Source organism: Oryx dammah, unplaced genomic scaffold (assembly GCF_014754425.2).
Source record: "Oryx dammah isolate SB20612 unplaced genomic scaffold, SCBI_Odam_1.1 HiC_scaffold_2, whole genome shotgun sequence".
Taxonomy (NCBI): Eukaryota; Metazoa; Chordata; class Mammalia; order Artiodactyla; family Bovidae; genus Oryx; species Oryx dammah.
Genome location: NW_024070186.1, coordinates 104,995,047 through 105,067,135, shown reverse-complemented (window position 1 = coordinate 105,067,135; position 72,089 = coordinate 104,995,047). Strand labels below are relative to the sequence as shown.

At 37.4% G+C, this 72,089-nt stretch overlaps 1 long non-coding RNA gene across 1 annotated transcript; it reads left to right on the top strand.

The window, feature by feature from the left end:
- The first annotated feature begins 32,095 nt into the window (after positions 1–32,095).
- On the top strand, positions 32,096–59,356 carry LOC120852083. The gene is made up of 3 exons (XR_005718472.1): positions 32,096–32,107; positions 49,694–49,702; positions 59,259–59,356. It is a non-coding gene; the product is annotated as an uncharacterized LOC120852083 (long non-coding RNA).
- Positions 59,357–72,089: the final 12,733 nt, after the last annotated feature.

Sequence of the window (72,089 nt, the reverse complement as noted above, 5' to 3'; positions counted from 1 at the left end):
TAAAGGAAAGAGATGTGCAGGTATAATCTTTAGAGGAAGAAAACTGATTGGTTTCATATATTCTTAAAATGTGTTATCCTAAGGAAACTTTAACCAGTGTGACATCTTCTCCAAAACACCTACAGATATTCATAATCACACTGTCCCACCTACTGTATAACCAGCCATCCTCAGGAAGACGATAGACTGGGAGCATATTCAGTGTCTGTTCCTTACTCTTTGCATCCAAAATTTTTTTTAAAAAATCAAAAATTTTAAAATTACATATAAAGTTTTTTTCTTAAACAAAAATTAAAGATAACTGTTTGCTGTTGTTCAGGCACTAAGTTGTCTGACTCTTTGTGACCTCATGGACTGTAGCATGCCAGGGTTCCCTGTCCTTCACTATCTCCCAGAGTTTGCTTTTAGAGGAAGAATGGAAGAAGAACATCACCAAATGAAAACTACAGCCTGAGGAGTTTATCTGAAATCAGAAGACTAGATAGCCTTTAAATTTGTGTTTTCTGTTTGTCAACTGGATGATATTGGACAAGTCACCCACCTCTCTGTACTTCAATTCCTTCCCTGTCTTGAAAGGTTTCTGTGAGAAGCATAGTGAGATGATATGGATTCCTAACATCAATACTCCTTCCCAGGCAATGGATACATTAACCCAGTTAATACAGACATTTATAAATCGACTTCTGCCTTGTCCTAGGGTTTCTTCCATCCTCCTTTGTTTAACCCTTTCTCAGTACACGCTTTTATGCCAGATCTTAACGTTGTGCCTTGACTTCCTTACCATTCCCATGTCTCTGTCTCACTCAGCAGCAGACATCACATTATCCCTTGCCAGACTCAGATCCAGCACTCCCAGAGGAGACTGTTCACAGTCTGACTTTGGACTCTCTTACAAGGTCACTCGGCTGGCTCCAGCTCTCAGACTGTACTCTGGTTGCCGACTAGCAACCACTAGCCCAATCCCACGCCCTTGGCCAGGGAAAGGGCTATGGAAAGTAAGCCAAAAATTGCTCTGTCTCTACTCCGGTAGCTCAACTGGTAAAGAATCCACCTGCATTGCAGGAGATCCAGGTTTAATTCCTGGGGTGGGAAGATCCTCTAGAGAATGGATAGGCTACCACCGCAGTATTCTTGGACTTCCCTGGTGGCTCAGACAATAAAGAATCTACCTGCAATGCGAGAAACCTGGGTTCAGTGTCTGGGTTGGGCAGATCCTTGGAGGAGGACATGGAAACCCACTCCAGTATTCTTGCCTGGAGAACCCCTGTGGACACAGGAACGTGGCCGGCTACAGTTCGTGGGGTCACAAAGAGTGAGACAGGACTGAACAACTAAGCACAGCACATACTACATCCACGGGGTTAAATGTGGGGATGCGGGCTGTTAAGAAGCCAGCATCAGTGCTGTGGTGTCCACAGTGAAGAGCTGTTTGAGTTGAATATGTGCTTGATAAAACACCGTGCTCTTTCAACATCAGCTGGTCGGCGGGTTTATCTCCCTTGCCGGCCACAGTCTGAAACGTCCCAGGTCTCAGGACTCTAAGCTGCACAGAGCACAGCATTGGGAATATATTTCCATGGGACCCAAATCCTAGACCATAAGGCATGTGCACAAAGGTACAGGTTGGAGTGGAGGGAGTGGGCTCCCGGGTGGATTGCTGGTTCTTGGAAAGTAGCTCACACACTAGAAATACTGTGGGTCACCCTAATGACAGAATGCCTGGATCACAGTGATACTGTCTTTATCACACTGCCTGGGCTCTCAAATTTCCACAGCATCAAGGAAGAAGGTAATAGAATATTCATTTCAGCAGGAGTTTTCCTGCCCAAAGTATACTAAAATCCTCTGTTTAAGAAAAGCAAAAGGTACAATTAAAGATACAGCTAAGGAAGACCACTCTGTGTACCCAAAGGAACCTCCATCACACTGGGGTTGAGCCTCCTTTTCAGACAAAAAGAATCTTCCTCACATCTCCTTCAGAGAAGTCCTAGGAAATTCTAGATTCAAATCGCATCCCAGTTAACCATTAATTTACAATAAAATGATCAAGTCACTTCACCCTCATGACTTACAGTTGCCCTTTTGTAAAATGAAGAGTTCTCTTTCAGTGCAAAAGTCTGTAATGATAGCTTTTTAAAGCAGTAAAAACTAAATTAGCCTTATCTTTGAACTTGATGTTTTATATTTGGAGTGAATGAATTTATTCTGCCAAAGAGAACTGAGAATCTCTAGCTTTGTATGCTCTACAAAAGGATTTTAAGCATCAGTGGCTCCCAAGCTTTTCCCAATCCATTGTACCAAGTCTTGAAGCACATTCCTGTAAGAAACAATGCTCACCATCCTAGTAAACACATGGGGGTTAGGAGGGTCAGAAAATAAATGCAGAGAGGGACATATGTGGATGAATACTTCTCAGGTAAATCCAATATGTCCTTCTCACACCATGCTGAGAATGGATACTACAGATAGAATTCACCCATGAAAACATGTAAGTTAAGAAAAATGTCAAAATGAAAGAACTTAACAGATCCCAATTGGTAGAATTAGAACAGAATCATTATGTGGTAGCTGGTATAGCAGGAAACTAAAATAATGATCAACCAAAGAAAGGAGAATGTGAATGAGAAAGTCTTTGATTTTTAAGCTTTCTCAGTTTTTAAAATTTATTACAAATTATTAATGCTTGGTTTAACAAATCAAATAATAGAGAAATGTGAAAAGAAAACCTTGGTACCCTCCTTTAAAGCTCTTTAAAGTCTAGTCCACTGCAAGAAATATTTTAATGTGGGTGTATCAGTTCAGTTCAGTTCAGTTCAGTCACTGAACTGACATGACTATGTCCGACTCTTTGCGACCCCATGAATTGCAGCACACCAGGCCTCCCTGTCCATCACCAACTCCCGGAGTTTACCCAAACTCATGTCTATCGAGTCGGTGATGCCATCCAGCCATCTCATCCTCTGTCATCCCCTTCTCCTCCTGCCCCCAGTCCCTCCCAGCATCAGGATCTTTTCCAATGAGTCAGCTCTTCGCATGAGGTGGCCAAAGTACTGGAGTTTCAGCTGTAGCATCATTCCTTCCAAAGAACATCCAGGACTGGTCTCCTTTAGGATGGACAGGTTGGATCTCCTTGCAGTCCAAGGAACTCTGAAGAGTCTTCTCCAACACCACAGTTCAAAAGCATCAATTCTTCAGCGCTCAGCCTTCTTCACAGTCCAACTCTCACATCCATACATGACCACTGGAAAAACCATAGCTTTGACTAGACGGACCTTTGTTGGCAAAGTAATGTCTCTGCTTTTCAATATGCTGTCTAGGTTGGTCATAACTTTCCTTCCAAGCAGTAAGCGTCTTTTAATTTCATGGCTGCAATCACCATCTGCAGTGATTTTGGAGCCACAAAATATAAAGTCTGACACTGTTTCCACTGTTTCCCCATCTATTTCCCGTGAAGTGATGGGACCAGATGCCATGATCTTCATTTTCTGAATGTTGAGCTTTAAGCCAACTTTTTCCCTCTCCTTTTTCACTTTCATCAAGAGATCAAGAGGCTTTTTAGTTCCTCTTCACTTTCTGCCATAAGGGTGGTGTCATCTGCATATCTGAGGTTATTGGTATTTCTCCTGGCAATCTTGATTCCAGCTTGTGTTTCTTCCAGCCCAGTGTTTCTCATGATGTACTCTGCATAGAAGTTAAATAAGTAGGGTGACAATATACAGCATTGACTTATTCCTTTTCTGATTTGAAACCAGCCTGTTGTTCCATGTGTCGTTCTAACTGTTGCTTCTTGACCTGCAAATAGATTTCTCAGGAGGTAGGTAAGGTGGTCTGATATTCCCATCTCTTTCAGAATTTTCTACAGTTTGTTGTGATCTACACAGACAAAGGCTGTGGCATAGTCAATAAATCAGAAGTAGACATTTTTCTGGAACTCTCTTGTTTATTTTTTTAATTATCTAATGTATTTTGGCAGTTTGATCTCTGGTTCCTCTGCCTTTTCTAAATCCAGCTTGAACATCTGGAAGTTCACAGTTCACGTACTGTTGAAGCATGGCTTGGAAAATTTTAGCATTACCATGATTGTGTGTGAGATGTGTGCAGTTGTGCGGTAGTTTGAACATTCTTTGCATTGCCTTTCTTTGATTACAAGTAACATGACTTTATATGTAAATTAGAGACTGTGATATACAGCTAGAGTAAAGAGATTGCAGTATAGATCTAGGTAAACCATTCCCTACTTAATAGCCAGGCTTTTGCAGCTTTTTTGACATAAAAATCACACAAAAATAACATAAAGAAATACATTTTTTTAATATATATCCCATGTCCTTATATATCTTACTTTTCATTTTGAGTTCAGTAGGTTCAGTTCAATGGCTCAGTCATATCCAACTATTTGTGACCCCATGGACTACAGCATGCCAGGCTTCCCTGTCCATCACCAACTCCCAGAGATTGCTCAAACTCAGGTCCATTGAGTTGGTGATGCCATCCAACCATATCATCCTCTGTTGTCCCCTTCTCCTCCTGCCTTCAATCATTTTGAGTTAGAGTCCCAAAACTGGTGTTGCTGGGTTACAGAGTATAATATTTTAAATTTTAATTTAGACACTGAGAGAATTCTTTCCAAAGAAATTTAAGCTAACGTGCAGTCTCTCTGGTTGCCCATGAGAGGAACCATTTTCCTACATTCTCCAACTATGGATGCAACGACCTTCCTAATCTTTGCTTACCTTAAAAGTGACATGGCAATAGCACTGTTGCCTACTTGTGATTTTAGTTAATCATTTGCATTCAGCTTTCTCTGGTTTACCTGTTGTGCTCATTTTTACATTAAGTAGCTGACGCTTTTTAATTTGTGAGAATTTTTATATACAGCTGGCCCTTTTCATCCCCAAGTTCTGCATTTGTGTATTCAAAATGTTCCAAAAGAAAATTTCACAAAGTTCCAAAAAGCAAAAGAACTTGCGACACATTGGCAACTGTTTATAAAGTATTTACACTGTATTTACAAATATTTACTTTGCATTAGTTATTATAAGTAATTTAGAATTGATTTAAAGCAGGGGTTCCTAACCTCCAGGATCTAGTGCCCACTGATCTGAGCTGATGTAATGATAATAGAAATAAAGTGTACAATAAATAAATGCACTTGAATCATCTCCAAACCATCCCCCTACTGGGTGCGTGGAAAAATTGTCTTCCATGAAAAGGATCCTTGGTGCCAAAATGGTTGGGAACCACTGATAAAGTAGACAGAAATAAGAGACTTGGACATCTGTAAATTTTGGAATCTGAGGGCCATTTGGAATCAAAACCCCGTGAATACCAAAGGATGACTGTATTGACCATACTTCCATTTGCCTAAATTAATTACACCTTTTTAAGAACTGATTTTTTAAAATGTTAAACAATAAAGCGTTCCTTATCTCTACTTGCAATTCATTGTCATGATATTCTTCCTTAATTTTATTGAAGATCATCCTTGCATGCAAATAAGCATTCAGATAAGTCTTACTGCTCATCATCTCACTACCTACAAATTATGAGGACCTTATTATCTCTTATGTGCCTGTGCAAGTTTATAACCTAAGTTTGAACAAACATTTGATTTTTCCTTCTTAACAAATGTAATATACTGAAAACATCACACCTAAGAAAAAAATTAATGAATGATTCATTTTCAGATAGTCTAACTTCCACAGCTATTCAATCAGAAGAATATTTTTAAAAGGGTTCTTCCCTTTCTGATTACTATTCTAGTTTAGTGCTCAATTTCAATTCAAATTTCATCCCTCCTTCCCAATTCTTCCTTCCTTCCTAGTCTCACATCTTTATTTCCCTTCCTTATATTCTATTTTAAATAAATAGAATAATAATTTTAAATTCTATTTAAATTTCAGCTTCTTTTTTTCTCTTTTTCCTTCTTTCATCTTATACATCAAATCATAAACATCCCTTGACAGGAAAAGTAGCAAAGAATATATATTCTTCTAATCTCTTAGGCAAAAAATGTCTTCAAAAGATTGATACATAACAAAGACTTTAAAGTACCTTAAACAAATTTTGGACAAATAGATCAACTTGATGGAATATCATTTCATTGTTTTCAAAATGTATGAGTAAAAGCAGGATGTATTATTTCAAAGAAAAAGGAAAAAAAGATTAATGAGAACAAGAGCAATGATGAATTACATGTGCCTGTGATAAAGTCTGTTTGCAAAGAAGTCTAGATCCTATCAATCTAATGAAGAAACCTTAAAAAAAGAATTCAAAGACCTGCTTTAAAACATGAATTTTTCAAAACTTACTCCACAGACTTTATTTTATTTTAATTTTCCTCATTTTTAACTTATCAGAATTTAAATTATAAAATATTGACTACTCCTTTCTTGACACATTTTGATGACCTTGTTATAAAGAAATATTATATTTTTCTTTAAAAGGAGAGATTTTTTTCATAGAGAGATTTCCACAAGATTCTTAGTTTTTAATCATTATATCGCACACACTATAAAGGTCATTATCAGGGAATCAGATACTTAAAATGACAGACAAAAACACATGGAATTAATTAAGGGTCAGGATATGGACATACAGAAAAGCGTAGTATCCTCTATATTACTATCACACAAGGACAACAAAACTATCAAATGACATCTATTGAGAAGGTAAACTAGGCAATCTTGCATTGCCGAAATTACCGTCCAATACATTTAAAAGAATTTACTATCACTTATAAAATTTTACAGACAAATAGAGAAGGGTTGTGATCATCTGTTAGCTATAATGATACTTATCATTATTGCTGACATTGATTAAGCATTTATCTGCCTAGTACATAATGAATATACTAGATTTCCAACCTTTTTTTCTCCCAAGACCACTGAAAATAATTCTGACTCCATGCATTCTACAGGGAGGAGGGGCCTAGTGGAACTGACAGACCTCTGCATTCCAACACCACCTCAGAATCATAGGAGGATGACAGCATCTACGTCTTTAGATTGGCCTAGTGACAGAAAGCTGCAATCCCTGACTAACTGTGCTCCATTAACTTGCAATGACTGGTATCCTGCAGAGGTAATGGGTACTCTGCATTTTAATTAAGATAAGATCAATCCTCAGGAGTCTGCCTCAGTCTCATTAATGCTGCTGCATATCAGTTCTGAATATTCATTTTAAGGACCCATACTGAAGCTAAAGCACTTTGGCCACCTGATGCGAAGAGCTGACTCATTAGAAAAGACCCTGATGCTGGGAAAGATGGAAAGCAGGAGGAAACGGGGATTTCCGAGGATGAAGTGGATGGGTGGGATCACGGACTCAATGGACTTGAGTTTGAGCAAGCTGCAGGACTTGGTGACAGACAGGGAAGCCTGGTATACTGCAGTCCATAGGGCCACAAAGAGTAGGACATGACTGAGCGAATGAACTGACTGAATTTGCTCATGAAATACAGGATGAAAAAGAAGAGAGTTGTATGGGGAAGAAATCAATCCATTTGAATCTTCTTGAAACTGCACCTATTCTTTCTCTCAGTATTAGAATAAGTATACCCCAAGCAATGGATACAGAAAAGTCTGAAATATTCAGTGCTGGCTGATGAAACCTTTTGAAGGGCTGCAACAATAGTTTCAAGGATTTCCTGACCTACAATAAAGAGCTAACTGCGTTATTAGAGAAGACAGGGAGGTGATAATGATTTTCCTGGAAAACCTTAGGAAAAATTGAAGAATTGAGATTCACAAAGATATTTACTAATGAAGAGTTCAGTTCAGTTCAGTTCAGCTGCTCACTCGTGTCCAACACTTTGCGACTCTATGAATTGGAGCACGCCAGGCCTTCCTGTCCATCACCAACTCCCGGAGTTTACCCAAACTCATGTTCATCGAGTCGGTGATGCCATTCAGCCATCTCATCCTCTGTCATCTCCTTCTCCTCCTGCCCCCAATCCCTCCCAGCATCAGGGTCTTTTCCAATGAGTCAACTCTTCGCATGAGGTGCCCAAAGTATTGGAGTTTCAACTTCAGCATCATTCCTTCCAAGGAACACCCAGGACTGATCTCCTTTAGGATGGACTGGTTGGATCTCCTTGCAGTCCAAGGGACTCTCAAGAGTCTTCTCCAACACCACAGTTCAAAAGCATCAATTCTTCGGTGCTCAGCTTTCTTCACAGTCCAACTCTCACATCCATACATGACCCCTGGAAAAACCAAAGCCTTGACTAGACGGACCTTTGTTGGCAAAGGAATATCTCTGCTTTTGAATATGCTATCTAGGTTGGTCATAACTTTTCTTCCAAGGAGTAAGTGTCTTTTAATTTCATGGCGGCAATCACCATCTGCAGTGATTTTGGAGCCCCAAAAAACAGTCTGCCACTGTTCCCACTGTTTCCCCATCTATTTCCCATGAAGTGATGGGACCAAATGCCATGATCTTCGTTTTCTGAATGCTGAGTTTTAAGCCAACTTTTCCACTCTCCTCTTTCACTTTCATCAAGAGGCTTTTTAGTTCCTCTTCACTTTCTGCCACAAGGGTAGTGTTAGAGGACTGTAAAATTTCTATAACATCATAAATATAGATAGATATCTACAGACATTTGCATTTATATCAATCTATATCTATATCCCATATATCCCATACATCCTTATCTATTACATATGTGTATATGTATGTATGTATCTATCTAGATCCTATTCATCTAGATTGATGAGAGAGACAGAGAGGCAGAAAGAATGAATGTATGAGTAATTTAAAACCTATACTCCCCTTTACTCTGGCCCCATATAAAAGGTGACAACATCGTCTATTTCTTAAATGTAGCCCCAACTCACTATCTTTATGAAGTTGATAAGTTGAGTATGACAAAGATAGTTGATATATCTCTATCATAAGCTGTTTGGAAGGCATATACCCTAAGAGGCAATGCAATAGACACAATTACTAACCTGTTCTCTGCAGGTAATAGGGCTCCTTCTATATTTCTATATGTATTTTGATTTATCACAACTTGAGGGCCCATGTTTGGACTCAAAGTGATCCTTGATTTTCCCGTTCATATTGGCTTTTATATTAGCTTATACTTTTAACTCAGCTTCCCTAATGCTAATATCTTTTGTAAACCATAGTACAATAATGACATGAGGAAATTAACATTGATGCAATACTATTAACTAATCACAGATCTTACTCAAATTTCTCTAATTTTTCACTAACGTTCTTTTTTTTCCCATTCCATTATTCAACCCAGATTTTTACTTACTTGTAAGTACTTACTTACTTGTGCTTACTTGTGCCTCCTTAGTGTCTCCAAGTCTGATAGCTCTTATCTTTCATGACCTTGACACTTTTGAAGGGTACTGGCTTGTTATTTTATTTAACTTGTGTTTCTTTTCTAATGATTAGACTGAGTTTACGTAAGTTGGCAAAAATACCACAGATCTGGTGAGTGCATTCTACCAGTGCATCCTACCAGGAGATAGATGATGTAGGTGCTGTTGATACAGGTTAACCTTTGTAATTTAGTTAAGGTGATTTCTAATATGTCTTCACTATAAAGTTACATTATAGGATATAATAATGTTATGAATACTATTATCATTATTTTGCTGCTCAAACTTTTCCAGTTTTGGTAGTTCTTTTCAATATGCTCCATCTTTAACCGTTTTCAGCATTTCCTTATATTATGACACCACAAGATATTCCAAGCTTCTCATATTTTTTTTGTCCTAGTTGTGGAAGCAATTATTTCTCCAAGGAGCACTGGTGACCATTATTGGAGAACAGCTTTTAGAAACCATGATAATCTTAGCACTAAGTATGCTCCTCACTGTAAAGGTTTCATTGCATTGCTTATAGGCACTTCCCCACAAAAAGTTAGAAAATACACACTAACCCAAGCATACACATCTATGTTTAATTCTCTAAATGTCTATCTATGTACCTATCAATCGATCTATGTATCCTATGAGTTGACACTCCTACCTCATATTCCAATCCATCAGAGTTCCTGCAAGCCTTCAACTTTTGCTTATCTATCTATCTAATCATCTTCCTCCACCAGTGAGTTACTTGGTTCTCATTATCTACAATAAATTTGGTTCAACTGTACTATACACAAAATATTTTCAGAACTGATAACCCATATCTTTGCAAAGAAAATGTTAATACAGTACTAAAATGGTTTATTATGTGTTTAGTCTTATAGATTCAAAACACTCTTTTTCAAGTTTTTCTAGATTAGTTTATCTCTTCCCAACTGTCTTTGGAGTGGTTGTATGTGGTAGATGACCTAAAATTAATGACCCAGTCTTATGCACTGCCTTGACATCTGGTAAAATCAGGGTGGTTTAAATAGTCTAACTACAAGTTTCCCTCCTCACTCTGTGCTCTAAGCCAGTGACCTCCTTATCACAGGAGCAGGTTGCAGTTCCTAGTTATCCCTGAGGTTTCAGTTCTCTTCTAAGTGGAGGGATTATTCAAACAAGCCAATCACATTCTCCCATGGGAACCAGGGAGCTCTATGTAGATCTGTTTACTTTTCCTAATTTTTTTATGACATTGGGTTGTTTGCTCAGATTTCCTATTTCAGCCACATCCAGGTATTTTAGCACATTTTGTTTGTCTGATATTGGGGAAAGGGCTGATGAATTCCCTTTGTAAAAAAAAAAATTACTTATTTATTTATTTTTGGCTGTGCTACTTCTTCATTGCTGTATGGGCTCTTCCCTAGTTATGGCAAGTTAGGGGCTACTCTCTAGTTGTGAGGCACAGGCTTCTCATTGCAGTGGCTTCTCTTGTTGCGGAGCACAGTCTCGAGAGCAAGTGGGCTTCGGTAATGCAGCACACGGGCTTGGTAGTTGCAGTTCACAGGTTCTTGAACACAGGCTCAATTGCGGCACATGGGCTTAGCTGCTCCACAGCATGTGGGATCTTCCCGGACCAGGGATGGAACCTGTGTCTCCTAAATTGGCAGGTGGATTCTTTACCGCTGAGCCACCAGGGAAGCCCCTGATGAGTTTCCTTTTATTCAAAGAACACCGCATTTCCCCCATCTCCTTTTTTCCACCTTCACCACCCGATGTATGAAAATATTTCTCCTTTTTGGCTTCCTCTTTCTTCCCCAGAAGCTATATATTTTAAAAATATACCTCTAATTCACAAATATTTTGTGGTTCCTTTCCTATGGTTCATGCTCCTAACTGCCCAGGAGTTTTCTTGGTAATTTCAGGCTTAGAATGGGCTAGTCTTTCACACAATAATTTTCTTTTCTTTTCTTTTCTTTTTTTTTTTAACTAGAGGCTAATTACTTTACAATATTGTATTGGTTTTGCCATACATCAACATGCATCTGCGACGGGTGCACACGTGTTCCCCATCCTGAACCCCCCTCCCACCACCCTCCCCATATCATCTCTCTGGGTCATTCATCCCAGTGCACCAGCCCCAAGCATCCTGTATTATGTATCGAACCTGGACTGGCGATTCATTTCACATATGATATTATACATGTTTCAATGCCATTCTCCCAAATCATCCCACCCTCTCCCTCTCCCACAAAGTCCAAAAGACTGTTCTATACATCTGTGTCTCTTTTGCTGTGTTGCATACAGGGTTATCATAACCATCTTTAGACCAATGTTAGGTCCCTTCTCTCATTTTCTTTTTTCTTTTTCTGTCTACCCTGCAGTTTCACATGGATTATCTTTGCTCACCAAAAAGCCTAGAAGCAGGGCAGGGATGTATCAGAAGTTTGCAAGGTCATACAAGAGTATTTGGTGATTTTTTTCTCTTTATTCATGGGTGTTTTGAAGTTTAAGCATTCTCTGTCTTCACATGATTCTGAGGGGATAATTTTTGTGTAGCTTTATTTTTTTCATCTTATATATTTATATATTATTATTGGGAGGCAGATAGCTAGGTGTCTGCAATTGCCTTCAGTCCTCAATCATGTTTTATAACATTTGTAAAGTTATATGGGGCTTCCCAAGTACTTTATCTGTGTGGCTATTTACCCACCGAGCCACTTGGGTAAAGAATCCCCTGCAATGCAGGACATGCAGGAGATGTGGGTTCAAACCTTCGGTAAAAAAGATCCCCTGGAAGAGGGTATGACAACCCACTCCACTGTTCTTGCCTGGAGAATCCCATGGACAGTGGAACCTGGTGGACTACAGTCCATGGAATCACAAAGAGTCAGACACAACTGAAGTGACTGGGCATGCACACACGCTAAAGTTATATAACTGTTTATAACTGACGTTTCCTGTGCCAGCAATTTAACATTCTCATCTCCGTCTGGGGGATAATTCCTGCTGGTAAAGGATATCCAGAGAAGTTGATTCAGAAACTAATTAGTGTAGATTGTGCCTACAGAAAAAAAAAAAAGTAGTGATAGCCTAGATAGTTAATCTAACCAGTTCTCTTTGTAAAACTGAAATATTAACCCTGTCTGACACCATTTGGAGATGAGAAAAAGACTAAACAAGTACTGACTAAACAGAATGTCTTCCTATGCATCCACTAACTTCTCCTTGTGTGCTTCTTAATATTCTGTTTCAGGAAGCACACAGAAATGAGTATCAGAAATAAGGATACATGACTGCCACTGCCGTGCAGGAAACGGTAATTTGTTAACCCATGTGAGCTTGCGGTAGAATAGTTTCAGGGCAGTAATGGTTCACTTCTTGAAATTGAAGAGTCTGGTGAGTTTGACAGATTTCTCATTTTTTACGTATATTCAGCATCTAGCTTGCAGGGGTACCACTGAGAAACTGCATTTCCTTAGTTTTATGCTTGCAGTAAAAGGGGCTGATCCAGGCCTCACTTCTCTTTGACCTTTTGCTATGGAAGTCTGATCCAATCTCAACTTGCTACATGGTATGTGTCAGTTAACAAGGATGCAAATGTTTAAATGTATATTTCAGCCTTAATCCATCAACCCTAGTGGGAATACAATTCAGCCTGTATTCTCCCTTGAAAATGATTCACAAAAATGGTTTATGCTTTTTACACATTTGTACATCTGAGATCATGCAAAAGTATGAAACAATTTACAGATGTGCAAAATGTTCCACAAAAAAAGCCCCTAAAACGCTATTAATAATCTGGTTGAAAAGGAACTGAGATGGGAGAAATTTATCAAAACTGAAAACTGATGAAAAAGTCAACAATCAAGAACTAACCAAATTACATCACATTACTAGCTTCTTTTTACAAGTTGGTAATGGCAGAGGGGTAGGTGAGGATTAGAAACAGCTTGGTAGTACTCTTGCCTGGAAAACCCCATGGACAGAGGAGCCTGGTAGGCTGCAGTCCATGGGATCTCGAAGAGTCAGACACAACTGAGCAACTTCACTTTCACTTTTCACTTTCATGCATTGGAAAAGGAAATGGCAACCCACTCCAGTGTTCTTGCCTGGAGAATCCCAGGGACAGGGGAGCCTGGTGGGCTGCCGTCTATGGGGTCGCACAGAGTTGGACATGACTGAAGTAACTTAGCAGCAGCAGCAGCAGGTATAATTAAGTGAGCAACAAAAATTGTCATTTTAAAATCATTGTATATTTGATTATTTTATCAAAATTATGTCTAATTTCTAGGTTCCAACTAAATTAGTGCCACCTTTAGAGAAATATTTCTGTGATATTTTAGATAATACAATTGCTCCTAGGTGTCACACTTTAAGATACTAAAATGAAACTTAGAATCAATTTAGTCAAAGATTTACCAACCAGTCATTTATCACTGCTGCTGCTGTTGCTAAATCGCTTCAGTTGTGTCCGACTCTGTGGGACCCCAGAGACAGCAGCCCACCAGGCTCCCCTGTCCCTGAGATTCTGCAGGCAAGAACACTAGATCATGTGAAACAACAAAAGAAGAGAAAAATAAAGATTTTCTTAGCTGATTTGAAGAGGAATTCACAGTTTAAGCATAGGAAGCAATTAAAACCTATGACTGACAGGCCAGGGCATCCAAATGACCAATGAACCTGTAACTTGATACACTAAAGCTTGTAAAAATGTCACAACAAACAATTTGTCATCTTAAGAATAATTTAAAAGGCAGTTGGATTCTGGAGGAACTGTAAGAAGTTATAGCTCAGGCTCAGGAAATGTCTTTTCTGTTCTCACACTAAGGTTTAGAGACCAGATAGACATTGCTGAGCTGGGATATGACTAAAATGGGCAGTTTATCCATGTTCCTCAAGAACAGTCCAGTAACATGAAAATTCTCAGTTAATAGAGAAGCATTTCTCAGAATTATTTTTCCAGTTTTTCCTGGTATTTTAATGGATGGTTTGGATCTGTTTTGCTTTTTTTCTCTAAGAACTTTTTATCTCAAGGTAAAATGCTAGCTACTTATTTGTAACTTATTTAACTTATTTGTTGCCAAAAATACAGACTAAAACAGAGAACTAAATATTTTTGTTTGCAAGATTGTTTAGGAAGTATTAATATTTTTCACCCATCTTATAGCTTCCCCCCATCACTCTCTTTCTGTTTCAAGTGTATTCTTGTAAAAATAACACAATGTCTTTATTTTTATACACTGAATTTTGCAGTTACAATCTTCTTTAACTTATGTTTGAATGTTCAAGTTCTAATTCAGTTCTTAGAATAGAGGAGGCAATAGCTGTATAATGAATTCAAGGATTTCTAAGAATTATGTTCTTTCTTTGGAGGACGACAGAGAATGAGATGGCTGGATGGCATCACTGACTCGATGGATGTGAATCTGAGTGAACTCCAGGAGTTGGTGATGGACAGGGAGGCCTGGCGTGCTGCGATTCATGGGGTCACAGAGAGTCGGACATGACTGAGCAACTGAACTGAACTGAACTGAATAACACCGTTTCTTATCATAAAAATGTGAACCATTTTTTAAATTTACATAAACAGAGAGTAGAAAAGTGCCAGAAACTGGGGGTGAGAGTGGTATGGGGGAAGTGGGGAGAGATTGATAGAAGGGTACATACTTTCAGTCATAAGATGAGTTAGGTCAAAGCATCTAATGTATAATATGGTGACTATAGTTGATAACACTGTATTGATTACCCGAAATTTTCTAATAGGGGAGAATTTAAATGTTCTCAAAATAAATATATAGAGATAAATGAGATGATGGATATGTAAATTAACTCAATGGAGGGGAATCCTTTCACAATTTTATACATATATGAAATCATATTGTATCTTTTTAATATGTTCTTTGTCAATTACACCTCAATAAGGTTGGGAAAAATTTTAAGTGACACATTTTAATGAAAATTTTACATTTATTTTTCTACACAATAGTTTAATATATTTATTTATACCCCATTCACATTTAGAATGACAAGGTATTTTTTCAGTGAAAAATAATAATGCTAACTGCTTTAGTAATATGTTAATAGTTGCTAGAAATCAATATAGATTGAAAAAAAGGTAACCTAAAAAAAATGATTAAAGCAAAAAACCAAATGTTTAATAAATGTATTGAGATTGGAATTACCACCACTTACCAAACTCTGAATGCTGACTGTTTTGCAAAATGTTTAGCCCTAAATATAAGAATTACAATTTTCAGCATATGGGCCTATCTGCTTTTTTATAAATTTAATGTTAATTTTTGTCTTTTTATTATAGTATTGTAAACATTAATTTTACTTTCAATTTTCAGTTGTTCATTGCTATACTACAGAAATACAGTTTTGAAAACACTGATTTGTATTGAGTAAAGTTCCTAAACACTTATTTGTTCCATGAGATTTTTATAAATTCCTTGTTTTTCACATACACAATCAGTTCATAATAAAAGCAAAGTAAAAATAATTCTATTTTTGATTTTTATTTGCCTCTTATTCTTTGCCTTATTGCACTAGCTAGCCAGTATAAGGCTGAACATCTATCTTGCCTTGCTCTTGATTTTAGGATGTGTAGTGGGTTAAATAATGTTCCTCCCAAATCCATATCTATCTGGGACCTTAGATTATGACATCATTTAGAAACAGGATCTTTGCATATGTAACAAGCAAGACTTGAGATGAGATAGAGTGTATTAAGGTGGGCCCTAAATCCAGTGACAGTATCCTTATGGGAAACATAAAATCATAGACATGCACAGGAAGCAAGTATGTGAAGATGGAGGCAGAGGCAGAAGTTATAAGGCCATAATCCATGGAACGTCCAGAGCTACCAGAAGCTGAAAGAGTTAAGAAAGGTTTCCTCCTAGAACCTTTAGAAGGAGTAATGCCTTGCTGACACACTGACTGCAGGCGCTGACTTTCAGAACTATGACAGAATAAATTTCTGTTGTTGTAAGCCACCAAGTTTATAGTAATACGTTACAGCAGCCTTAGGAAATGAATGCAGGATGGAATCATATTTTCTTTCACCATAAATATGATGTGTGCTATTTGATTGTTCATAAATGTAGCTACTAGGTTTTAAAAGGCAATGTACCAGAGAAGAGGCTTCCCAAGTGGCTCAGTGGTAAAGAATCCGCATGCAATGCAGGAGCTGCGGGTTTGATTCCTACTTTGGGAAGATCCCCTGGAGGAGGGCATGGCAACCCACTCCAGTATTCTTGCCTGGAGAATGCCATAGACAGAGGAGCCTGGCAGGTGACAGTCCGTAGGGTCATAAAGAGTCAGACACGACTGAAGCAACTTAGCATGTATGCACATACCAGGCAAGAGGCAAAACATTTGGGGCCCAATCAGGGTTAGAGATATTGCACAATAGGGTACTTTCGCATGGATTAGCCAGGCCAAAACACAACCTGCAGAAAGTTGAAGGCAATATTTTCCAGTCTTGGTTTCAGTTCCAGAAAAACAGAAAAAAATTTTAAAGCATATGTCTCCTCTGACACAGAATGGCCAAAACAATCTTGAAGACCCAAAGTTGGAGAATTTACATTCTCAATTTTAAAACTTAGCACAAAGCTACAGTAATCAAAAGAGGTGGTGTTAACACTACAACTGATAGAACAATAGCATAAGCATTAGAATTGAGAATCCAGAGAGTCCAGAAGTAAAGTCATACATTTATGTTCAATTTATTTCCCACAAGGATACCAAGACCATTCAATGGGGAATGAATAGTCTTTTCAACAAATAGTATTGGGGCAAGTGGATATCTACATACTAAAGAATGAATATGGAGTCCTAATGCATACCGTGTATAAAAATTAACTCAAAATGGACTAAAGGCCTAGTTAAAACTATAAACTTTTAGAAGGAAATATAATCCATCATCTTGGATTAGGGAATGGTCTTTTAGATTTTATTTAAGTGTATATCAAAATTTCTAGAATCCCCACTGAAAGAATATAAATAGACTAAATGATAATAGAACAATACTGGAACAACTTAAAAAAGTGTATACCTTCCCAATCAGTAATTGGAAAATGGCCAAAATTTACACTATTGACCATGAACTAAGTAAGCTTTGATCTTTCCAATCATGGTAAAAGGCTTGATACGTTTATATATGTGTGTGTGTGTGTGTATATACACACACACATTCATAGAAAGGAACCAAAACCTAAAATGTTTATCTTAGGAAAGAAGACAGACTAAAAATAAATGACTTTAGTATTCACCTTAAGAATCAGACTAGATCCAAATATGGCAGCAGGAAGAAAAGCAAAGAGCAAATATTTGTGAAACTAAACACAGTGTCATGCAAGAATAAAGTAAGGAGTTGAATGTGGTTGCTCTGGATTAACAGTTGAGGCAGGAGACACTATAACCCAAGAAAGTGTTGAGGCCAATCCTGCTATGTGCCAGCCACAACCTATTTACCACACCTCTACAGGTCATTGCTTCCTTATATCCAAGCTGGTGAGAAACAGGACCCTCAGAGTGGATGACAGAAGGGAAGGAGAGAACAAACAGAATGGGGAGTGAACCTGAGATGATATCCAGTGCCTCTGCAACCTGAAATAAAGTAGTACTAGATGTCAGCCAGGACTGTGCCTTTGACATTTACCTGGAAAAACAGACCAACTGCTCCTCCGAAGACCTTGCACTGGTTCTGACTAGGGCATCACGCACTGGCCATCTTTAACCAGGCTTTCAGCTGTGGGCTCCCAGCCGTTACTAACTGCTTGAAATATTTATAGTTTTACTGTGGTGTTTTATGATGTATATCCTCCCACAGGCCTTGGTAAGTAGCATGGCTTATGAATTTATTGCATTTCAAAACAGATTTATATATTTCCTTTTGGCTGTGCTTTATCGGGCGCTTACTCCTAAATCGACACATAGAAGATGGTGCCCTGTCTGGAGGCTAACTTGCCAATCTCTAAGTGCTAACGAGCAAAGTGAGAAACAGCAAAATATTTCAAGCTGAATGGAAATTCATCTTTGGATAAGCACACAACTGAGAAAAAGAATGCTGAATGCTTGCTTATGAGTAGAGTGTGTTTGTAAAAGAGACACTTGCCTAATGCTACCATATGAGCAGAGTTGGTGACTCACTTCTTACGTTCAACATGTAGAAAAAGAATTCACATTGTGGAATACTACACAAAATGCAGTCCTGACAATGGGTTCCACATTAATATACTGTAATATGCCCTTAAAGGTTGAATCAACATAGAAATTGATGAAATAGTTTTCAGGAGCACTGGTTTGCAACCCAACATACTAACGAAAAAATTCTCTCATACATGTATGTGCATATATGTATATGTGTATTCATATACGTATTCACACATTTATATAGATACATACACACTTTTTAAAGTAACAAGAAATAAACAATCTTTTCTGTTTTTATTACTAAAAGCCCTTATTAAAAAGTCGGACATGACTGAGCGACTTCACTTCACTTCACAGCTGATGTTTCTCCTCTCAGAATTATTTTTACATCATTTGAAATTTAAAAGTTATATTTTCTTTTACAACTTAGATAATTGAGACAGGGAAACAAGGTGCTTTTTTCTTCCCCTTTGCTTGGATTTTCTTTTAGTCAGGCATTTGGGTATTACTTCCTTCTAAGAAAAAATGTTCCAGAGAATAGAAAATACATATATTTGGACTGAGGTAATTGAAAGTATATCTGATATAGGCTCTTCTATGATCCCAATTCAGACTGAATTCACTAGAATGACAGCAGCATGGCTAAAGGGTTTGCAATTCAATTACCCATCAGTCAAGAATATCAGGAACAGTGGGTTTAAAAAATTCTTCTGGGTTCTTTCTGACATCTCCCTTTTGAAAGAGCCAGCATCAGTATTTTTAGTAGTTTTAAATTTAAACAAAAAAAAAATTTTAAATGAATGGACAAAGTCACATATGAAGGTAAATTATATCTTTGAAATAGGAAGAATTTTATAACATATTCATTTCCAGGCAATCATGCCATGTTTTATAAATGTATGAAAAAAAGATAGAAATCACATTCAAGGGCAAATTTTCTATGGAATTACAGTTTTATAGAGACTTTTTTTTTCATTTTGTCCTATGAAAGTGTCCTAAGACAGTGTCTGTTTCAGAATTACTCTCTTCATAGTCATAGAGAAGTTTAATCTGAAAAGTTACCAGCTAGTTATTTCATTAATATATGTATTATTCTTTCTTGTGGCTGCCGTAGGTGGATCTGGTATTTAAGTGCTTCTAGGCATTATGAGTTGTTTACAGTTTTTTTATGTGCCTCTCTGGTAGATCCACTGTTCCTTTATAATAAATTGAATATATTTCTTCTATTATGTGACTCTGACTTCTACTTGACAACTGGAGACAAAGGAAAGAAGCATATCTTTACCCTTGAAACCTGACCTGGCAGCTCCTCAACTGATGTCTGGAGATACCTGATAATTTGCTAATCAACAAACCAAGGTTTTCTTAATTTTTGCAGGATATTTTTCCTGGCTTTATTGAGATATACTTGACATATAATACTGTGCAAGTTTAAGGTATATAACATGGTGATTTCATATATACACATACTGTAAAGGGATTACCACATTAGTTAACATATCCATCACCTTACATTGTTACAATTTGTGTGTTTGTGCCTATGTTGAGAACTTTTAAGATCTACTCTTTCAGCAACTTCCAAATATAAAACATAGTATTGTTAACTATGGTTATCATCAGTTCAGTTCAGTTCAGTCGCTCAGTCGTGTCCGACTCTTTGCAACCCCATGAATCTCAGCACGCCAGGCCTCCCTGTCCATCACCAACTCCCAGAGTTCACCCAAACTCATGTGCATCGAGTCGATGATGCCATGCAGCCATCTCATCCTCTGTCCCCTTCTACTCCCACCCCCAATCCCTCCCAGCATCAGGGTCTTTTCCAATGAGTCAACTCTTCGCATGAGGTGGCCAAAGTATTGGAGTTTCAGCCTCAGTATCAGTCCTCCCAATGAACAACTGAAAGGTTGTTGTTGAACAAAAAAAGACGGCCGGGATTCTTGGCCTCCTGAGGCGAATTCAATCCGGGGCCAGAGATGAGGCTTGATAGCTCAGAGTTTTGTGTAATAAAGTTTTATTAAAGTATAAAGGAGATAGAGAAAGCTTCTGACATAAGCATCAGAAGGAGGCAGAAAGAGTACCTCCCTGCTAGTCTTCAGCGGGATGTTACATATCACTAGCAGTCTGTTAATAAAAGAAAGGAATGTCTTAAAACTCAGAATGGCACCAGCCCCTCACCCATAAGATGCATTTTGGGATAATCTTGGCACCAAATGGTTCATCCTGGGCCATAAAATAATTAACTTGAATCTTGAAGAAGGGCAAATCACCATACAAATAGTTTCGTTTACATAGATTAGGGCAACAATATCTGAGTATAACATACTGGTTTGTCAAGTAGGTTCTGAGCCATTAGGCAGGACCGACTTGAAGACAAAGTTTGGGGTAAATGCATAATCATTAGCACAGCTTAAGACAAACATTTCCATAAAAAATGCATTGGTTAACTCAAGGTTTGAGAATAGTTAACTTCAGGTGAAACCAGCTGTCATTATGGCAACACAGTATTTTAAGAGAAACCTCCTTTTAAATTTGTATAGAGAAGGAAAAAAAAATATCGCTAGTTTGTTTCCTCCTGCCGCTTAAGGGAGATAAAATGTCTGACACTTGCAGGCTATTTCCTCTGTATGGAGACCCCTGGCCTTCCTTCCTGTTACCCTCTCACAACCAGGACTGGTCTCCTTTAGCATGAACTGGTTGGATCTCCTTGCAGTCCAAGGGACTCTCAAGAGTCTTCTCCAGCACCACAGTTCAAAAGCATCGATTCTTTGGCGCTCAACCTTCTTCACAGTCCAACTCTCACATCCATACATGACCACTGGAAAAACCATAGCCTTGACCAGACGGACCTTTGTTGGCAAAGTAATGTCTCTGCTTTTGAATATGCTGCTGCCCTTTAAATCCCTGGAACTTCCTTATAACTGATACCCTTTGACCACTTTCACCCATTTTTCCACCCACCCACAGTCCCTGCCCCTGGCAACCATCAGTCTACTCTATTTCTACAAGTTTAGTTTTATTAGTTTCCACATATAAGTGAGATCATACAACATTCTCTGACTTATTTCACTTAGCACAAGGTCCATTCATCTTGGTGAACTGGAGGAGTTCCTTCTTTTTAAGGCTGAATAATATTCCATAATATTCATAAATGGACATGTCTTGGCTATTATAAATAATGCTGAAACATGAGGGTACAGATATCTCTTTGAGACAGAGATTTCATTTCCTTCGGATATATACCCAGAAGTGGATTCCTGGATCATATGGTAGTTCTAAATTCAATTTTTTGAGGATTCTTCATATTGTTTTCCAGAGTGGTATATCAGTTTACATTCCTACCAGCAGTACACAAGCGTTCCCTTTTCTCCACAGCCTCACTCACTGTTCTGTAGGGCAGAAGTCTGACATGGTAAAATTGGGTTCTCATCTCAAGAAATCACAAGAATTCAGCTAGTCTGAATCCCGAGTTGGAGGCTTTTGGGGAAATTTTGCTTCTAAATTCATTCTTCTTGCTGGTAAAATTCAGTTCTTTGCAGTTAGAGGACTGGGTCCTTAATTTCCTTGCTTCATGTCAGCAGAAGCTGCTTTTATTTCCTAGATGCCACCTGCATTCCTTGACATTTTACCTTGTCAAACTTCATGTCAGTGATGGTATGTCAAATCCTTCTACTACTTTGAATCTCTCCCTCCTGGGAGAGCCCAGTCCCTGTTAAGAGCTCACCCAATTAGGTCAGGTGTAACTAGATAGATTTCCTTATTTCCTTTCATAAAGTCAACTGATAGGAACTCAATTACATCTGCAAAACACCTTCACAACAGCTCCTAAATCAGTGCTTGATTAAATAACTTATGTACAGTTAAACTAATATCTTAAAATTAGCAACTGGAGATTCTGAGGGCCATCTTAGAATTTTACCTAGACATATTTATATATTTGAACATTTTCTTAATAGTCACTTTATTACTTCCAGAATCAGTTCATACCATATTTTGACAAACATAAGACTAGCTCTTTTCTTGACTATGAACCCCTTGAAGACAGCATGCCTGTTTTACTTAGTTTGGCACTTATACCAGGAACTCATGCTAATCTTTGCACAATGTAGTTTGTTAGATACATGAAAACACATTTTCAAAAAACACTTTTTTGCTTATCTAGATAAAAAGTCCATGGTTACAGCTCTAATTCACCTTGCCATGTGGAGTCAGAAAGATCAAGGCTAGTCCCTATTTCAAATTTTAAAAATCAAAATATTTTCTGTCTTTGAGTTTTTTAATCTACAGGCCACTTATCCCTAATGTCATCAGTCTCTCACCAAAACATTATTTTCAGTCACCACAACCATCCTTTTAACATTTTCTTGGACACTTTAATTTACTATAATTTAGTGACTACAAGTGGGCATAATTCTCTCAATGATTTTTTTTCAATATTGCTGTGATTGTTTTGTTTGTGCAAAGTACAATAGCATTATCATTAGTTGGACTAGAACTTCATACCTCTATTAAGCAGTTCAATATGGCAATAACATTTTTAGAAGTCATATAAAAAGGTTAACTTAACAATATTATATGATATTGCTTATATATGTAATCTAAAAAAGGGTCCAAATGATCTACCACACAAAAATAAAGTTACAGATGTAGAAAACAAACCTATGGTTATCAAGAGTTAAGGGCACAGGGGATAAATTGGAAGATTGGGATTAACATATATACACACTATTATACATAAAACAGATAACTAATAAGGACCTAATGTATAGCATAGGGAACTCTACTCAATACTCTGTAATGGCCTATAGGGAAAATAATCTAAAAAAGAGTGGATACATATATATATATATGGGCTTTTCTGGTGGCTCAGTGGTAAAGAATCCACCTGCCAGTGTAAGAGACACAGTTCAATCCCTGAGTCTGGAAGATCCCCTGAAAAAGGGAATGGCAAACAACTGCAGTATTCTTACTAGGACATCCCATGGACAAAGGAGTCTGCTGGGCTATAGTCCATGGGGTCACAGAAGAGTCGGACATAACTTCATGACTAAACTCAGTCTTGTCCGACTCTTAGGGACCCAGTGGACTGTAGCCTGCCAGGCTCCTCTGTCTATGGGGATTCTCCAGGCAAGAATATGGCAGTGGGTTGCCATGCTCTCCTCCAGGGGATCTGCCCAACCCAGGGATCGAATCCAGTTCTCCAGCATTGCAGGCACCATCTGAGCCACCAGGGAAACCCAAGAATACTGGAGAGGTAGCTTATCCCTTCTCCAGGGGATTTTCCTGACCCAGGAATCGAATCGGGATCTCCTGCCTTACAGGCAGATTCTCTATCAGCTGAGCTACCAGGGAAGCCCCATGACTAAAGAACAACAACAAAATGTATAACTGATTCAATTTGCTATACAACTGAAACTAAACAATGTAAACCAACTATACTCCAACAACAACAAAAGGTTGACTCTTTGAGCCTATAAAAACTCTTTAGTTTACCTCAATTTTCTTTCACATGTGCTACTCTGAATTATGGCTCCTCAAAAGCAGATATATTTAATTAATACAACAAATATTAATTCTTATTAGATTTCATCGTTACATTTACCTTTTCATCCAAATCCTTCACTATTTCTTGAGATGCTGAATGTGGTCATTGAATGAATCATTTGTACATTTCATCTTTCTTTTCTTTCTCCTTAAAGGAACTTACAGCATGTGATCTAATTTAAAATAAGAAAACAGGATAATCTTTACCTGAAAGTCAGAAACGCTTTGCCATGGTCACTGTTTTCTGTCTCCGGTCTCAGTGAAGGTTCCCATGTTTTGTGTAATTTTTTTTTAAACTGTGCATGCTTTTTTCCTATTAATTAGTTTTATGTCAGCCTGAGACTCTAAGAGGGCAGCAGAGAATCTGTCTTCCCCAACATCCTCATAGGCCCGTTGTCTGCATGTCATATTCAATTAATATCTTCCACTTTTTCACATGTTCAGTTCAGTTCAGGTCAGTCACTCAGTCGTGTCCGACTCTTTGCGACCCCATGAATCGCAGCACGCCAGGCCTCCTTGTCCATCACCATCTCCCGGAGTTCACTCAGACTCGCGTCCATCGAGTCAGTGATGCCATCCAGCCATCTCATCCTGGGTCATCCCCTTCTACTCCTGCCCCCAATCCCTCCCAGCATCTGTCTTTTCCAATGAATCAACTCTTCACATGAGGTGGCCAAAGTACTGGAGTTTCAGCTTCAGCATCATTCCTTCCAAAGAAATCCCAGGGCTGATCTCCTTCAGAATGGACTGGTTGTATCTCCTTGCAGTCCAAGGGACTCTCAAAAGTCGCCACTAACTAAAATGTAAACTAAAATAATACCGAGGAAAATAGCACTTTGGCCTTTATGTTGACATTAATTCAAGAAGTAACATTCAGCCAGTTACCTATATACTAGATTGTATTATTTCTTAACAGATATTTCCACATCTTAGCTACAACATTAAATACTGATATAATTCAGATAAATTATATCTAAAATATTTTCCAAAAAATCAAATGTTTATTTCAACATGCTTTGTCAAAAAAAAATTACTATTGAACATCACTTCTGACTGGAGCATTGGATTAGAAGCATATAAAAATTAAATTTCAGAGAATTCTCTAGTGGTCCAGTGTTAGAACTAAGTACCTTAACTGCCATGGGCCTTGTTTTGATCCCTGGTCAGGAAACTAAGCTTCTGCAAACTGTGCGATGTGGCCAAAAAAAAAAAAAAATTTAGAATTTTTTATTACCTTTATTTTTCTACTTTTAAACAGATATGGTCTGCCTGCTGAAGGCATGTTTTGAGACATAATTAGTTTAGAAATGTGAATTTGACTATAAGATAGGAAAGAAATAGTAACTCAAATGCTTCAGAATTGTATAATAAATGCAAACAAATATATTTTATAGATCTTTTTCTATAGTACCCATATATAATTTTTATTAAATTTTAGATACACATTATTTACTAGTTGATGAGAATTGGCATTTTCTTCTTACTAGCATTCTATTATTATCTATAGTTGTTTAATTGATTTAATAATCCATCCAGTCAGCAATTACATATTGAACTCTGGTATAGGAAGCACATTTTGCTACATAATTTTTAGTTAATTTAATGATAAGTGACATAATCTTTTCTCATAGAACTTTTTATATGTAATGTATAATACTAGAAAATATTACCAGTGCAGAAAACAGAAAGAGATCATATCCATGTACCCACCTATTCAATAAAATCTTATCAAGAATTTACTATGTCTGAATAATTGTGATGGGCATTGGGGATAAGGAAATAAAAAACAGTCCTTGTCTTTAAGGACTTTACGATCTATGCATAACATCATAAATAACTTCATGGAACTAAAGGCTTTTGAGTTCTACTATAGGCTATAGAATATGTGATAAATTTGTAGCAGGGAAATACTGAAGGTAAAAAGACAATTTAGAGGCTATCAGAATAGTCCAGGAAAGAAATAATGAGGTTATGAATTTAGGTAACTGTTACAGAATGCATAGTTAGAAGCCAGATGAGAAAGGATTGATTGGGCTCAGGATTCATTGAATGTGGGAGAGAAGAAAATGGAATGAATCAAATATGCTACAGGTTAATCAGTGTGTCTATGAGACTGATTTTTAAAAATAGGAATATAGAATTTTAAAAGAGAAATTTAAGGTTAAATATCACATTAAGATAAATGATTATCATGAAAAAGAAAATCATTTTGAATGACCTGGGTTGAAATGATCGAATATTGGACATTGCCATTAAATTTTAAATTCCCAGGAAGCTTCTTTCCATGAAAGAGGGATTCAGATGCTGGAAAAGCAGTGCAGCATGGTAGTTAAGGGTCTGGGTTCTGGAACCAGGCTGCCTGGATCTGAATCCTGCTGCTGCCTCCTCACTAGCTGAGGGCTGAGCCACAGTGTGTACCTATGTTCCCTCACTTGTGAAATGAAGATGATAATAATACTATCTGTGTTATATGATTTGCATGAGGAATAAATGAATTAATACACTTTTCATAATGTTTGACATCAAAAACACTCAATATATCCTCTTAACTATATCTCCATCTGGAATAGACCATTGAATGCCAGACTTAAATATGCAGCTGACTATTGACATCTAGCTTAAACTCAAGGGTACACAAAATAAAGAATCTATTAGGTACAACCCCTCTCCATATTTTTACAATGAACATGCTTCTTTCCCTATATTCCCTTTGGAGAAATCTACACTTTCAAAATCCTAACGGTCTCTTTCTCCCCATGTATTTAATCAATTAGTAAATCCTGAAGACTATATTTCCTTATCAATCTCTGATCTGTCCTATCTGTGCTTACTCGCGGCCACTTTTTTTCTTCAAATCACATTAACTCCCCTATGCAGTACTATTTGTTATTGTTTAGTCACTCGGTTGTGTCTGACTCTTTTGTGACCTCATAGACTATAGGCTGCCAGGATCCTCTGTTCATGGGATTTCTCTGGGCAAAATTACTGGAGTGGATTGCCATTTCCTCCTCAGGGGATCTTTCCACCCAGGGATCAAACCCACATCTCCTGCAATGCAGACTGATTCTTTACAGCTGAGCAACCTGGGAAGCTAAATGCAGTACTATAGTGGACTCCTAATTGATCTTTGACTTTCACATCTTCCACTACTTATCTGCCTAAGGGTATCTCTAAAGTCTAAATTTTATCATGACATTTCCCAGATTCAGTTCAGTTCAGTTCATCTCAGTTCAGTCGCTCAGTCGTGTCTGACTCTTTGCAACCCCATGAATTGCAGCACGCCAGGCCTCCCTGTCCATCACCATCTCCCAGAGTTCACCCAGACTCACGTCCATTGAGTCGGTGATGCCATCCAGCCATCTCATCCTCTGTCATCCCCTTCTCCTCCTGCCCCCAATCTCTCCCAGCATCAGTCTTTTCCAATGAGTCAACTCTTTGCATGAGGTGGCAAAAGTACTGGAGTTTCAGCTTTAGCGTCAGTCCTTCCAATGAACACCCAGGACTGATCTCCTTTAGGATGGACTGGTTGGATCTCCTTGCAGTCCAGGGGACTCTCAAGAGTCTTCTCCAACACCACAGTTCAAAAGCATCAATTCTTCGGTGCTCAGCTTTCTTCACAGTCTAACTCTCACATCCATACATGACCACAGGAAAAACAATAGCCTTGACTAGACGGACCTTTGCTGGCAAAGTAATGTCTCTGCTTTTCAATATGCTATCTAGGTTGGTCATAACTTTCCTTCCAAGGAGTAAGCGTCTTTTAATTTCATGGCTGCAATCACCATCTGCAGTGATTTTGGAGCCACAAAAAATAAAGTCTGACACTGTTTCCACTGTTTCCCCGTCTATTTCCCATGAAGTGATTATAACTCCTCAACAGCTTGCCATTCTGTACGATACAGAATACACTCATCTGAGAAAGATCTTCCACCCTGTCTGCATGCTTGGGCTCCTTTGCACTGTGACATGTGTGTTCCAATCACAGTCTCCAGCTACATCACACAACTGGGTCCCTGTGCTTCAGTCACACTCTCCAGCTACATCACACAACTGGCAATTATTGCACTGACACAAGATGCTACCAGCTTTCTATCTTCATTTACACAGTTCTTGGTGGTGGTGGTACCCATTCCCTCTTTACCTTAGTCTTATTTTTATGGAACTCATGGTCATCTGTCAAAACTCACTTGAAGGATTATCTTTTCTCTGAAACTTTATTGATTACTTTTCCTATCATCTGGCTAACACTTTCTGTGACCTGTCTTCTCTGACCCACCTCCCCCTTGTAACTTGCAAATATACTTATAAGAGCATATATAACCTTAACTGAATCAGGTACTACTTCAATGTCTATTTCACTTTTTAGAAACTAAACTTTTCAAATATATGTACGTGACTTAGTAACACTGCATAGCACTTGGAATATCCAATACATGTTGAATAATGTTTGGCATCTAAGCAAACTTTATAACTAATTCAATAAAGGTGACAGCCACATTTTCATGAAAAGCAATTACTCAGACTAGGAAAAGTATTGGGAATGGGTTATGATTTCTAGTCACTGAATAGATTCCTAAGTTAAAAGTTATAAAGCACAGTGCTTGGGAAAAAAAGACATTTTTATAAAGAAACAAAAAGTGGATTAAATTTTAAGTTCAAAATAATTTGTGTGATGACCTAAATTTACACAAAATATCTTTGTATTATTTATTCCCTTCATATTTTGATCACTCCTCTCCAAAATAAAATGCCATCAGTAGAGTTTCACTTCCTCTTATATTTCTCCTAAACTTAAATTTCTGCTAATAAATTCAACCTGATTAAAACATCTTATAACTTCCAATTAGGGAAATTTTCACAGTGGGAAAAAAATAGCAATTAACTTTTTCCCTCTTAATTATGTGCCTCTTTTTATAATCCTTGAAGAACCAAATAACAATTATAATAAACTTTGAGATCATATTTAAAAACATATTAATTATTGAAATGCTAACTTTAATGCTTATAAATTTTCAGCCAAAACATTTCATGCTCCACTTCCTTTAATTTTGAAATATTTTATTTATATTCCAAGTGAAATAATATTTTAATAAAAATATAAATGTACTTTCTCTGAAAATAGAGAAAAACAAAAGAATTATTATCGTACTACAACACAGAAATCATGTAACAATACAAATAATTCTATTAAAGGGTATTCACTAACTCTCAGGTCATAATATAGAAAAGATTCTTACAGACCATTAAACCTTTCTAATGTAGATTTTCAATTACTCTGTAACTCCAAGTTACAATGAACCTGGTTATTTTGTAGGTAAACACTATCAGTCTTGGTCTTTTTACAGGACAAATAAGTTATTGGCAAATTGGTACATTTCCCAGTTAATGGTAGAGAATTAAATTAAAATATATCATATAAATGGTATTAATACACTTTGTAATTGAATCACTTGAGAAAAATGATATTGTTAATTAAAGTTATGCACTACTGGGCTCATCAGCAAATGCCCAGACTGACATAGAAATCTTAGAAGATAATTTTTTCCTCTTTAGAAATTAGATTGGACATTAGTGGTAATATTCAAAAGAAAAAAAGTCTACAAGATAATTACCTTAATGGTCTACAAAATTTACTACATCACATAACAAGAAATAGGTTCATAATGAAGGGCACATTTGAATCCCTGTCCCTAAATACCACCCTAATTTTTGCCTTATTTTTAATGATCAGCATCTCAAAGGGGTCTCTAAATTTCTGTTTCAGTATCCAATTTCTTCACTTAGCATTCACTCCTCATTCCACTTTAGTCTAGATTTTCTCTTCTCTAATAAAAGGCCTCTTGCTAAATACATGGAAAAGGCAATGGCACCCCACTCCAGTACTCTTGCCTGGAAAATCCCATGGACGGAGTAGCCTGGAAGGCTGCAGTCCATGGGGTCACTGAGGGTCGGACCCGACTGAGCGACTTCACTTTCACTTTTCACTTTCACGCATTGGAGAAGGAAATGGCAACCCACTCCAGTGTTCTTGCCTGGAGAATCCCAGGGAAGGAGGAGCCTGGTGGGCTGCACAGAGTTGGACACGACTGAAGTGACTTAGCAGCAGCAGCAGCAGTAGCAGCTAAATACATAGATGACTTCATCTTGTGACACCAAAGACCCTTCCAGCAGCACACAGCTGAGCACACTTTTTTCCTGAGCTTCTGAGAAACTGAAATCCCCAAGTTGCCTCCTACAACTTTGCCTACTACGGTGGAGTCTCTTGCAGGCTTATCCCCCACTGCATAGACACTGCAGTCTAGAATTTCCTAAAACTTGTTCAGAGGATGCATTCTCTTCTCTCTCTGCTCTTTTTCAGTTCAGTTCAGTCACTAGGTTGTGTCTGACTTTTTGCAAGCCCATGAATTGCAGTATGCCAGGCCTCCCTGTCTGTCACCAACTTCCAGAGTTCACCCAAACTCAAGTGCATCGAGTCAGTGATGCCATCCACCCATCTCATCCTCTGTTGTCCCATCTCCTCCTGCCCCCAATCCCTCCCAGCATCAGGGTCTTTTCCAATGAGTCAACTCTTCACATGAGGTGGCCAAAGTATTGGAGTTTCAGCTTTGGCATCAGTCCTTCCAATGAACACTCAGGACTGGTGTCCTTTCGGATGGACTGGTGTCCTTTAGGATGGACTGGTTGGATCTCCTTGCAGTCCAAGGGACTCTCAAGAGTCTTCTCCAACACCACAGTTCAAAAGCATCAATTCTTCAGCGCTCAGCCTTCTTCACAGTCCAACTCTTGCATCCATATATGACCATTGGAAAAACCATAGCCTTGACTAGATGGAACTTTGTTGGCAAAGTAATGTCTCTGCTTTTGAATATGCTATCTAGGTTAATCATAACTTTCCTTCCAAGGAGTAAGCATCTTTTAATTTCATGGCTGCAGTCACCATCTGCAGTGATTTTGGAGCCCAGAAAAATAAAGTCTGACACCATTTCCACTGTTTCCCCATCTATTTCCCATGAAGTGATGGGACCAGATGCCATGATCTTCGTTTTCTGAATGTTGAGCTTTAAGCCAGCTTTTTCACTCTCCTCTTTCACTTTCATCAAGAGGCTTTTTAGTTCCTCTTCACTTTCTGCCATAAGGGTGGTGTCATCTGCATATCTGAGGTTATTGATATTTCTCCTGGCAATCTTGATTCCAGCTTGTGCTTCTTCCAGTCCAGTGCTTCTCATGATGTACTCTGCATATAAGTTAAATAAGCAGGATGACATAATACAGCCTTGCCATACTCCTTTTCCTATTTGGAACCAGTCTGTTGTCCCATGTCCAGTTCTAACTGTTGCTTCCTGACCTGCATGTAGGTTTCTCAAGCGGCAGGTCAGGTGGTTTGGTATTCCCATCTCTTTCAGAATTTTCCACAGTTTATTGTGATCCACACAGTCAAAGGCTTTGGCATAGTCAATAAAGCAGAAATAGATGTTTTTCTGGAACTCTCTTGCTTTTTCCATGATCCAGCGGATGTTGAACCATCTCAGATATGATTACAGCTCTATTAACACCTGATCCTCTCTTGATATCTCTGTTTTATTAGTAGCACCATCAGTTTTCCTGTCAATTTTAACTACTCTAGAGCCCTAAAAGAGCTACCCATTCCTTTCCATTTCAAGATGTAATCACCGAAGTATAAGGCACCAAATATCTTACTCTTCCTAGCAGCATTCCAATTTTAACTGTCCTCCCTGCCTTCTTGTTTCCTCCTGAGGAGTCTCCCTACTGATGCTAGAAGTATCTTTTTAGAATGTAATTGAATACCATCCCCACCATCTTTTAAAAATTAAAAAACCTTCCATTGTTTTTAGGATTAGAAAACAATTTTAACACATCCTTAAAGGTTGTATGGTCTTGGTCACACTCACTTCTCAATCTCATCCCCCACCAGGATCCCACCCCAATCTCTGCTGACAGCAACACCACTTAATTTCAGGTCATTAAACACAATGCTCCAGGGCTTCCCAGGTGACACCATGGTAAGAATCCAGGTGACACCATGGTAAGAATCCATCTGACAATGTATGAGATCCAAGAGACACGAGTTAGATCTCTAGGTCAGGAAGATCCCCTGGAGCAGGAAATGGCAACTCACTTCAGTATTCTTGCCTGGAAAATTCCATGAACAGAGGAGCCTCTCAGGCTACAGTCCATGGCATCACAAAGAGTTGGACATGACTGCTCCAATTCCCACAAGATCTTTGTAGGGCTTCCTCCTCACACACCATGCTTTAGCCAAGGAAACGTTTCGTCACTCTTTAGATTTCAGCTCACCAATCACTTAGTAGGAAATTCCTTCCTTTACTCTTCAGATACTGCTATATCTTGTCTTTGTGGAAAGTTGCAAACTTATTCAAAGTAATTTTAGGAAATGAAACTGATTGAAAATAAATATGTCAATTTACCAAATCTGCTTTGTTCCACCTCTTGCTTACGATCTTTTTAAAAAGTTATTTATCTAAACAAACAAAAGACCTATATATAGAAAACTATAAAAGACTAATGAAAGAAATCAAAGATGACACAAATAGATGAAGAAATAAACCATCTGTGTGGATTGGAGGAATCGATATATTGAAAATGAGTATACTACCCAAAGCAATCTATAAATCCAGTGCAATCCCTACCAAGCTACCAACAGTATTTTTCACAGAACTAGAACAAATAATTTCACAGTTTGTATGGAAACACACAAAAAAAACTTTGAATAGCCAAAGCATCTTGAGAAAAAAATAGAACTGGAAGAATCAACCTTCCTAACTCCAGGCTATACTATAAAGCTACAGTCATCAAGAAAGTATGTTACTGGCACAAAGATAGAAATATAGGTCAACAGAACAAAATAGAAAGTCCAGAGATAAATCCACACACTTATGGACACCTTATATTTGACAAAGAAGTCAAAAACCTACAATGGAGAAAAAACAGTCTCTTTAACAAATGGTGCTGGGAAAACAGGTCAACCATAAGTAACAGAATGAAACTAGAACACTTTCTAACAACATACACAAAAATAAACTCAAAATGGATTAAAGATCTAAACATAAGACAAGAAACTATAAAACTCTTAGAGGAAAAATAGGCAGAACACTCTCTAACATAAATCACAAGATCCTTTATGACCCACCTTCCAGAGTAATGGATGAAGGAGTCTTTGGGCCTAGAAAAGAAAACACAGTCTCAAAGGCCCTTGCTGAATCATCTAACTTCAGGAAAAACAAAACAGGACTTTTGGTACCGCCTTGATAATCCAGGCCAGTTACATCTATCTGGGACTTATCATGCCCTGGCCAGAAATCTTCCACACCCTATACCTGCCCAGAAGACTTATCACCCCCTGCCCAACTACAAATGCCATCTCAACTAAAGAATACCCAAAACATCACGCCTGATTTACATTTCCCTTATGGCTTCCACAAACCTCCCTATGAGTCTGACCCCTCTTGGCACTCAACCTGGTCGTTGGGCTGACTGTCATCCCTCCTTGCCTGAATAAATGTAACCTACTTCTGTTGAGGTCGTCTCTCCTTTTCTGCCTCGGCCTGAACTATACCTTACAATGGGAATAAAAAGAAAAATAAACAAATGGGACCTAATTAAGTGTAAAAGCTTTTGCACAACAAAGGAAACTATGAGCAAGATGAAAAGGCAGCCTTCAAAATGGGAGAAAATAATAGCAAATGAAACAACTGATAAATAATTAATCTCCAAAATATACAAGCAGCTCATGCAGCTTGCTACCAGAAAAATGAAAACCCAATCAAAAATTGGCAAAAGAACTAGACAGACATTTCTCTAAAGAAGACATACAGATGGCTAATAAACACATGAAAAGCTGCTCAACATCATTTATTATCAGAGAAATGCACATCAAAACCACAATGAGGTATAATCTCATGCTAGTCAGAATGGCCATCATCAAAAAATCTACAAACAATAAATGGTGAAGAGGGTGTGGAGAAAAGGGAACCCTCATACATTGTTGGAGAGAATGCAAACTGATAGAGCCACTATGGAGAACAGTGTGGAGACTCTTTAAAAAACTGGGAATAGAACTGCCATATGACCCAGCAATCCCACTGCTGGGCATACACACCAAGGAAATCAAAATTGAAAGAGACACATTCACTCCAATGTTCATTGAAGCACTGTTTACAATAGCTAGGACATGGAAGTAACCCAGATGTCCATCGGCAGAAGAATGGATAAGGAAGTTGTGGTATGTATACACAATGGAGTAGTACTCAGCTAGAAGAAGGAATGCATTTGAGTCAGTTCCAATGAGGTGAATGAGACAGGAACCTATTATACAGAGTGAAGTTAAGACAGAAATAGAAATACAAACACTATATGCTGCTGCTGTTGCTAAGTCGCTTTAGTCGTGTCCAACTCTGTGCGACCCCATAGACGGCAGCCCACCAGGCCCCCCCGTCGCTGGGATTCTCCAGGCAAGAACACTGGAGTGGGTTGCCATTTCCTTCTCCAAAACACTATATATTAATGCATATATATGGAATTTAAAAAGATGGTAACAATGATCCTATATGCAAGACAGCAAAAGAGACACAGATGTAAAGAACAGACTTTTGGACTCTGTGAGAGAAGGCAAGGGTAGGAAGATTTGAAAGAATAGCATTAAGACATATATATTACCATATGTAAAATAGGTGACCAGTGCAAGTTTGATGCATGAAACAGGGCACTCAAAGACAGTGCTCTGGGCCAACCCAGAGGGATGGGGTGGGGAGGGAGGTTGGAGGGAGGTTCAGGATGGATAGGGGGACACATGAGCACCCATGGCTGATTCATGTCATTATATGGCAAAAATGATCACAATATTGTAATTATCCTCAAATTAAATAAATTAATTAAAAAAAGAAGGAAAGAGGGGAAAGTATTTAGCTATTTGGAATTGCTAGGCTTGGAGACTCAATTTCTTAAACAATTAATTTTATAATTGCCTCAACATTATCTGTTGCCTCCTACAAAACCTGTATGCAGGTCAAGAAATAACAGTTAGAACTGGACATGGAATAATGGACTGGTACAAAATTAGAAAAGGAGTACATCAAGGCTGTATATTGTCACTCTGCTTATTTAACTTATATGCAGAGTACATCATGTGATAGACCAGGCTGGATGAAGTACAAGCTGGAATCAAGATTGCAGGGAAAAATATCAATAACCTCAGATATGTAGATGACACCATCCTTATGGCAGAAAGTGAAAAGAAACAGTTCCTCTTGAAGAAAGTGAAAGAGGAGAGTGAAAAAGCTGGCTTAAAACTCAACATTCAAAAAACTAAGATAATGGCATCTGGTCCCATCACTTCATGGCAAATAGATGGGGAAACAATGGAAACAGTGACAGACTTTATTTTCTTGGTCTCCAAAATCACTGTAGATGGTGACTGCACCCATGAAATTAAGACACTTGCTCCTTGGAAGAAAAGCTATGACAAACCTGGACAGCATATTAAAAAGAAGATATATTACTTTGCCAACAAATGTCCATTAGTCAAGGATATTGTTTTTCCAGTAGTCATGTATGGATGTGACAGTTGGACCATAAAGAAAGCTGAGTGCCAAAGAATTAATGCTTTTGAACTGTGGTTTTGGAGAAGACTCTTGAGAGTCCCTTGAACTGCAAGGAGATGAAACCAGTCAATCCTAAAGGAAATTAAGGCTGAATATTCAACAGAAGGACTGATGCTGAAGCTGAAGCTCCAATACTTTGGCCACCTGATGTGAAGAGCTGACTCCTTAGAAAAGACCCTGATGCTGGGAAAGACTGAAGGCAGGAGGAGAAGGTGATGACAGATGACAAGAGGCTTGGATGGCATCACTGACTCAATGGACATGAATTTGAGCAAACTCTGGGAGATGGTGAAGGACAGGTAAACCTGCTCTGCTGCAGTCCATTGGTGTGCAAAGAATCAGACATGACTGAGCAACTGAACAACAACATTGCTTATAACAGATTATGTTGAAAAGCTACCTATCTTGAGCCAAACAGTGAATTTAGAAGAAAATTCTTATATTAACAAGTAGTGCATGTCTGTTTGCAAACTAGCCCTTTTTTAGAGTACTCTAAACTACCCCCCGCTTTTTTTTGAGCCCACTGAGGTAAAACCCTTAGAAACTGACCAAGTTTGGCAAGACTATATCTTCAATGGTTTTTCTCATTTTATCGTAATTAGTATTACAAATTTTAATCTCACAATTTCACATTAGGTTCCCAGGACTCTATATGGATTTAAGGGAAAAAATATATTTTTAAAATAAAACACTTGAGTATTATCACCAGATAGATGTCCAGGAATTTTAATCTAAGAATAACCTAGGAATTTAAATTTTATTCACACAAGAAATTCCCTTTTTTTACCTTGTATCAACAATTTCTAGCTCAGTGCTGTTTATTATTTGGTTTTTAATAACATTTTTTATTATAATGGATCTGGAATATTTTATGAGGATAGGGTTCTCTGGAATATTCTCTAGGAGAGTTTGTTCAGAATATTTTTGTTGGAAGAATACAAAACATCTTTAGCATATCATATGAGATAAAGACAATGCATATCAAATTATATTAACAAGCATCTCCAAATATATGAATAGGTCCAAAAATAATAAAAAATTCTAATACAATCAAGCAAAACCAAAGGAAAAAGAACAAAACTCAGAATAAAACAAGAAGGAACACTACATGATAGGATATTATTTAAGTACGAGCAGAATATGAATAATGCAGGGAAGGTAAAGCCAGCCTAGAGCAGAGAGATTTCTACAGCAGTCTCAAGGTTCTCAGCAATTTCTTAGCTAGGAAAAAATTAGAGATTAGTATAATGACATATACAGCCTTGACATACTCCTTTTCCTATTTGGAACCAGTCTGTTGTTCCATGTCCAGTTCTAATTGTTGCTTCCTGACCTGCAAATAGGTTTCTCAAGAGGCAGGTCAGGTGGTCTGGTATTCCCATCTCTTTCAGAATTTTCCACAGTTTATTGTGGTCCACACAATCAAAGGCTTTGGCATAGTCAATAAGGCAGAAACAGATGTTTTTCTGGAACTCTCTTGCTTTTTTGATGATCCAGCAGATGTTGGCAATTTGATCTCGGGCTCCTCTGCCTTTTCTAAAACCAGCTTGAACATCTGGAAGTTCATCACTGACTCGATGGACATGAGTTTGGGTAGACTCCAGGAGTTGGTGATGGACAGGGAGTCCTGGCGTGCTGTGATTCATGTGGTCGCAAAGAGTCGGACATGACTGAGCCACTGAACTGAACTGAACTGATAAGGACATATATACATGTATATTCACTTTTTCTTATAATAACTTTTAAGGAATTATATTTAGAATCACAGCGTTTATTGTTCACATTTCAAAGCGTTGTTTCACTTTCCATCAACTATCATTTCATTGTTTTTTCCATGAAGTTCTAAACTATAAAAACCTATCCAAGTGTTACATACAATCATCTGGCTTAACTGGACCCTACTAGACAATTGCAGTCAAAATTCCAATGCCATTTATAGGCAGAAAAAGGCAACATCATCCCTTATGGATTATTGCCTTATCCTGGGCTATTTCTGTCTGGGGAGACAGTCTCAAAGCAATCTAGATATTTCTGTGGAGTGTCCTGATTAATAAGAGGCATAACATAAAACACTGTAGAATAGTTCTCTATTACTGAAAGTCAGTAATAAAATATTCACCTTCCTTTCTTCTTAGTCATACAGTAAGAATTCACATACAGTAATTTTCCTATTCATTCTCGAGATACTTTTAAAATAGCTCAAGCTATGAGCATCTTATTGAAAAACCCTATAAGGTCATGTTCAGAAACAGGCTCACTATATATACACACATATAAACACTTACACACACACACATACACACACACACACACCTATTCTCTCAAGAATAAACATTCAGAAAGTCACACTAAGTGTTTTGATTCATTGTAAGAACATCAGAAGATGCCTTGCTTCCAGAAAATAGAAGAAGGAAGAATTCTCAATTGATATTATGAAGTTGGTATTAACCTTCAGAACAGAGCAGATAAAGATACTATAATCAAAGAAAATAAGAGTACCATATCCCTCTGATTATAAACATCTTAACAAAATATTAGCAACTAGAATTTATCAATATTTAAAGCAAATTATATGCAGAGTACATCATGAGAAACACAGGGCTGGAAGAAGCGCAAGCTGGAATCAAGATTGCCAGGAGAAATATCAATAACCTCAGATATGCAGATGACACCACCCTTATGGCAGAAAGTGAAGAGGAACTAAAAAGCCTCTTGATGAAAGTGAAAGCGGAGAGTGAAAAAGTTGGCTTAAAGCTCAACATTCAGAAAATGAAGATCATGGCATCTAGTCCCATCACTTCATGGCAAATAGATGGGGAAACAGTGAAAATGGTGTCAGACTTTATTTTGCGGGGGCTCCAAAATCACTGCAGATGGTGATTGCAGCCATGAAATTAAAAGACACTTACTCCTTGAAGGAAAGTTATGACCAACCTAGATAGTATGTTCAAAAGCAGAGACATTACTTTGCCAACAAAGGTCCGTCTAATCAAGGCTATGGTTTTTCCAGTGGTCATGTATGGATGTGAGAGTTGGACTGTGAAGAAAGCTGAGCACCGAAGAATTGATGCTTTTGAACTGTGGTGTTAGAGAAGACTCTTGAGAGTCCCTTGGACTGCAAGAAGATCCAACCAGTCCATCCTAAAGGAGATCAGTCCTGGGTGTTCACTGGAATGACTGCTGCCAAAGCTGAAACTCCAATACTATGGCCACCTCATGCGAAGAGGTGACTCATTGGAAAAGACTCTGATGCTGGGAGGGATTGGGGGCAGGAGAAGAAGGGGACGACAGAGGATGAGATGGCTGGATGGTATCATGGACTCGATGGACGTGAGTTTGAGTGAACTCCGGGAGTTGGTGATGGGCAGGGAGGCCTGGCATGCTGCGATTCATGGGGTCGCAAAGAGTCGGAGATGGCTGAGCGACGGAACTGAACTGAACTGAACTGAAAGCAAATAAGCACACAAGCATCAAAGGTATTATACACAAATACCAAAACATGAACAGTCTAGTTAGAAAATGTGATACACACACACACACATACAGACACAAAATATTTCCCTAAGCCTCCTTGGTGGCTCAAACAGTAAAGAATCTTCCTGTAATTCCGGAGACCTGGGCTAGATCCCTGGGTCGGAAAGATCCCCTGCAGAAGGTAATGGCTACCCACACCAGTATTCTTATCTGGAGAACTTCATGGACAGAGGAGCCTGGCAGGCTACAACAGTCAGACATGACTGAGTGACTAAGGCCAGCAAGGTTGATATTTGAGGGTAAACAAGAATGTGAAAAAAAAAAGTTACATGATTTAGAAATTAGGAAATGTGTTTAAAACTACAATCAACTATCAATATAAACCTATCAGAATAGCTAAAATAAAATACTGTGGCAACATCAAATGCTGGCAAAAATGTGGAGAAACTGGATCCCTCATATGCTGCTTGTGGGGATACAAACAGCCACTATAGAAAACGGTTTTGCAGTTTCTTAAAAGCTAAATATGCAATTACCATATGACCAGTAATTGCCCTCTGTCATATCTTAACTAAATGAAGACTTACTTTAACACACAAACCTGTTCATGAATGTTTATAGCAGTTTTATTTGTATTAGCCAAAAACTGGAAACAATTCAGATGACCTTTAATAGGTGAACAAATCATGGTACATCCATACCATGGAATAGCAGTAAAAACAAACTGCTGCTAAGTCGCTTCAGTCGTGACCGACTCTGTGCGACCCCATAGATGGCAGCCTACCAGGCTCCCCCGTCCCTGAGATTCTCCAGGCAAGAACACTGGAGTGGGTTGCCATTTCCTTCTCCTAAGCATGAAAGTGAAAAGTGAAAGTGAAGTCACTCAGTCGTGTCTGACTCAGCGACCCCATGGACTGCAGCCCACCAGGCTCCTCTGTCCATGGGATTTTCCAGGCTAGAGTACTGGAGTGAGTGCCATTGTCTTCTCTGAAAAACAAACTATTGATACACAAATAATTTGGACAAGTCTCCAGAGAATTATGCTCGAGTAAAAAAAGCCAATCCTCCAAAGTTTGCACACTATATGATTCTATTAAAATAGCATTCTCCAGAGAATTATGCTTAGTAAAAAGAGCCAATCCCCAAAAGTTTGCATACTGTATGATTCTTTTTAATATAACATTCCAAAATGACAAACATGGAATAGATTAGCAGTTGCCAAGGGTAAAGGAGGATGGGGGGCACATATAGAAACAGATTTACTACATACAAACACACTCACACACACACACACATTCTGGTTCACACAGAGCATTCTCAAATGAAAGTTTTTATTTTGCTACAAGAGGATTAGGAGACAACATATACAGGATAGAAACATTCATAGGCATTATGCCTTTGTTGGTTTTCATTTCTTCTCTTCAATTGTTTCTCCCATAACAAACAGCTGACTTCTCTCTTAAAATCTAAATTTTAGGGACTATAAGGACCTTTCCATAGAAGACTATCATCCAGTCTCTTTTTTAAAATATTATTTATGGTAGCTTATAAGGTTATGCCACCCAGAGATACATTAAACAGGAATTTTTAAGACACCTAAGAACAAAAAGAATGCTCCTCTGTTGGTGTAATTGCTAGCACCAGGTTGGATAAAATTATGTGGGGCATTTAGCCCTAGAGGATTTCTTTTTAAATCACACTGTGTAGACCACATCATTCTAGAACATTCTAGAAAACAGGTGGATGCATCAAATACTGGAAAATCTATGGACGGGTCAGAATGATCAATTTCCATTATTCAAAATATAATTCAAATTCATGTCAATGTGATGTTGTCAGTATATATATATATATAGATAGATAGATAGATAGATATCTATATATAGATAGATAGATATAGATATAGATATATCAGAGAAGGCAATGGCAACCCACTCCAGTACTCTTGCCTGGAAAATCCCATGGACGGAGGAGCCTGGTAGGCTGCAGTCCAAGGGGTTGCTAAGAGTCGGGCACAACTGAGCGAATTCACTTTCACTTTTCACTTTCATGCATTGGAAAAGGAAATGGCAACCCACTCCAGTATTCTTGCCTGGAGATTCCCAGGGACAAAGGAGCCTAGTGGGCTGCCGTCTATGGGGTTGCACAGAGTCGGACATGACTGAAGCGACTTAGCAGCAGTAGCAGCTATATATATATATATATATATATATTCACTTAATTTGCCTTACACATGCTACTTTCATAAAGTAGCCAACCCGCTTAAAAAGGTATCATAAAGCAACCAGTTAACTTGGAAAATATTTTTATGGAGAATATATGAAATAAAAAGATAAAGCTGAGCTCATCAGTGAAGCCCATCTTACTGTCAACCAGAGACTAAAGTAAGATCCCCAGAGGATCCTACATACAAGCAGAACATTTTTAAAAACCGTTTGTTTAAGCAGAGTCTATTTTAATTGCTACACTGGTATTGGCCCAAGGTAGAGCTTTCATTTCTCAAACAAAATTAAAACTTTGATCAGCATTATGAAACCAGTCAAACACCACAGTGATTAGAGCCCTATTCATATCTACCTGGGTGGGAAGGGAAGTTGACCAGGGAACTCTGTGAGCGCTCATCATTTCCTTAACTCGAATTCCAAATAGTATCCCTGCTCTCTTGTTGAGAAAACCATGAAACGGAAGTGAAAAAAGCATCAGAAGAATCCTGACTATTCCCAGTTCCCCAAGCCTTGCACCTCTCATCACAACTCTCATTGGCTATTATGGAGGCTCTAGAAGGGATTCTGTGAGCTTCTGTCACAGGGGACTGGACGCTTACTATGCAGGCTCTTGAACCTGGTCACTGCAGACCAGGAAGAGGGAGACTCTGAGGCTGTACAGTGCAAGGTGTTGGTATTGTTTAAAATGCTTCAAGCCTGGAGCCCCTGGAAAATCGGGGGAGAAAAGATCATTTTAACATTGTCCCTTTTCTTTCTGATGGCACAGTTCTTAACTCGGTGAATTAGAAATGGGCAAACACAAATAATGCTTTCTCAGTCTTTTACAAATGCTAAGCAAAGATAAAAATGTTTGTAGTGGTGCTTAAAATGTAATGCCATTCTAAAACAAAAGCCATGAGTTTTTAAGTAAAATTAATTATAATGTAAGATAATATAAATGCTAGAAAGATGAAAGAAAGATATTTAAATGCAAGTGATATACTCCTAACAGACTCCCTTTATCTCATCCCTCCTCTCCACCTGTTCTATACAAGGAAAGAATAGAGATTTGTTCAACATGCTCATATTACTTTTCTTCTAGAATATTTCTTGGGCAGAATGCATAAGCAAGAATATACATAAGGACAAGCTATGGATTAGAATGTAGGTGAGGAAGAGGATAATGCAGGTAAACAGCATGCAGAAAACATATTAACTTTAAGAAAAAGAAAATGAAATAATCTAAGTGACTTTAACACATTCTGAAACCTATAAACTATGATTCATTTATAAAATAGTAAAGTAATATACTTAGAGATTTCTGATAAACATATATATTGTATGTCCCATTTGTGATATTGGCTGAAATGTTATTTTGAATATTAAAAAATGAAGCAGAAAAATCCACAATCCTACAAGAGTAAACTTCCCTCTAGATACACATTTCCTTTGAATAGGTACAAAAACTTCCTTTACTAAATTACCTTAATTTTGAATTGAAAAGGCCAAATTTGTGACTTGCTGCTCACCTCTCTTCTTTTGACCTGTCTACCTTCCAAAAGAAAAATCAGTGGAGGCATGTATCAACACAGTCTGAAGATTCTTTTAGATAGCCATGACTGAAAACCTGGCCTGAGCCATTAAATCCACCTCTGTCATCTTCAGTTCCACCCTAATGCACATACAGTTCCCACGTGGGTCAGATGGAAAAGAATTCACCTGCAGTGCAGAAGACCCGGGTTCGATCCCTAGGTCAGGAAAATCTCCTGGAGAAGGGAATGGCTACTCACTCCAGTATTCTTGCCTAGTAAATCCCATGGACAGAGGAGTGGGCTACAGACTACAGACCACGGGGTCGCAAAGAGGTGGACTCCACCAAGCATTAATAAATGCACACACACAGATAAAGAAAAGATAATATAATGGTAAACAATCTTTCACCAATATAACTGGGAGAAGAAAATTGTATCACTAATAAAATTTATCAACTCTCATGAAAAATTATTCATAATGCTAAAATTAGAATTAATATTTTTCATTGCTCAAGAAGTCTACTTTCCCTAGCTTGCTTTCAGTTCTAAGGAGTCTCAAATCAATAAATGACTATCAGTGATGATTTCATAAATAAGTTCATAAAAAATCATAGATATTTTTGTTCACTTCTAATTCTTATAAGTGACAACAATTATCATTGTGATTAACTGCAGAAATGGCAAATGATAAACAGAGAAATTTGGGCTCTTTTAGATTAAGCAACAGTATGCTATAAGGAGAATTATTTTAAAAGATTGATTTTTTTTTATAGATACTATTTTATAGTTTACACTTTAGAGACTATTTGCTTCTAAAGTCTGTTGAAATCTTGAATCAGAATTGTCAGTTACAAAAAAGGAAGGAATTAACACACAAATAATTGTTTTTTCAGAGTATAATCTGTTGAGCTGGCATCTAAGCTCAAATAATAATTTCAAACAATTTGGAAGCAGTTTTCATATAATTTCATGCTCTATGAAAAATCCATTTGGAAACCATGTGTAACATTTGTTATAAACAGTACATTTATACTTACATCCCTCTGTTTCCATTTTTCATCAACTGCTGCCTAACATTCAGATTTCCATAACTTTATGTTTTGTACAGTGACCTAAAGAAAATATTTAAAGAAACTGTTGCAGGTTAGAGGATGTGCTTCTTTATGGCAGGAACCTCATTTAAAGACCTGGGTTTCTCTGTAATCCTTTCAAAGGACATTCATGCATGCATTGAACTAGAAATATGCTAAACATAAGGAGTGTGCTTTAAACTCTGGTCAGACTAACATGCTGTTCTAATTGTTCTTTAACTGAGACGTAATAAATTTTTAGAGAAAAAATATATATGTATCAACCAACATGGAGGTTACTTTTCCTTTAAGCAAGATTAAAGGAAAATAAGAATGCTTTTCTTCTGTTTCTTATCAATTGCATAATTCTAAATATTTATTAATGTCACAGCAAAATTCCACAATATTTCCCTATACTCTATAGTCCTAAACTTAGCATTGTTGTTGTTCAGTCACTAGTTATGTCTGACTCTTTGCGATCCCATGGACTGAAGCACGCCAGGCCTCCCTGTCCTACACCATATCCCAAAGTTTACCCAAGTTCATGTTCATTGCATCAGTGATGCCATCTAGCCATCTCATCATCTGATGTCCTCTTCTCCTTCTGCTTGCAATCTTTCCCAGCATCAGAGACTTTTTCCAATGAGTCAGCTGTTTACATCAGATGACCAAACTACTGGAGCTTCAATTTCAGCATCAGTCCTTCCAATGATTATTCAGGGTTGATTTTCCTTAAGATTGACTGATTTGATTTCACTGCTATCTAAGGGACTCTCAGGAGTCTTCTCCAGCACTACATTTCAAAGGCATCAATTCTTTGGCGCTCTGCCTTCTTTATGGTCCAGCTCTCACAAACATATGTGACCACTGGAAAGACCGCATCCTTGATTATATGGACCTTTCTGAACAGAGTAATGTCTCTGCTTTTCAACACAGTGTCTAGGTTTGTCATTGCTTTCCTACCACAAAGCAATCTTCTGATACCATGGCTGCAGTCAGTCCGCAGTAATTTTAGACCCCAAGAAGAAGAAATCTGTCATTACTTCCACCCCTTCTGCTTGCCATGCAGTAAGTCCCTTGGACTGCAAGGAGATCCAACCAGTCCATTCTGAAGGAGATCAGCCCTGGGATTTCTTTGGAAGGAATGATGCTAAAGCTGAAACTCCAGTACTTTGGCCACCTCATGTGAAGAGTTGACTCATTGGAAAAGACTCTGGTGCTGGGAGGGATTGGGGGCAGGAGGAGAAGGGGACGACAGAGGATGAGATGGCTGGATGGCATCACTGACTCGATGGACATGAATCTGAGTGAACTCCGGGAGTTGGTGATGGACAGGCAGGCCTGGCGTGCTGCAGTTCATGAGGTCGCAAAGAGTCAGACATGACTGAGCAACTGAACTGAACTGAATGGGGCTGGATGCCATGATCTTATGTTTTTTAATATTTAGTTTTAAGCCGGTTCTTTCACTTTCCTCTCACCCTTATCAAGAAGCTCTTTAGTTCCTCTTCACTTTTTGCCATTAGAATGCTGTTATCCGCATATCTAAGGTTATTGACGTTTCTCCCAGCTGTCTTGATTTCAGCTTGTAACTCATCTAGTCTGGCATTTCTCATGATGTGCCCAGCATACAGGTTAAACAAACAGAGCAACAGCAGACAGCCCTGACATACTCCTTTCTCAATCTTGAACCAATTAGTTGTTCCATACAGCATTCTAAGTGTTGCTTCTTGACCCACATAGAGTTTTCTCAGGAGACAGGTAAAATGGTCTGGTATTCCCTTCCTCTTTAAGAGCTTTCCACAGTTTGTTATGATCCACATAGTCAAAGGTTTTAACATAGTCGATGAAACAGTAGTAGATGTTTTTCTGAGATTTCCTTGCTTCCTCTGTGATCCCGCAAATGTTGGCAATTTGATCTTTGGTTCCTTTGCCTTTTATAAATCCAACTTGGACATTTGAAAGTTCTTGGTTCATGTAATGCTGAAGCCTAGCATACAAGATTTTAAGCATGATCTTACTGGCATGGGAGATAAGTGTGACTGTCTGATGGTTAGCACATTCTTTAGTACTATTCTTCTTGAGAATTGGGATAAGAATTGACCTTTTCTAGTCCTGTGGCCACTGCTGGGTCTTCCAGGTTTGCTGACATATTGAATGCAACACCTGGATAGCATCATCCTTTAGGATTTTAAATAGCTCTACTGGAATTCCATGGCATCCATTAGCTTTATTAACAGCAGTGCGTCCCAACCACTTGACTTCACACTCCAGAATATCTGGTTCTGGGTGACTGATCACACCATCATAGTAATCCTGTTCATTAAGCTCTTTTTCATACAGTTCTTCCACGTACTCTTTCCATTTCTTCTGGATCTCTTCTGCTTCTGTTAGGTGTCTACCGTTTCTATTCTTTATTATGCCCATCTTTGGGCAAAATGCTCCCTTGATATTTCCAATTTTCCTGAAGAGATCTCTAGTCTTTCCTCTTCTGTTGTTTTCTTCTAGTTTTATGCATTGTTCATTGAAGAAGGCCTTCTTGTCTCTCCTTGCTATTCTTTGGAATTCTGCATTTAGTTGGATGTACCTTGTCATTTCTCTATTGCTTTACACTTCTATTCTTTCTTCAGCTATTTATAAAACCTCCTCAGATAACAATTTGCCTTCTTGCTTTCCTTTTTCTTTGGGATGGTTTTGTTCACTGTCTCCTGTACAATATTACAGACCATCCATAGTTCTTCAGGCACACTGTTAACTAGATCTAATCTCTTAAATTCATCCATCATCTCCACTGCATATCCATAAGGGGTATGATTTAAGTCATACTTGGCTGGCCTAGTGGCTTTCCCTGCTTTCTTTAGTTTAAGTCTAAATTTTGCTATGAGAAGCTGATGATCTGAGCCACCGTCAGATCTTGGTCTTATATTTGCTGACTGTGTACATCTTCTCCATCTTGGGCTACAAAGGATGTAATCAATTTGATTTTGTTATTGATGATTTGATGATGTCCATGTGTAAAGTCATCTTTTGTGTTATTAAAAAAGGGTTTTCGCTATGACCGGTGCATTCTCCTGGCAGAATTTGGTTAGCCTTTGCCCTGCCTCATTCATCCCCTTCATGGATCACTGCCTTGTGGCAAAGGGGCTTGTGTAATTCAATGAAGCTATGAGCCATGCTTTGAAGGGCCACCCAAGATAGACAGGTCCTGGTAGAGTGTTCTGATAAAACATGATCCACAGGAGGAGGGAATGGCACACCACCCCAGTATACTTGCCATGAGAACCTCATGAACTGTATAAAAGGATAAAAGTACAAGCCTATCATAGACTTATACAAATTAGTAAGAGATTCATCAGTTTTATTAGGCATAGCTATGACCAGAGTGTGTGCTATTTAGTTTCCCTGGTTCCCATCCTCTGCTAACTAAGCTCAATCCAGATTATACCTCTATGTATCTCTGCAGCCACGGATATGATTCTTCATTCTATGGTCTCATGATCTACATGCAAAGCCACCGCATGTGTATGTTTGTGTTTGTTAATGTGTTGCTCATCAAAACAGGCGAGAATGTGTATTGGATCAACAAAAACCATCACTAGGAATAAAACAGTCAATTTTAACTGATAATTGTGGGTCAGCAGCTTCATTTCTGCATACAGAAAAAATATTGAAATTGATAAGAGAAATAAAAAATATGATTTGCTTTTCTCTAACAATTTGAAATCTGACATAGGGTAGAAGTATAAGGAGGCTGGTTAACCAGAAAACTATCTACAAACAAAAATATCAGCAAGATAAAATACAGGTAACACTGGCTCTCTTGTACAGAGGTTATGTGAGTAGGGCCAAAAAAGCCCCGATATTTTCTAGACTGCTCCGAGTCTTCTCTACATTCATTGGCAACTACATCTCAGGATTTTATTCATCACAAACACATGTATTACCTATTACAATCATGATTCAATACGTATGAGAAGGACATAGTTTCATACATTACCACAGGAGAGGAAATCATTTTCAACATGTAAATTATCCCAAGAATCTTTTATTTGTATGTTTTTGACATGATGACTTTATTTTTGCCTTCAACTTTATAGATTTGAGTGTGTTTTTTAGAGATTAGTGTATAAGAACTGGGTAAGGGAGGGGTGAGATTAATAATTAATTACACTGAAACTATTACCCATTTATCTAGTCATTTATTAAAGGTGGGTTTTAGAATTATTGTATAATAATAATATAGTATTATTAATTATAATAATAATATAATAAGTATAATATAATAATATTATACAATATTATATGCAAAGAACCTGGATTGTTGCCTAGCACATTCCGGCATGATATCAATGATTGTTCATTCCTTTTATTTCTGCCTTCATGTGTATTTGTAGGGTTGAAAGATTTCACTCGGCTTTGTTCAAAATAAAAGTGGTTCAGCAATAGTCTGAAGAATTTATTTCAAAGTCTCATTCATTAGACAAATATTTATGGAGTTGTTATTATGTCAGTTCTTATCACACTGGTGAGGTCTATATAGTTCAGCCTAGACAAAATAAGTGGGGCTTCCCAACCTGGCGCAGTGGTAAAGAATCCGCCTGCCAACGCAGGAGGTACAAGAGATACGTGTTTGATCCCTGGTTGGGAAGATCTCTTGGAATAGGAAATGGCAACATGCTCCAGTACTTTTACTTGGAAAATTTCATGAACAGAAAAGCCTGGCAGGCTACAGTCTGTGACAATGCAGAGTTAAACACGACTGGTGACTAAGTACACACACACACTGTTCTAAGTTGCTTCAGTGGAGTCCAACTCATTGCAACCCCATGAACTGTAGCCTGCTAGGCTCCTCTGTCCATGGGGTTCTCCAGGCAAGAATACAGGAGTGGATTGCTATTTCCTTTTCCAGGAGATCTTCCCACACACATGCACACACAAATAAACAAGGTATTACAATGTGGTATTGTGGCCATTAATGGAGATAGGAAAGGGATATTACTTTAAAATAGCCTCAGAAGAGGGTTGTGGTAGGAGACAGTCAAGTTGGAAAGAGCAGACAGTATAAATCTATAGAAAGAAAAGAAAGAATAAACAATCAGGGAACTGAAACTACTCATCAAGGAACTAAATGGATTTTGTAAAATTTATATTTCAATGATATACATATATCCAAAATCATCAAATATGGGAAATATGGATTAGCTATAAAAATATAATTTTCTATTTGAGACTTCCCTGGAGGTCTAGTGGTTAAGACTCTCCACTTCTAATGCTGGGGTCATGAGTTTGAACCCTGGCTGGGGGAACAAATTCCCACATGCCGTGTGGTGGGGGCCAAAAAATTTTTAATATACACATATATATATAACATATATATAATATATAGTTTTTAATTTTTTACTTGAAAAAGAAGGTATGTGGTTCTTTAAACTAATGGTAAATCTGTGCCACCTAATGATCCAGTTATGACATAGCTAATTAAATGGCTTTTCAGGGAAGTAAATCTAAAACCTTACATTATCTGTTTTTAGAAATTACTGTTATATCATTACAGAAGTGATTAAAATACTATTTATTAAAGTATTCTACAATTTTCCCTTAAAATGAACAATTTTAATAAAAATATTTCAAACTGATATATCATGTTCATATTTTTATAGTATTTCTTTACTAAATCAATTTATTCTTTACTGAACTGATAATACCCTTAATATTAATTTTTTCTTGATATATTTTAAAGTTAGTCTAATGCTAAATGATGTTTGTTAGTGGCTGAAGGTGCACACTGGATACTGAATAAGCTGAAAGGGGTGCTTCATTCTTTATAATGCACATTAACAAAGAGTTCACAAACTAAGAATACTTGATTGTACACAGAAACAAAATAATCTCTTTAGAAGTATATTTGCTTAGATATAACACTGTGATATTTGACCTTTCATGAAAATGTTGCCGTGAAAAAAAATCACAAAGATATTTAGCTTAATTTCTTTGAAATCTTTTTCTTTCTAATTCTATTATTTTTTGAAGAAGATAAATTGAACATTACCTATCTTTTGAAATAAGAAACAATACCAAGTGAAGGAATGTGTTTCATATTAATTTTAAACCTTATATTTTGGCCCACCAAATCACACTGACATCATGATGTTTTTAAGCATATTTGAAACAGTCCTCATTGTCATACTTTAACTTTTATATCTTGATGAAAAACTTCAGATTACTAAACTTCAAATTATTTTTCTTAATGAAGAACTTCAGATTATTAAACTTCAAATTATTTTTCTTATCGGCATTTTTCCTTAATTTCATTATTTGGTGTACAGAATATTCTAATTCTTGCTATTGTCTATTGTAACAAAACTGAAGAAGTAGAACAAAGAAAATGTTGTGATTTGAGAATGGCTTTTCATTCAGTAAATGGATTTCACCTCCAACAAATCAAAATGAAAAATGATGACTTCTCTGGAACATTTAAAAGACTAAGTACCACAGAGTAATATTAAAACCAGCAAAGTGGAGAATGGCTAATGTAATTTATGACACATACCCTAAAACATAGAAGACTTGTGATACAAAGGAAAAAAGTCTAACTAATATGACTGGCAAAGATACAAAAGAGGCTATAGAAAAACAAAAAGCAGTTATTTACAATTTCAAAGTTGCTGACTTTATAAGTCAAATATGTTCATTAAGAATTAAATATTCACAATGAGGTACCACTTCACACCAGTCAGAATGTCTGTGATCTAAAAGTCTGCAAGCAATAAATGCTGGAGAGGGTGTGGAGAAAAGGGAACCCTCCTACACTGTGGTTGGGAATGCAAACTAGTACAACCACTATGGAGAACAGTGTGGAGATTCCTTAAAAAATTGCAAATAGAACTGCCTTATGACCCAGCAATCCTACTGCTGGGCATACACACCAAGGAAACCAGAATTGAAAGAGACACATGTACCCCAATGTTCATCGCAGCACTGTTTATAATAGCCAGGACATGGAAGCAACCTAGATGTCCATCAGCAGATGAATGGATAAGAAAGCAGTGGTACATATACACAATGGAGTATTACTCAGCCATTAAAAAGAATACATTTGAATCAGTTCTAATGAGATGGATGAAACTGGAGCCGATTATACAGAGTGAAGTAAGCAAGAAAGAAAAACACCAATACAGTATACTAACACATATATATGGAATTTAGAAAGATGGCAATGATGACCCTGTATGCGAGACAGCAAAAGAGACACAGATGTGTAGAGCGGACTTTTGGACTCTGAGGGAGAGGGCGAGGGTGGGATGACTTGGGAGAATGGCATTGAAACATGTATACTATCATGTAAGAAACGAATCACCAGTCTATGTCCGATGCAGGATACAGGATGCTTGGGGCTGGTGCACGGGGATGACCCAGAGAGATGTTATGGGGAGAGAGGTGGGAGGGGGGTTCATGTTTGGGAACGCATGTACACCCGTGGTGGAGTCATGTCAATGTATGGCAAAACCAATACAGTATTGTAAAGTAAAATAAAGTAAAAATTAAAATTAAAATTTAAAAAAAGAATTAAATATTAATTAAATAATGCTGAGTGGTAAAATTAAATGTAGCAATATGAGTTGCCCCAAGTAAACCCATCAACTGGTAGCTGATGGAATTAGATGATAGAGAGTAAAATATAATTTGTACTAAGCAAAAAAAAAAAAAATCTTCTGTTTCTTTTTAATTCAAAGCATGAGTACAGGCAGCCAAAATATCAGATTCTGCATTTAAGTCTCTGCCAGACCTTCAGTTAAAAGGAGTGAGTGATATCCAAAAGCACCATTGCCTTGGACCAGTATTATGGTCACCCTGGTTATTGGTGAGCAGGTTGGGAGGGGTGCAAAAAAAAAAGGCAGATTCCAGCTAACTTGCCCTCAGGTTAAAATGTACACAAACCCAAGATTTTGACACCTAATGTGCTAGGCTCTAAAAACTAGTGTTCTGGATAAGTCTGCAAGTAATGTGCATGTAAAGGGAGAAAGTAAATACAAATTTTCCACAACCTATGCATATTCTTTTCTTTTTCATAGTTGTGCAAAATACATTATCATTTGAGTATGCCTTTCATAAAAATTTTCAGAAAAATAATTATTAGTGTCAATGAAAAAGTGACAATGACTTTTATGTGGACAAACAGGAGAATGTTTAAATCAGGTACTGATTTGAAATTTGAGATAGTTTGAAGTAATTTGAGTTTACTTTTGGAATAGTGTTAAGGAAAGTTCTAAACATTTAGAATCATTGAGTCTTTCCTTGTGGATTTATCATTTGCTCATTATGTAACGTCTACCTTTTGTCTCTAGTAATTTTATCTTCTGTGAAATCTACTTTTGCAGGTATTAATATGCTGCTGCTGCTAAGTTACTTCAGTCGTGACTCTGTGCGACCTGTGCAACTCTGTGTGACCCCATAGACGGAAGCCCACCAGGCTCCCCCGTCCCAGGGATTCTCCAGGCAAGAACACTGGAGTGGGTTGCCATTTCCTTCTCCAGTTCATGAAAGTGAAAAGTGAAAGGGAAGTTGCTCAGTCGTGTCCGACTCTTAGTGACCCCATGGACCACAGCGCACCAGGCTCCTCAATCCATGAGATTTTCCATCTGGAAAATCTCCAGAACACTGGAGTGGGGTGCCATTGCCTTCTCCAAGGTATTAATATAGGTATTCTTATTTTTTTATTAGTACTTGATGGTGTATCTTTAAGCATCCTTTTATTTTCATCTATTTTGTCATTAAGTCAAAAATTACTTTCCTTTAAGCAATAATATGTAAGTCATATGTTCTTTTTATTTCCTCTGTAATTTCTGGCTATTTATTAGTAGGCTTAAGATATTTACATAAGGCAATTATTGTATGTTAATTCTTACATCTACCATGATATTATATATTTTCTATTTGGTTCCTCTTTTTTTGGTTCTGTTTATTTGATTTTGCTTGCCTGCTGTTAATTAAACAATCTGGGGATGCCATCTTGATTTATTTTTAGTGTGTAAGCATATCTTTACATAGATTTAGTGAGGCTATTCCATGTATTTCATATATAGAAATAGATGACATAGATATAGATATCAAAGATTGATATAAGAATAGAAATATAGATATAGAAATATACATAGTTGTATAATTTAGAGTCTACTGAGATCAATATCTACCACATCAGATGAAGTGTGCAAACCTCATTTCTACTTAGGTCTCTTTTCCTTCCTCCAGTTTTAAATATAATTTTCTTGAGTATCAGATTATCACAGAACATTTGTCTTAATTTTAAAATATAACTGACAAAGCTCAGGAGGAAAGAAATACCCTATGTTTTTACCCCAGTTTCTTTTTTTTTTTTCCTCCTGTGTGTTTCTACCTCCTACAACACTCTTTGAGTTTTATTTCTCTTAAATAACAATTATATCATAAACTACCTAAGTCATGGTAAACCATGTGTCTTTTTTTTCATATTTAAACTTTTTATTGTGGAAATTTTCAAACACACACAAAAGCAGAAAGGATATGGCAGTGATACCCCATGTACGCCCCAGGGAACTCTCAGTTTCAGTAGTTACTAACATCTCATCAATCAGGTAATCCACCTTTCTCCCTCCTTTTTATTTTTTTTAAATTTATCTTAATTGGAGGCTAATTACAATATTTTAGTGGTTTTTGCCATATATTGACATGAATCAGCCATGGGTATACATGTGTCCCCCATCCTAAACCCCCCTCCCTTTGCCCTCCCCATCCCACCATCCCTCAAGGTCATCCCAGTGCACCAGCCCTGAGCACCCTGTATCCTGCACTGAACCTGGACTGGCGATCTATTTCACATATGGTAATATACATGTTTCAATGCTATTCTCTCAAATCATCCCACTCTCGCCTTCTCCCAGAGTGCAAAAGTCTGTTCTTTACATGAGTCTCTTTTGCTGTCTCACATGTAGGGTCATCACTACCATCTTTCTAAATTCTATATATATGCGTTAATATACTGTATTGATGTTTTTCTTTCTGACTTACTGCACTCTGAATAAAAGGCTCCAGTTTCATCCACCTCATTAGAACTGATTCAAATGTGTTCTTTTTAATAGCTGAGTAATATTCCATTGTGTATATGTACCACAGCTTTCTTATCCATTCGTCTGCCAATGGACATCTAGGTTGTTTCCATGTCCCAGCTATTGTAAACAGTGCTGCGATGAACATTGGGGTATTGCGCAGCAATGGGATTTCTAGGTTGGATGGCAGTTCTATTTCCAGCTTTTTAAGGAATCTCCACACTGTTCTCCATAGTGGCTGTACTAGTTTGCATTCCCACCAACAGTGTAAGAGTGTTCCCTTTTCTCCACACCCTCTCCAGCATTTATTGTTTGTAGACTTTTGGATAGCAGCTATTCTGACCTGCATGAAATGGTACCTCATTGTGGTTTTGATTTGCATTTCTCTGATAATGAGTGATGCTGAGCATCTTTGCATGTGTTTGTTAGCCATCTGTATGTCTTCTCTGGAGAAATGTTTTTTTAGTTCGTTGACCCATTTTTTAAATTTGGTCGTTTAGTTTTCTGGTATTGAGCTGCATGAGCTGCTTGTATATTTTTGAGATTAATTCTTTGTCAGTTGCTTCATTTGCTATTATTTTTTCCCATTCTGAAGTCTATCTTTCACCTTGTTTATAGTTTCCTTCTTTGAGCAAAAGCTTTTAAGTTTAATTAGGTCTCATTTGTATATTTTTGCTTTTATTTCCATTACTCTGGGAGGTGGGTTATAGAGGATCCTGCTGTGATTTATGTCAGAAAGTTTTCCTCTAGGAGTTTTATAGTTTCTGGTCTTACATTTAGATCTTTAACCCATTTTGAGTTTATTTCTGTGTATGGTGTTAGAAAGTGTTCTAGTATCACTATTAACAAGTGGTTGACCAGATTTCCCAGAACCACCTGTTAAAGAGATTGTCTTTTCTCCATTGTATATTCTTGCCTCTTTTGTCAAAGATAAGGTGTCCATAGGTACATAGATTTATCTCTGGGCTTTCTATTTTGTTCCATTGATCTATATTTCTGTCTTTGTGCCAGTACTATACTGTCTTGATGACAGTAGCTTTGTAGTATAGTCTGAAGTCAGGCAAGTTGATTCCTCCCGTTCTGTTCTTCTTTCTCAAGATTGTTTTGGCTATTTGTTTTTTTGTGTTTCCAGACAAATTGTGATATTATTTGTTCTAGTTCTCTGAAAAATACCTTTGGTGGCTTGAGAGGGATTGCATTGAATCTACAGATTGCTTTGAGTAGTATACTTATTTTCACTATATTGATTCTGCCAATCCATGAACCTAGTATATTTCTCCATCTATTTGTGTCATCTTTGATTTCTTTCATCAGTGTTTTATAGTTTTCTATATATAGGTCTTTTGTTTCTTTAGGTAGATTCATTCCTAAGTATTTTATTATTTTCATTGCAATGGTGAATGGAATTGCTTCCTTATTTTCTCTTTCTGTTTTCTCATGGTTAGAGTATGGGAATGAAAGGGATTTCTGTGTGTTAATTTTATATCCTGCAACTTTACTATATTCATTGATTAGCTCTAGTAATTTTATGGTGGTGTCTTTAGAGTTTTCTATGTAGAGTATCATGTCATCTGCAAACAGTGAGAGCTTTACTTTTTCTTTTCCAATCTGGATTCCTTTTATTCCTTTTTCTTCTCTGATTGCTGTGGCTAGATCTTTCAAAACTATGTTGAATAGTAGTGGTGACAGTGGGCACCCTTGTCTTGTTCCTAATTTAAGGGAAATGCTTTCAATTTTTCACCATTGAGGATAATGTTTGCTGTGGGTTTATCATATATGGCTTTTATTATGTTGAGGTACGTTAACTCTACATATGCTTTCTGGAGGCTTTTTATCATAAATGGATGTTGAATTTTGTTAAAGGCTTTCTCTGTATCTATTGAGATAATCATATGGTTTTTAATCTTTCAATTTGTTAATGTGGTATATCACATTGATTAATTTGCAAATATTGAAGAATCCTTGCATCCCTGGGATAAAACATACTTGGTCATGATGTATGATCTTTTTAATATGTTATTGGATTCTGTTTGCTTATTTTGTTGAGGATTTTTGCATCTATGTCCATCAGTGATATTGGCTTGTAGTTTTCTTTTTTTGTGGCATCTTTGTCTGGTTTTGGTATTAGGGTGATGGTGCCCTCACAGAATGAGTCCCCTGCAATTTCTGGAAGAGTTTGAGTAGCATATGTGTTAGCTCTCCTCTAAATTTTTGGTAGAATTCACCTATGAAGCCATCTGGTCCTGGGCTTTTGTTTGTTGGAAGATTTTTGATTACAGTTTCGGTTTCCATGCTTGTGATGTGTGTTAAGATTTTCTATTTCTTCCTGGTTCAGTTTGGTATGCTATACTTTTCTAAGAATTCATCCATTTCTTCCTGGTTGTCGATTCTATTGGCATGTAGTTGCTGATAGTAGTCTGTTATGATCCTTTGTATTTCTGTATTGTCTGTTGTGATTTCTCCATTTTCATTTCTAATTTTATTGATTTGATTCTTCTCCCTTTTTTCCTTGATGAGTCTCACTAATGTTCTATTTTATTTATCTTCTCAAAGAACCAGCTTTTAGTTTTGTTGATTTTTGCTATAGTTTCCTTTGTTCCTTTTTTATTTATTTCTGCCCTAATTTTTATGATTTATTTCCTTCTACTAACCCTGAGGTTCTTCATTTCTTCTTTTTCTAGTTGCTTTACATGTCAAGTTAGCTTATTTATTTGATTTTTCTCTTGTTTCTTGAGGTAAGTTTGTATTGCTGACTGTTCCATTGTTTCTTGTTCCATACTGGTACTACAATATTCCTTGTTTTTATCATTTCCTTTCTATAAATAACTTCATTTAGCCAGTCTTCAAGGGAAAATATTCTAGTAAGAGATCTTTAATTTTTTTCACCTGAGATATTTTTATTTATTCTTTACTATGTATTCCCCATGAGTACAAACCTAATGGATATAGAATTGGTGTTTTAAAATGCTTTCATTTTAGCACTTTAAAAATATTATGCCACCTCCTTCTGGTCTCCATGGGTTCAGATAAGAAATCCATTGCCAATGGATTTAGGATTCCCTATAGGTAATTCCATTTCTCTATGTTCCTTTTTTTTTTTTTTTAATCTTCAGTTTTAAATTTTTAATTAAGATATTTCTTGGCCTGTACCTACTCAGGTTTATCCATTTGGGGATCACTCAGATTCTTACATCTATAGGTTTATGTCTTTCACCAAATTTGGGGAATTTTACCTACTATTTCTTCAAATACTCTTTCAGCCCCACTTTTTCTATTCTCCTTCTGAGACTCTGACAATATGAATATTGGATCATTTGTGATTATTCCATAAGACTCTGCCTTTGTCTTTTTTTTCAGTCTATTTTCTCTGTTATTTAGATTTTATAAGTTCTATTATTCTGTCTTCAAATTTACTAATTTACCCTCTGTTATCTCCACCCCATTATTAAACTCATTCATGAGTTTTTAATTTTTCTTACTGTATTTTTATAGTTTCAATTTAATTCCTCTTTATAATTTTTATTTCTCTGGTAATGTTTTATTTTATTTTTGATTCAAGAGAATTTATAATTGGTTGTTAAGGCATTTTTACTATATTTCTTATAATACTTGTCAAATAATGCCAACATCTCATTTATCTTAATGTTTGCGTCAGTTGATTCTCTTTCGTCACTCAGGTTGTGACTCTACTTGGTCCTTGGCATGATGAATGAAAATTTATTGTATCCGGAACATTCAGCTGTTATTTAAGAAACTCTCCATCTAGTTAAATCTTTTATTTTAGCAGGTATTCCCTGGTGGTTCAGATGGTAACAAATCTGCCCGCAAGGCAAAAGACCCGCGTTCAATCCCTGGGTCAGGAAGATCCCCTGGGGAAGGAAATGGCAACCCACTCCAGTATTCTTGTCCAGAGAATTCCATAGACTAGCAGGCTACAGTCCATGGGGTCACAAAGAATCAGACATGACTGACTGACTTTCAATTTTACATGTTCTTTCACCCTGTTTAGTTTTAGCACATGTGTTTTAATCCTAAAGGAAATCAATCCTGAATATTCATTGGAAAGACTGACACTGAAGCTGGAGCTCCAATACTTTGCTGACTCATTGGAAAAGACTCTGATGCTGGGAAAGATTGAAGCCAGGAGGAAGAGGGAATGACAGAGGATGAAATGATTGGATGGTATCACTGATTCAATGGACATGAGTTTGAGAAAGCTCTGGGAGATAGAAGAGAACAGGGAAGCCTGGCATGCTGCAGTCCATGGGGTCACAAAGAGTTGGACATGGCTGAGCAATTGAACAACATAATGTAATTGACTCCATACATGGATCAAAATGTGAGTCATAATAAATGTTAATCCAGATTGAATCTTTTATCCAGCCATTTAATATAGTTTTTACTCTTACCCATCAAAGACACAATTTTTGCTATTGCTTATGCCTGCAGTTCTGCTCAAATAGAAAATAAAGCAGTGGATCTAATAATACATTTGATGAATGATTAACATTTATTTTGACTGAGAGCTTATATAAGCTTTGCAATAAGCTACTCCAAGTTGTACATGTACACATTTTTGGAATAGTGAGGGATACTTCCTTAGCCTCTATCGATTATGTGTACAAGATAATTAAACGTGGTCAAGTGAATATGGAAGCCTGTGGTCCGGTGGGTCACTGGCACGTAAGTTGGAGTCAGGGCTCTGAACAGTGTCCAGTCAGAGAATACTGATGACAGTAGCCGAAGAACTGGTTTTCCAGGGGCTAGGAAGAAAAATGCAATATCCACAGAGTCTACAATTAATTGTACAGAAAGGCAACTATGTTATTGTATCCTGGAATGCAGGATATGTTCCTGCAATGTATGTTCCTTTAGGAATCCAAGAAAGAAAGATGACTTCTAGGGTTTCTTTTCTTTTCTTACTTTTTTTAAAGCAAGTTGCAGAAGCAGGCCCCATAGGGCACAGATCTATTCAGCCTTATGCTCCAAAGCATCATTAAGTCTCTATCTGTGTCTTAGGCAGCTCTGGCTGCCATAACAAAATACCACATCCAAGGTGGCTTAAACAATAAATATTTATATTCTCACCATTCTGGAGGCTTCAAGTCTAAAACCAGAGTGCCAGTGTTTCTGATGAAGATGCTTCTTATCTTGAATATAGTCACATTCTCAGTGTCTTCACATAGCAGAGAGAGATAGAGAGCAAGATGATATCTATGGTGTCTCTTATAATGGCGCTAATCCCTTATAAGAACCATAGACAGAGGTTCCTAACATGGAACAGGAGGCAGTGATCAAAACCATTCTCAAGAAAAAGAAATGCAAAAAGTCAAAATGGCTGTCTGTGGAGCCTTACAAATAGGTGAGAAAAGAAGAGAAGCTAAAGGCAAAGGAGAAAAGGAATGATATACCCATCTGAATGCAGAGTTCCAAAGAACAACAAAGAGATAAGAAAGCCTTCCTAAGTGAACAATGAAAAAGAAAAAAAAATAGAGGAAAACAATAAATAGGAAAGACTAGAGATCTCTTCAAGAAAATTAGAGATACATAGGGGACATTTCATGCAAAGATGGTCACAATAAAGGACAGAAACAGCATGGCCTAACAGAAGCAGAAGATATTAAGAAGAGGTGGCAAGAATACATTGAAGAACTATGCAAGAAAGATCTTAATGACCCAGAATACCCTGATGGTGTGATCACTCACCTAGAACCAGACATCCTGGAATGTGAAGTTAAGCAGGCCTTAGAAAGCATCACTACAAACAAAGCTAGTGGAGGTGATGGAATTCCAGCTGAGCTATTTCAAATCCTAAAAGATGATACTGTTAAAATGTTGCATTCAATCAATATGCCAGCAAATTTGGAAAACTCAGCAGTGGCCACAGGACTACAAAGGTAAGTTTTCATTCCAATACCAAAGAAGGGCAATGCACTTCAATGCAATGCACACAATTGCACTTATTTCACATGCTAGAAACGTCATGTTCAAAATCCTCCAAGCTAAACTTTAACAGTATGTGAACCAAGAGCTTGCAGATGTACAAATAGGATTTAGAAAAGGCAGAAGAACCACAAATCAAATTGCCAACATCCCCTGGATCACAGAAAAAGTAAGAGAATTTCAGAATAACATCTACTTCTGTTTCATTGACTACCCTAAAGCCTTTGAAAGAAATGCAAAAACCAGACAACCTGACCTGCCTCCTGAGAAATGTGTGTGCAGGTCAAGAAGCAACAGTTAGAAATGGACATGGAACAATGGACTGGTTCACAATTGGAAAAGGAGTATGTCAAGTTTGTTTACTGTCACCCTGCTTATTTAACTTCTATGTAGAGTACTTCATGAGAAGTGCCAGGCTGGATGAAGCACAAGCTGGAAACAAGACTTTTGGGAAAAAAATATCAACAACCTCAGATATGCAGTTGACATCACCATTATGGCAGAAAGCAAAGAGGAGCTAAATAATGAGACCCTTGATGAAGGTGAAAGAAGAGAGTGAAAAAGCTGGCTTAGAATTCAACACTCAATAAACTAAGATCGTAGTATCCGGTCCCACCATTTCATGGCAAATAGATGGGGAAACAATGAAAACCATGATGGACTTTATTTTCTTGGGTTCCATAATCAGTACAGTTGGTCACTGCACCCATGAAATTGAAAGACGCTTGGTCTTTGGAAGAAAAGCTATGACAAACCTAGACAGCATATTAAAAAGCAGAGATATTACTTTGCCAACAAAGCTATTATTTTTCTAGTAGTCATGTACGGATATGACAGTTTGACCATAAAAAAAGGATGAGCACCAAAGAATTGATGTTTTAGAACTGTGGTGCTGGAGAAAATTCTTGAAAGTCCTTTGGACTGCAAGGAAATCAAACCAGTCAATCTTAAAGGAAATAAATCCTGAATATTCATTGGAAGAACTGATGCTGAAGCTGAAGCTACAATACTTTAGCTACCTGATTTGAAGACTCATTGGAAAAGACCCTGATGCTGGGAAAGATTGAAGTAGGAGGAGAAGGGGACAACAGAGGACAAGATATTTGGACAGTATCACCAACTCAGTGGACATGAATTTGAGCAAGCACCAGGAGATGGTGTAGGACAGGGAAGCCTGGTGTGCTGCAGTCCATGGGGTCTCAAAGAGATGGACATGACTGAATGACTGAACAACAAAAATCCCGTCATGAAGATCCACCCTCATGACCTCTGAACCTTATTACTGTCAGCCCTATATACCCACAGGTTCCATGTCTGCAGAGTCAACCAACCAGAAATCAAATATCTATCTGATTATCAATATTATATATGTATATATATATAGATTTAATTATATATAAATACATACAAATATTGCTTTATATATATAAATCAACCCAAGAAAATTCCAAAATTCCAACAATTTAAAAAAGAATTTAAATTTGCCCCAGCAACTATATACATAGCATTGACATTATATTGGGTATTATAAGTAATCTAGCATAGACTTGAAGTAAATGGAAAGATGTGCATGAGTTATATGCAAATACTATTACATTTTATATAAATGACTTGAGCATCCTTGGATTTTCGTATCTGCAAGGGGTCCTGGAACCAATCCCCCATGGATACCAAGGGATAAGTATTTATCAAAGGCCCCTTTTCTAAACACCATCACATTTCAAGGTTAGCACTTCAACATTTTGAGGGGACACAATTCAATCCATACCAATTTGCAAACCTATAGGTGCCTCAATGGGACACTATAGCAACTACAGTCGTGCCTACCAGAATCATCAACACTAGGTGAATTAGTGTTACTAGTTCCACATTTAGGTCAGTAAATTACAGTTTATATATATATATATATACACACTTATATAAACTATAGTTTTATGTATATATACATATTTTAGATATATTAATATATTATAGGAAAACTATACATTAAAAAAGTAAAGATAAAATATTTGCAATATAAAAGGGAACTTTTACCACCCAATAAATTCAAAGGATATATTTTAGTAATGTCAGTATATAATAAAACAATTTTAACTTCCCCTTTCTACTGGTTTATTTCTCTCTGCCTATAACTTTGTTCTGACATCCATTTTCTAAATTTAACCATCTACCAATTCAGCTATCAATTTTAACTATTGTTTTTCCATTACTAGGGCTTCTAACTGCAACAGTCTTCTTTACACTTTCCTCCCATATACCTCTGTAACAGGATACCCCAATTCCAAAGTTATAAAACTGATTCTTTTTTTTTTTTTCAGATTTTCATGCACACAACCACCAATCTTTTCTATGTGAATTTGCTGACAGGTGGGAGCAAATCCAGGCCTAAGCTGCCAAAGCTCTGATTAGAGAGTTGGTTAGATTTTTCTGCCATTTAATCCTTTAATAACCAACACACACACACACACACACACACACACACACACACATTTCTGGTTTAAATCTCATTATGAGCAAACATAGTCATATTGCCCCTAACATGTTCTGAACCTAGGCAAGAGCACAAAGAGATGTCCTGCTAGGATCTAGGGAAATGTACATGTGTCTGGCTTGGAAAATGGATACAGGAAAGCAGTCTATGTAGGCACTGGATATGAGCTGATGAATTCTGAGGTTGCTGTAGCATGGTTTAGAATGAGGGACATGGGTTCAGGATGGACGCAAACATTTACACCCAGAAAATCTTCAAACTGAGATGAGGGGTACAGTCAGAGAAGAATAAGCATTGATTTTCAGATCGGGGGGACTAGTCCAGGGGCCTATTTGCCTGGGTCAATGGTGGCACTAGCCGTTGTTGTCTCTTAGTAACTCTACCTTCTTAACCATTCTGCTAAATGTCTTTGTATATAACACTAACTTGGTTTTGCAATATCATCATCTTTCCTTAAATTTAAGGGCCATTTACTTTTCTCAATCTCCCTTTGTTGTACCTTTCATTTCCTTATGCCAATGATATCCTCATTCCCTGGATGAAGCAGCTAATAACTTGATATGGAAATTAAAGGACCTCATGCAACACTGATTTAGGTCATACCTGAATGGTCTAGCGGTTTTCCCTACTTTCTTCAATTTGAATCTGAATTTGGTAATAGGGAGTTCATGATCTGAGCCACAGTCAGCTCCTGGTCTTGTTTTTGTTGACTGTATAGAGCTTCTCCATCTTTGGCTGCAAAGAATATAATCAATCTGATTTCGGTGTTGACCATCTGGTGATGTCCATGTGTAGAGTCTTCTCTTGTGTTATTGGAGGAGAGTGTTTGCTATGACCAGTGCATTTTCTTGGCAAAACTCTATTAGTCTTTGCCCTGCTTCATTCCGCATTCCAAGGCCAAATTTGCCTGTTACTCTAGATGTTTCTTGACTTCCTACTTTTGCATTCCAGTCCCCTATAATGAAAAGGACATCTTTTTGGAGTGTTAGTTTTAAAACGTCTTGTAGGTCTTCATAAAACCGTTCAACTTCAGTTTCTTCAGCGTTACTGGTTGGGGCATAGACTTGGATTATTGTGATATTGAATGGTTTGCCTTGGAGACGAACAGATATCATTCTGTCATTTTTGAGATTGCATCCAAGTACTGCATTTTGGACTCTTTTGTTGACCGTGATGGCTACTGCATTTCTTCTGAGGGACTCCTGCCCGCAGTAGTAGATATAATGGTCATCTGAGTTAAATTCACCCATTCCAGTCAATTTTAGTTCGCTGATTCCTAGGTCAGGAAGCAACAGTTAGAACTGGACATGAAACAACAGACTGGTTCCAAATAAGACAAGGAGTACGTCAAGGCTGTATATTGTCACCCTGCTTATTTAACTTATATGCAGAGTACATCATGAGAAACACTGGACTGGAAGAAACACAAGCTGGAATCAAGATTGCCAGGAGAAATATCAACAACCTCAGATATGCAGATGACACCACCCTTATGGCAGAAAGTGAAGAGGAACTAAAAATCCTCTTGATGAAAGTGAAAGTGGAGAGTGAAAAAGTTGGCTTAAAGCTCAACATTCAGAAAACGAAGATCATGGCATCCGGTCCCATCACTCCATAGGAAATAGATGGGGAAACAGTGTCAGACTTTTATTTTTGGGGGCTCCAAAATCACTGCAGAAGGCGATTGCAGCCATGAAATTAAAAGACACTTACTCCTTGGAAGAAAAGTTATGACCAACCTAGATAGTATATTCAAAAGCAGAGACATTACTTTGCCGACTAAGGTCCGTCTAGACAAGGCTATGGTTTTTCCAGTGGTCATGTACGGATGTGAGAGTTGGACTGTGAAGAAGGCTGAGCGCCAAAGAATTGATGCATTAGAACTGTGGTGTTGGAGAAGACTCTTGAGAGTCCCTTGGACTGCAAGGAGATCCAACCAGTCCATTCTGAAGGAGATCAGCCCTGGAATTTCTTTGGAAGGAATGATGCCGAAGCTGAAACTCCAGTACTTTGGCCACCTCATGCGAAGAGTTGACTCATTGGAAAAGACTCTGATGCTGGGAGGGATTGGGGGCAGGAGGAGAAGGGGACAACAGAGGATGAGATGGCTGGATGGCATCACTGACTCGATGGACGTGAGTCTGAGTGAACTCCGGGAGTTTGTGATGGACAGGCAGGCCTGGCGTGCTGCAATTCATGGGGTCGCAGAGTCGGACACGACTGAGCGACTGAACTGAACTGAACTGAACTGATGCAACACTGAACAATGAAGTGCAGAATAAGGCCTGTAATATATAATAATATAAATATATTAAGGAAAATAAGAATAAGCATATAACTAATAAATAAATTTACTCACCAGGCCCAGATGTGTTCACTGGTAAAGTCTGCCAAACACTTGAGGAGGAAATTATACCTATTATCTATAATATTATTTGGAAATTAAAAGCATAGGGAATACTTTCTAACCCAATTCTATAAGTTTAACAATTCTATGGCCATCATTACCTTAATATCAAAGCCAGATAAAGACAATACAATAAAAGAAAACCCATGAAATATATTTCATGAAAATAGATGCAAAAATCCAAACCAAAATATTTGTAAATTTAATCCAACAATAATTTTAATTTATACATATAAGAATAAATTCATACCACAACCAAGTGGGGTTTATTCTTAGCCAGCAAGGCTGGCACAATATGTGAAAATAAATGAATGAACTTCAATAGAGTAGAAAAGAAAAATCACATGATCATATTAATATGTGCATTAAAAGCATTGCTGAAATACAACACCATTCATGATAAAGGCTCACAGTAACTTAGGAAAACAAAAATTTTTTAACTTGATAAACACCATACAAAAACCCTACAGCTAAAATCACATTAATGGTAGAAACTTGAAGCTTTACCACAGAGTTCAGATGTAAGGTAAGGGTTTCTGCTAGCATCATTCCTTCTCAAAATCATATTAGAAGTTCCAGCTAATGCAGTAAGACAAGAAAATAAAGTAAAAGGTATATAGACTGGTAAAAAAGACATAAAACTGTCTTTGTGGATGACATGATCATCTCTGAAGAAAAAAAAAATCACAGAACTTATAGCAATTAAAGCATGGCTGTAGAATACAATGTTAGCATAATATAGTCAACAGCTGTCCTATAAACCAGTTAATGAACAAGAGAAATTTTAAATTAACAAACACAATTCTATTTATATTCACAACCCCCTTAATGAAATGCTTAGTTATAAATATAACAAAGTATATATTAAATATCTATGTAGAAAACTATAAAACTGATGAATAAAATAAAAGAAGAAATACTTAAGTAGAGAGATATTCCATGTTCATGGACAGGAAGACTCAATGTTGTCAAGAAGTCAGTTCTTCTCAATTTGATCTATAAATTGAATGCAATCCCAATCAAAATCCCAGCTCTTTATTTTATGGATATTGACAAACCGATTCTAAAGTTTAGAGAGAGAGGCAAAGACTCAGATTAACCAATACAGTATTGTAGGAGAAGAACAAAATCGGAGGACTAACACTACCTGACTTCTATACTTATGCAAAGCTATAGTAATCAAGACAGCATGGTATTGGTGAATGAATAGACAGATAGATTTGTGAAAGAGAAAAGAGAACTCAGAAATAGACACACATAAATATAATCAACTGATGTTAGACATAGGAGCAAAAGTAAGAGAATGGACCAAAGACAGTCTCTTCAATGAATGATGCTAAGACATACACATTCTAAAAATGAAAAAGAAGACTCTAGACACGGCCCTCATACTCCTCACAAGAATTAATAGAAAATGGATCATAGACCTAAAAGTAAAACTATAAAACTCCGATGAGATGACATAGAAGAAAACCTAGAAAACCTTGGAGATGCTAATGCCCTTTTATACATGAACCAAAAGGTAACAGATGGCAAATAAAAGCATATATAAAAACATGCTTTGGATCATATGTATGCCATGAGTGATACATATATAGGTTTACATGTATGCAAACATTGAGATACCACTACACACTCAGTTCAGTTCAGTTCAGTCACTCAGTCATGTCCGACTCTTTGCTACCCCATGAATCGCAGCATGCCAGGCCTCCCTGCCCATCACCATCTCCCGGAGTTCACTCAGACTCACGTCCATTGAGTCAGTGATGCCATCCAGCCATCTCATCCTCTGTCGTCCCCTTCTCCTCCTGCCCCCAATCCCTCCCAGCATCAGAGTCTTTTCCAGTGGATCAACTCTTCACATGAAGTCAAAAGTACTGGAGTTTCAGCTTTACCATCATTTCCTCCAAAGAAATCCCAGAGCTGATTTCCTTTAGAATGGACTGGTTGGATCTCCTTGCAGTCCAAGGGACTCTCAAGAGTCTTCTCCAACACCACAGTTCAAAAGCATCAATTCTTTGGCACTTAGCCTTCTTCACAGTCCAACTCTCACATCCATACATGAACACAGGAAAAACCATAGCCTTGACTAGACGGACCTTAGTCGGCAAAGTAATGTCTCTGCTTTTGAATATACTGTCTAGGTTGGTCATAACTTTTCTTCCAAAGAGTAAATGTCTTTTAATTTCATGGCTGCAGTCACCATCTGCAGTGATTTTGGAGCACCCCAAAATAAAATCTGACAGTTTCCACTGTTTCCCCATCTATTTCCCATGAAGTGATGGGACCGAATGCCATGATCTTCATTTTCTGAATGTTGAGCATTAGGCCAAATTTTTCACTCTCCTCTTTCACTTTCATCAAGAGGCTCTTTAGTTCCTCTTCACTCTCTACCATAAGGGTGGTGTCATCTGCATATCTGAGGTTATTGATATTTCTCCCGGCAATCTTGATTCCAGCTTGTGTTTCTTCCAGTTCAGCGTTTCTCATGATGTACTCTGCATATAAGTTAAATAAGCAGGGTGACAATATACAGCCTTGACGTACTCCTTGTGTTATTTGGAACCAGTCTGTTGTTCCATGTCCAGTTCTAACTGTTGCTTCCTGACCTGCATACAGATTTCTCAAGAGGCAGGTCAGGTGGTCTGGTATTCCCATCTCTTTCAGAATTTTCCACAGTTTATTGTGATCCACACAGTCACAGGCTTTGGCATAGTCAATAAAGCAGAAATAGATGTTTTTCTGGAACTCTCTTGCGTTTTCCATGATCCTTCGCATGTTGGCAATTTGATCTCTGGTTCCTTTGCCTTTTCTAAAACCAGCTTGGACATCAGGAAGATCATGGTTCATGTATTGCTGAAGCCTGGCTTGGAGAATTTTGAGCATTACTTTACTAGCATGTGAGATGAGTGCAATTGTGTGGTAGTTTGAGCATTCTTTGGCATTGCCTTTCTTTGGGATTGGAATGAAAACTGACCTTTTCTAGTCCTGTGGCCACTGCTGAGTTTTCCAAATTTGCTAGCATATTGAGTGCAGCACTTTCACAGCATCATCTTTCAGGATTTGAAAGAGCTTAACTGGAATTCCATCACCTCCACTAGCTTTGTTCATAGTGATGCTTTCCAAGGCCCACTTGACTTCACATTCTGGCTCTAGATTAGTGATCACATCATCATGATTATCTTGGTCATGAAGATCTTTTTTGTACAGTTCTTCTGTGTATTCTTGCCACCTCCTCTTAATATCTTCTGCTTCTGTTAGGTCCATACCATTTCTGACCTTTATTGAGCCCATCTTTGCATGAAATGTTCCCTTGGTATCTCTCATTTTCTTGAAGAGATCTCTAGTCTTTCCCATTCTGTTCTTTTCCTCTATTTCTTTGCATTGATCACTGAAGAAGACTTTCTTATCTCTTCTTGCCATTCTCTGGAACTCTGCATTCAGATGCTTATATCTTTCCTTTTCTCCTTTGCTTTTCACCTCTCTTCTTTTCACAGCTATTTGTAAGGCCTCCCCAGACAACCATTTTGCTTTTTTGCATTTCTTTTCCATGGGGATGGTCTTGATCCCTGTCTCCTGTACAATGTCATGAACCTCATTCCATAGCTCATCAGGCACTCTATCTATCAGATCTAGGCCCTTAAATCTATTTCTCACTTCCTCTGTATAATCATAAGGGATTTGATTTAGGTCATACCTGAATGGTCTAGCGGTTTTCCCTACTTTCTTCAATTTAGTCTGAATTTGGCAATAAGGAGTTCATGCTCTGAGCCACTGTCAGCTCCTGGTCTTGTTTTTGTTGACTGTATAGAGCTTCTCCATCTTTGGCTGCAAAGAATATAATCAATCTGATTTCGGTGTTGACCATCTGGTGATGTCCATGTGTAGAGTCTTCTCTTGTGTTGTTGGAAGAGGGTGTTTGCTATGACCAGTGCATTTTCTTGGCAAAACTCTATTAGTTTTTGCCCTGCTTCATTCCGCATTCCAAGGCCAAATTTGCCTGTTACTCTAGATGTTTCTTGACTTCCTACTTTTGCATTCCAGTCCCCTGTAATGAAAAAGGACATCTTTTTTGGGTGTTAGTTCTAAAAGGTCTTGTAGGTCTTCAACTTCAGCTTCTTCAGCATTACTGGTTAGGGCATAGACTTGGAAAACTGTGATGAATGGTTTGCCTTGGAGATGGACAAAGATCATTTTGTCATTTTTAAGATTACATCCAAGTACTGCATTTTGGACTCTTTTGTTGACCATGATGGCTACTCCATTTCTTCTGAGGGATTCCTGCCCGCAATAGTAGATATAATGGTCATCTGAGTTAAATTCACCCATTCCAGTCCATTTTAGTTCGCTGATTCCTAGAATGTTGACATTTACTCTTGCCATCTCGTTTGACATTCCAGGTTCCTATGCAATATTGCTCTTTACAGCATCGGACCTTGCTTCTATCACCAGTCCCATCCACAGCTGGGTATCGTTTTTGCTTTGGCTTCATCCCTTCATTCTTTCTGGAGTTATTTCTCCACTGATCTCCAGTAGCATATTGGGCACCTACTGACGTGGGGAATTCCTCTTTCAGTATCCTATCATTTTGCCTTTTTGGCCAAAATCTGAAACACAGATAACAACAAACCCTGGCAATGGTATAAAGCAACAGAAACTCTCATACATTGCTAATTGGAATGCAAATTGATATAGCCACTTAAAAGATAGTTTGGTGTCTTCTTACAAAACTAAACATACTTTCACCATGTGATTCAACAATCAAGCATTTTTGTATTAACCCAAAGGAGGTGAAAAATTATGTCCCCACAAAAACCTGCACAAGGATATTTATAGTAGCTGTATTCATAACTGTCAAAACTTGGAAGCAACAAAGATGTCATTCAGTAGGTAAATGTATAAATAAACTGTGGTATATTCAGACCATGAAGTACTATACAGTGCTTTAAAAATAAATAAATAAAAGAGCTATGAAGCCATGAAAACATCGAGGGGAGGAACCTTGAATTCATGCTACTTAGGGAAAGAAGCCAGTCTAAGAAGGGTATATTCTGTATAGTTCCAACTATATGGCATTCTAGAAAAGCCAAAACTATCAAGACAGTAAAAATACAGAACACCATAATGATGGATACATCTCATTCTGCATTTGTCAAAACCCATAGATTGCACAATACCAAAAGTTGTTATAATGCAAACTATGGACTTTGGGTGAGTACAATGTGTCAATGTAGATCCATCAGTTGTAACAAATGTGCCATTCGTTGATAGCTTGATAACCTTTCAATAGTTTGAATGTTGATAAGCCAGGAAGTTATACATGTATCAGAACAGGGCATGTATGAGAAATCTATATATCTTCTCCTCATTTTTCCTGGGAATCAAAAACTGCTCTTAATAACTGTCTTAATAATAATTTAAAAGCTGTCAATATTATTTAAAATAATTTAAAAGAATAACTTTAAAGATTTCAAAGAATCTGGAGAATCTATCAATTTACAATCCTCTCTTATCTCTTTGAAGGACTAATTAAATTAATAGTAGTGTTAATAATAATGAAAATTAATAGTGTTCCCTCCTTAACTCCCAAAGAAAATGGATCTCTAAGGAGAGAATTCCAGGAGTTCTGATTGATAAGCCAGAGACTGCTATTTCTAAGATGATCTTGACTCCTGCCCCTCAAATCACAGATTCCAAGTAGCCTTCTGTTTCACCTATACAAACGTCCCTGTTTATAGCAGAAATTTTAGAATCATAAAATTGTTGGAAAGAGAAAAAAGTAACCAGTAACCACTACTATTTTCTGTATTATTTTTAAAGTAATATTATAGCTCATTCTACCAATATATTAAAAAAACTAATGCTACATAAGTATTCAAACAAATATGTTTTAGATTATCTGAGAAACACATTTATGGATATCAACAAGCTGATTCTACACTTCAAGTAGAGAGGCAAAAGACTCAGAATAGTCAACACAATATTGAAGGAGAACAAAAAGCTTTGCATGATGCAGTGAATCCAACAAAGGGAAAGGCAAGCTGGGTGTTGGCCCAGGCTATTTTGCATTTGGTGTGCAAGCTCCTCATCACTGATGTGATATGAGGAAACTGTAATCGAATTTGATTTGTGGGTCGTAGGTTAACTTGTATACACATATACAAGTATACAATTTACATGTATACAACGTATTCCCAATTTACATAGGGAATCTATCAATTTACAATGCTATCTGCTAATATGTCAATTCCCAATATCAATCTTATTTACAAGAGTCTCACTTCTTTATCTACCAAGGCAGAAACACAGCTGAAAATTTAACTTGAGACCTAAGCTTGGCACAATACTAGAAGACAGTGAAAACTGAAACTAATGGCCTCATTTTTACCCTCTCTCATGAAAGAAAAACTACTTTCTCAAACAAATGAGACAGGAAAGTGAGAAATCATGACTTGTTGCTTAATGCTTCTCAGGGGTGTTATTCTAAATTCTGCAGACCTGTCTCTGCAGAAGGAATACAGAAACTCTTTTGAGTTTTCAATCAAATCCTCTGTAGCAATTCTAATGAAGTCCCACTGAGTCCTCAGTTCAAGCCAAGATTTTGAATTTGGATCTGAAAGTAACTCTAAAATATTTCCTTCATGTTACTTTTTTTCTTTGCAGAAAAAGCCAGTATTGAGGCTCCTAATGCAGCAGATGGTTGTGAGAAGATATGAATACGTTATGAGTAAACCAACTTGTTCTATTATAAAAATTGAATTTAAGGTGTGCTCTCCATATTCTTAAAAGAACATTAACCAGTGGCATTTATCTTACTAAGACGCAATTTAATACAGAAATTCTATTTGTATTTATAGCAATGAAGGGATTGAAATCACAGGAAATTAGAGAAAACTGTAAGTTGTATATCATAAGAGGATACAAATAACCATGACATGAAAAAGCTTAATAGTATATTAAAAGAAATTAAAGGAGATTTGGAAATTTCTTTGTCTATCCCTTAAGGGTCTACACATTTTTGTACCCACCAGTAACCTTTTATGGCATATGGGAACCCCTGCTTTTCCCTTTACAAAAGAGCTCACACTCATGTCTGTAGTTTTGTCAAAGTTGTTTATGTTTGAGTTTCCATTGTTTACACCTCTGTATTCTACCCTTGAATAAAGTAGTAAAAATAACTATTTTAACAGATAAATTATGTAAATTTTAATTATATTTATTTTTAATTTTTAATTAAAGATT